The 72,089-nt window shown below is 46.4% G+C and overlaps 2 protein-coding genes across 2 annotated transcripts; one reads left to right on the forward strand and one right to left on the reverse strand.

Moving 5' to 3' along the window:
* Nucleotides 1-14,514: 14,514 nt before the first annotated feature.
* HYLS1 (HYLS1 centriolar and ciliogenesis associated) lies at nt 14,515-22,471 on the reverse strand. The gene has a single exon (XM_069244408.1). The coding sequence runs from the start codon at nt 21,443-21,445 to the stop codon at nt 20,150-20,152; it is 1,296 nt and encodes a 431-aa protein (XP_069100509.1). The 5' UTR covers nt 21,446-22,471; the 3' UTR covers nt 14,515-20,149.
* Nucleotides 22,472-22,560: 89 nt separating this feature from the next.
* Nucleotides 22,561-35,532, forward strand: LOC138304400 (uncharacterized). Its single transcript, XM_069244409.1, has 3 exons — nt 22,561-22,642; nt 22,950-23,117; nt 32,727-35,532. Exon 3 carries the CDS (start codon nt 32,780-32,782, stop codon nt 34,571-34,573), a length of 1,794 nt encoding a protein of 597 aa, XP_069100510.1. The 5' UTR covers nt 22,561-22,642; nt 22,950-23,117; nt 32,727-32,779; the 3' UTR covers nt 34,574-35,532.
* Nucleotides 35,533-72,089: the final 36,557 nt, after the last annotated feature.

The raw sequence follows: 72,089 nt of genomic DNA on the forward strand, positions 1-72,089 counted from the left end.
TTTTCAAAAGTACTGTGCCTGGGTCCTTGAGACTCTGTGACCGGCCCGCAGTCTCTCACAAGTGGCGTTGAACTGTTGGGAACAACTCTGTCAAGACGTCACAATAGCCCCAAATGGAGCTAATGTGTTTCAAAGTGCTTTTCTGAGATCTAATCTTAAAAAAAAAGAATCATATATTTGCTTGTTTATGTTGGATTTTTTTCATTTTGGTCTTGTTTTACTCAGACTGATATTGGCAATTTTTTAAAACTGGTGTGGAGTTCTTCTGTGGTGTATTCACTGTGTTACTGTGTGTGTGAAATACTCTACACATTGCCTCTGAGATAAGCCTCACTGCTTGTGCCAAGCTATCAAGGGGGTGAGCAGGGGTTACTTTAGCTGTGTGACTCCCTTACCCTGACTATAATGAGGGTCCCGACTTGGACAGGGTGCAAACCACTGCCAACTAGAGGCCCCATTTCTAACAGTTTCCCTTTTCTGAAATGGTATTCACAGAGCTACCCATATATGGGCATGCTTCTGGCGTATGTCAAATAGGTGGACGAGTACAGCTGTCCACTCCATTGCTTAGTGGCAGCCTCATCTACCATGTGGTCTCCTGCAGCATTGCTATGCCCAGCCCATTTCGTCTCAGATAGGTGTGTATCCAGTACCTCTTAGTGTAGTCATGTAGGCCCTTGGTGTTCCAGGCTACGAGTTTCAACACCCCCCAGCCATGTGCGCAGGCATCCTGGTCTCCATAGCCCCCTCCCACTAGGGTCTCCCGTGTCCCCCTCGTGCCAACAACACGCACACTCACACATGCCTTCTTCCAGATCAGTCTCATCGCCTCGGTCACACTGCTGCATAAAACATAACTGTGTCCCAACCAAACCCCGCTCCCATCCCCCTACCCCTGGGCAAACACCTAAATTTAACCAAAACTGATGTCTCTCCTTTCTCATACAAGACAAACACCCCAACCTTTTACTCAATGGTTATAGTATATGATATAACCCCCCCCCCCCCCCCCAACAACATGGGGAGGCAAAGTTTTAAAAAGTTACAAAAGCGGGAGGAGCTGAACACTGGCCCCCTGCTGCCCCCCCGAGCTCCCCCACGGAGTCACATCCGGGTGGGGAGGGCCAACCACTCCAGCAGTCCAGTCCCTGTAGTGTCCCTTTAACAGAGTCAAAGAAGGTCAGGTAACAGGAGCATGTAGAGTAGACCTGGTGTCCACAGCTTCTGTTTGACAGCCAGAATGGATTTTCTTTCGGCTTGAACCCCACGAGTGTAGTTCGAGAAAATACATATCATGCTCCCTTTCAGTCTGGGGTCCCTGTTCTTTCTGTCCCATTTTAGAATGTTATCTTGGTCCCTAAAGTTGAGAACCTTAGCAATGATGGCCCTTGGTGTGACCCTAGGAAGGGGACGCAAGACTAACTCCTGATGGCCCCTCTCTATCACAAGGAAATCCGATAGGGCCTATGTGCCCATCAGGCTAGCGGTCAAGAAATAACTCAGTAGTTTGTCCCTCAGGGCACTCCAGGAACCCCACAAACTGCAAGTTAGAGCATCTGGATCTGCCCTCTGCACCTTCCAGGCGCTCGTTGAAGCGGGTGGCACGCTCTGGAAGTGTGCGTACTGTGTCCCTCAGGTCTTTCACTGCCTGTGTTAGCTCCTGGACCGTCTTCAGTCTCCCGGGAGTGTTCTCACACACCCCAATGGTCCATTGCAAAGCAAATTTACCTCTAAAGTGATAGTGCCTATTTTCTGTTCCAGGATCTACTTCGAGCCCTCAATTGCTGCCAGTATTTGCAAATTAGATGGCTTCCCGCCCAGCAGCAAGGACACATTCTCTCCCACTGGCTGTGCAGTACCAGCCCCCCCATCCCCCTGGGCCCCTGTGAAATGGTCCATACACAGCTGCTGCTGCTCACGGACCACCTTTCCATGCACCATGCTGAGCACACAGGAAGCCGATCCTCTTGAATGTGAACTTCTCTTCCCAAGTATCAGGTCCGGGCATTGCTCAGGGGCACAGTTTGGCAGTCACAGTAAATGACCTATTCATAGTACTTAGTCGCTCCTTCTTGCAACACACCTGTGGGGGCATAAGCTGTCTAAGTGTCCGCAGTGGGCGCCCCAACCGGGCCACAGGGTAGGGTGCCAGCTGGCTGCTGTGCAGCAGATGTCTCGCCAGGAGCAGGCAGGCCTTCCCAAAGTGCAGGGAGATGCTGAAAGCAGGGTGCCTCAACCAGTCCCCTTCAGCCAGGCCGTTGCCTGCTTCCTCCGGCACGTCAGTCATTGTCCACAGGGCCTCGATAATCGGTTGCAGAGGCGCCTTCCTCCAGGCCAAAGTCCGTCATCTAGGCCCTGGTCCCTGCCATAAGCCAGGTTTCAGTAGCCCAAAGCCCCACCTAAGGAGCGCCCACACCCGGCCAGGTTGCACCCCCTACGGGGTCCACAGTCTCCTGCATAGGCCCTCCATCTTGCGCCTGAGGACTACCTCACCTTACCTCACATCAGGCAGGGCCCGCTTCGGCCACTGTGCAGTCCCAAGTAACGCTGCCTGGACTGGCAGGATTGCAGTGGAGCGCCAGAGAGCTCTCCACTAACATGTCTTGTCGGCCATGTTGCTTGGCCATGCTCCCCTGGAAAGCATAGATAGCCACGAGTTTCAAAACCAGCAACCTTCAAGCAACCCGAATGACCACATAATGACATTGATTTCACTGCAGTACTCGCATTAAGTGGAAACCAGACAAATTCAGGTTCCAACAGCTATTGTTAAGGTGGAATCATACCGTATTGTTGTTCTTGCAGTTCTGTAGCAGTGCTTGTACATCCATTGTGTTTGTGTTGTATAGAAGAGTGGTCTGCAGGGGGCACATAGGCTCTTTATCCCTCCCGGCATGGGTCACCTGCCAGTACTGGACGGTGACTATCAGTAATTCTTCTTGTCCGCGTTATTTGAACCCGAACCTAATATCGGAAGTCAAAGAGCTCACACCCGGTCTTTGGATGCAGCAGTTCAACACGGGAATACAGATCAAGCTTGTCACCTTATAATTACTAATAGATACATTTAAATATTAAAGTGCTTTCTGGCATTAAATCCCATATTTATGTGAACTAAGAGGCATACTTAACAAGGGCTACGATTGCTCTATTTAATGGGGTCTGGGAGCCACATTAAATTGACTAATACTCATGTCTTTTGCCTCTTTATGGCACTCAGCTCCTTGCATAGACCGGTTTCAAACTTGCAACATACCGATTAAAAGCCACGTTTCACAACTGCCGGTCGTGGCACCGTAACTTTTCTTTGGCTCTTGATAATAGGTGTTAATATTGCCCAGCACAACGTATTTTACCAACCTCAAGATTAAAAAAGAGTGAGTTCCTTGGCAGATTATGTGCAGTATGTGCCTGACTGAACTATTTTACCATTAATGTAACTTGTGACCAGGGAGCTTGACAAGGATTCCGTAACTAACCACATCAACGCGTTAAGGCTGTCCTGCTGATAATACAGATCTGTGACCTACACATTATGCTGTGATGTAGGCACAGTAGTACTCGGTGATCTCTCCAGCAAGTACAGCGTAACCCGAGCTACGTCACCAGTATTACACCCTAAGACTTGCGGGGTTCACTTATGTGCCTGCAGCAGGCTCATTAACTGCTAAGCTATCTAAAATGCAGTTGATGTGTGAAAAATGAATTACGCCAGGACAGCTTTCCTTTCACATGTTTTTCCTTCTCAGTTTATTTATGGGAGGAGATTATGCACAGTGCCTATGTGCTGGTAAACCACAGGTTAACTGTCACTATCTTCATGGTGCCACCTCATCGTGCCTCCAGCCGTCACGAGTTCTCTCCATTTTGTTACCAGCCCCTCCCTCAATCCGTTTATGTATTTTTAAAAGATGATTCTGTTCCTTCATTGATCTACTAAGCTCTACGCAGGCTGTATCTTGTGGCAAAGTGCATCCTCTAGAAATATAGCTCAGTGGGTCAAGGTGCATGCACAGATTTGAGTGATTAGCCAATGTGTCCTACATTGGAATACTGGTAAGATACATTAGATGGGCAGTGTGTTTGCAGTAGACATCTGTAAGTAATATACAGGTCTCAGGTTTAAAAAAAGAAACAAGTGCTCATAAAATATCTCAGAGTGGTATTGGAGAATTTCTTATCGTCTGTGGGTCACAAGTATGAATCTGAATAGTAACTTTCGGTGGTGCTGATGCCCCGTGGACGGCAAGGGAGGGGTGGAGGCAGCAGGGGACAATAGCTGTGGGGGCAGTGGGGAGGAAGGGGCCTCACATGAATTCACGGAGGGTGGGCCCGTTAATGGCTTCTTACGCCCCCGATCGATTCCTCACAAACCAAACACTCCAGAATCACCCACGCTTACCAGACTAGCAATCGCCAACTGTCCCTTCTACCACAAACTGCAAAGCACGGTTATCCCCTGCGGCTTTTATCCAATCCTTACCACCGACAGGCCAGTTATTTCTCATGTAAAAAAAAAACAAGTACAATTTCCATCTTCGCCACGCAACAGTAGTTCAGACAAACGATCCACGGCCATGTTGCCCGATCGCGACTGTAAGGCATATTGTGTGGCACTGCACTATTTCGTTAACTTGTCCTATTTTTGAAAATACATTTTCAACTTATTAGTCAGTTAAACACCTGAATACAGCAACCAACTACTGGAAGATGACCAGTTAATCTTTCAAAGGATCTACCAATGCGCGGCTCCAGGTGCCATGTTAGGTGGTGAAAATGAAGCAATAAATGGTGGATTATGTGGCAAGTGTTGTAAGCCCATAAGTACGTGGAAAACACCGTAGCGGCAGAATCGTAGAACTCCAGCGGACATTATGAGCAGTAAAGAGCACAGGTGGAAAATGAAACGCAGAATGGTCCAACCCTATACTGATGTTTCAGCATACAGGTATTAGTAGTGGACTGTGCCAACAATATTAGCAAATTGATGCGAAGATTTACCAACTCCTTTAACATCTTGGTACTATATTATAATAATATTGGGATGAATACCACTGACTAGTGCATTTAAAGCACACTGGTTAAAAAAGTTGGTGAAAAAAATAAGAACCTAGTAACTACTTTATGGACCATTTTGTGAATTTTTCTGTCACCTGTTTTGGGGGATCAGTAGTACCGAATTGTACATTTTGAAACGCATCTCCCTAATAACATTTGTGAAAATATGAGCTAATATAAATAGGTATTTATAGGAAGTTTGCCATTCCATACAAGTAATGTTTAGGAAAGTATGTGCCAAATTGTATACATGCGCAGTAACAGTCCAAAAATTGAAAACCAAAAATTGCACAGAGTCGAGCCTCTCTGGTGACATTTTTTTTCCTAGAAAACTACTAAAATGTGTGTATTTTGCAGAACACTGAACGAGGTATTCATGCTGTCCTCATATTTCCCAGATATATCCACTCTAAGCAATTTCCACATGGACAGTAACAGGTAATGTCAGTTTCCCTGGCCCTGGACAAAGCATGAGTGGCCTCCACATTTCCAGCAACAGGTAATACCCATCTCAATAGGCTTAACAATATGTGAGACCAGATGCCACACACCGGCAAATATTTATTACCAGCCCCCTCTTGCCCAGTGATAGGCATTCGCGGTTTCCACACGCCTGCAACTGGTAATACCGGCATCTACAGGCCCAGCACCATGTATGGTCAATTTACAAAAGCCAAAGATGGCATAGACAACCTCCACGTGCTCAGAAACCGCATGCTAGTCTACATATGGCGAAAAGCAAATATGACTAATCTCCTGATGTTCAGCGACAAGCACCACAAAAGTATGACTGTCTTCCTTACACAAAGCAGCAATCCCCATACGCCCAGTATCACGAGTTATCAGCCGCTGCCTCCATACCAGCTGCTAGATAACCAGCTGAAGGCAATGCCAGCCTGCACATGCCCTGCATTATGCATACCACAACATCACATGATGATCAACAGGTAAGTTCAGTATCCAAATAACTAACAAGTATGGCAACTGGGCAAATGCCTCGAAGTAGGCAAAGCTACCATGCAGATGCTCAACCACTAATCACTGTCCATATAAACCCAGCAACAGGCAATTCTAGACTCCGCAAGTGTACCCGCAGGTAACAACAGACTTCAAATATCCAGCAACAGATAATGGGGAATCTCAAAACGAGGGGTAACGTGTGGCCATTAACATCCATCTTCCGTTCCAGGACTCCAATATCTACTTGTAAGGATGAATAAAACACACCATTGCTGTCAAAACAGCAGCCTGTTACATTCAGTAAAAACGGATTCCGTTTTAAATTATTAAACTGGAATTCTAATCATATTTTTAGCTGGCCAAAATGTACGTTTTTAATAGTCCATACACTTATTAATTTGACCATAATTTAACATATTAGAATACACCATGTCAGTTCAATAATTCAAACAGGAGAATATATCGAAGATTTCCCGACATTACTGTGGCTTTAGACTATGTATTTGCATTCTACCAAGAAAAACGGATAAAAAAATGATAAAGTCAGCCACTCAAGTCGCCGAGTGTAAGTTTCTTAGTACAATAAGTCATTTTACCTCTCGTACATGATGTAGCTTTTATTGCAGACATTACTGTAGGTAAAGCAACGGTCTTCGAATAGAATTACATCAATTCTTGTACAAACAGGCGTGCCCCAGACAAGACTACGTTTAAAACAACACAAGTACTGGAGTGCTTCCAAATGTAGAAAGCACCTTTGTACTGCAGCGCCTTCTGCACACCGTGGCAAGGTGAGAGGGTATCAAAGGACATTATGATCGTCTGAAAGAGGGGCAGGTACCATTTAGCTCATTTGCATTCTCACTCCTTGGTGCCCCTTGCACCCACATGATCGAATACAGAACTTCAGTCTATTAGGTCCAACGGCGCAACCCCAAAAACACAAGCGCCGTGCTTACCTGACCTGGAGGCGCACACATTGGAGGCGTCAGATCGCCCCCCTTTTTTTTTTTTTTTTTTTAACTTTCATTAAATAAGTAAAAGCATCTTTTAAAAATGATTTATGACATCAAAATGTACAATATCAACATCCTAAGAAAAGTCAAAAAGGATCAATTGATTATGAGATACGGTACCAATGCCATTCAGTGCTTCTCGTGTAACAGATTAGCACTGCCTGTTTAGCTCAAGTCTTCCCACTTGTCTAGTACAGATACAGGTTTAGTTCACCAGTTTATGATTCGGCCACCTGTCGTTCTGCTGCCAAATTCTTCGACTTCCCAACCACGTGAACATGTGTGGAAATGGCGCACTTAGAGTATCATGCACTAATTCTTAGAAACTCTCAAGTAAGAAGGGCAAAAAGTATTAAAAATCTTGTATTTATTGATTTAAAATGAAGAACACCACAGAAGTTATTAGCAAGGCATCAAACTCTGCTAGACAGAGAAGGTGAAAGAGCCAAGCAGGAACATGTGTAAGTAGACCCCGATGTATCAACTGCAAGAAGAAACAAGCCATGCCAATAGGTCTCACCTCCGTGACCTACTGGCTGGGCCATTGCCTTTTCGCTACGCTGCACACTATTAGCAAGATGCTGTGCAGCATGGCCAAAAATGAAAGAAAAGTAAAGAGCGATGCCGCGGCTGAGCCATATTATAGGTGCTCGCATCCACGATGAAATGCATCAATCATTGGGCATGTGCACCTACAAAATGATGTAGGCAGCCTTTTCTTATTTGCTGATCCGAGTTAGATCAGTAAGTAAGAAAAATATGAAAAAGTAGTAGCCTGGAACTGTTTTTTTCTTTTCAAGGCATATTGGCTAAACATTATAGTTACTTACTAGCACTTCAAATAGTAGTTAGTTCCTGCATCCATGCACAACGGAGTTCTTGAAGACCTAAGCTGACTCCCTCCGTGTTCACTCTCCATGCCAGATGAGTAGAACAGCGGTTCCCAACCTGTGGCACGCGGACCATTCCCAGGGGGTCTGCAGGCCTGGGCCGGCAAGAAGGCACTTCTGCAGTTGAGCCTCCCGCTGCCTGTTTTTATATTTATTACTTCATTTGTGCAGCAGTTTTAAAAGCACTGCAAAGATTGTTGTACATCCAGCATCCTTCAAGCAAAAATAAAATCGTCAAGATAACTCTAATGATTAATGTACCTGCTGGAGAGAGATGGGAGTTTGGTGGCAGTTTTGACTCAAAGGCAGTGTAGATCTTAGTATGCCTGTCACAAAGAATGTGTATCATGCAAAGAATAGTATTTTATGTCCCTAGCACAGTGGGTTACTGCTTTTGTCACAGAGATTCTTTTGTTACTTTGCAGTTCGTAAATTACAATCATAATCTAGCACAGTGAGCTGTGAACAGCCATTAAAAAAGCTGCATGCAATTTGCATGGCACAAACAGAAAGTTGTTTTTTTTCCCCAGTCTTTCATTTTCCTTACGCTGCTAAAAAGTCTGCTTGTGTCTGCTTGTGTAGAAATACATTATTTTTAAAGACAACGCTAACCACTATGTTACATTCTGAATCCTGAGTTTGTGCTTCTCCAGACCAAGTGGTCTTAGAAAATGCCTACCAGTGTGAGTGACAGGTGAATGCCATACCTTACCTTGCAATCCCCTGGAAAGCGTCTGAAACACTACACTCGTACGAGAGGAGCTATAAAACAAATGAATTACATGTGACAGAAAGGCTATGGAGAGATGAGAGGCCCTTCTGGTTTTACTTCCTTTCCCCACCACATATTTAGGTGAAAAAGCTTGCTCAGATCTTAAGTACCTAAAAAATAAAAACAGAAATAGTTTAGGAAATATAGAATCTGACCTGAGGATGAAACTTTCCTAAATAAAAACAGTTATTGAAAAGTTAGGCGCCGAGATACGGCGCCGACCTTCCCATTAAAATGTTTTGAGTTTTACAAATTTTTTCAATATAAAATAATAATATCTTTAGTAATTAGAGTATTTGTTTGGTGTGTACTTGTTTGTGTATATTTTGCGAATTACTGTTTTAAGGTTTGAAATTTAAATCATAGAAATTGCTTGGGGGTCCCAGACTTCCAGTAGTGATTCAGTGGGGGTCCTCAGGAGTCCAAAGGTTGGGAACCATTGGAGTAGGATATTACATGAAAACTGACTGACGGCTACTTGCACTCCCGTGGAAATAGGCTCACGTTACTAAAACTGACAATCCTGGAGAGATACTTACACGCTGCAGGCCAGTACTTTTCAGGGAAGTAACATCAAATTGTGGTTTACTGGACGCAAAAAAAAAAAAAACTGATGGTATGTTGACAATGGTGAAGAATCCTGGGAGGGTTCTGGGTGTTGATGAATTACCTCGTAGAAAACCCTGGTGAACAGGGGACCCCCTCACTGTCGGATCCTGTAGCAGACACGCAGAATTACCGAAACGGGCAAGTCTGACCCTAGGCAACACAGACTTACTTTTGATAAAACTAGGCACACTGGGACTCATGACCCTTCTTCAGAAGCAGACTTGACACCACGGAGGAGAGGATCTCGAGCCTGGAGGACAGTACTGCAACTATACAAAGGCAAATAGATAAGATTGAGCACACCCTCAAACAAGCTGCAATGAAGTGTGAAGACCTGGAGGCCTGCTCCTGCAGAAAAAATATACGCATAGCAGGCATTGCAGAGACTACCAACATGAGCAGAGCCAGTCACCTTTGTGGAACACCTTCTCCTTGACCTCTTTGACTGCTACAGCTTCTCCACCACGTTAGCTGTGGGCCCAAGATCCCCCAAGAGCCCTCCTCCCGCATTCTAATAGCCAGTCTCCTCAATTACAAGGACAGAGACACTGTACTCCACCTGGCCCGAGAACAGGGCACACTCCGATATTAGGGTGCCTCCATTTCGGTATACCCTGACTTCAAGCCAATTGTACAGGAGGCTCATCGGAAATTCTCGGACACCAAACATTCCCTTAAGAAGATGGTACTACTCTATACTCTACCCTGCTAGTCTTTGAGTCGAACATAATGGGAAGTTTCCTACATTTGACTCCCCCCACAGACGCATTCGCCTTCTGCAAAAAACGACCAAACAAAAATCTGCCTCCCCCCTGTCCAGACACACTTGAGCATTGTTGTTTTTCTCAACAGGGATGTGCTGGATGTTTTTCTGCCTGGTGTGGGTGAGGGGGTTGGGTTTTCATGTAATGACATGCTTGTTTTTCTTCTGCATTATTTTGTTTGCTAGATATGCCACAATTACAATGTTCGGACATTATTCCTAGCCACACATACCCAACACACCATTTGTCCATTCGAGACTCATTTAACAGGTATGACTAGGTTGTATGACTTCACCTTCATATCCTGGAACATATGGGAATTAACAATCCACGGAAGGAGAAGCAGGTGTAGTCCTAGCTGAATGGACAGAAGGTGGGAGTGGCCTTCCTCCAGGAAACGCACCTAGCCAGCAGCAATGACCCCCCCCGTCACCCTCGCTAGCACCCGGAGACCACATTGTTACTTTTCAGGTTACAGTTTCTATTCCTGTGGCACATGCATCCTAATACATAAACACGTTCCCTTTACACTTTACATATGCTGTTATTAAACATTTACACCCCTAACATGGACGACCCTGCCTTCTTTCAGGAAATAACTACCCGTCTGGAAAGAGTGGAAGCTGTCCAAGTGATATTGGGGGGTGACTTGAACATGCCCCACTGCTTGCAGTCTGACTCTAAAAGCTCCCATCTCAGTGATAAACCCAGAGCCTAAACTGTTCTTCAAAACATAGACACCTATACACTGCGTGATGCCTGGCATTCTAGATACCCAAACACCCCAGGTTTCACATTTTATTCAGCTCCACATGCAGTCTGGACCAGGCTGGACTACTGTTTCCTCTCGATCTACACATACGTGTGTCTCACACGTAGCTGTACTTCCCTGGACGCTGTCGGACCATAGTCCTGTCCTCCTTCAATTACGGATCCCTTCTGGTGGCAGTTGTGAATGCGCCTGGAGGTTCCGTGGTGAAGCCCTACGGAACCGGGTGTTCTGAGGAGAGGTCCTCAACTCAGTGACTGAATATTTTACGTTGAATTCCAGATCTGTTGCCAAACAGGCAGGCAACCTTGTGGGAAGCTTTCAAGGCTTTTATTCGCGGAGTATGGATCTCCAAACATGCTGGTATTCTACAGGACACAGAAAAACCCTTTGACTCCTTGGTGTGGCCATTCTTGAGGGCCTTTTTGGACCAACTTGGTATCCCATCCCCATTCATATTATTAGCTATGTTATTATATGCTAATCCTGTGGCTCGCATACAGATCAGAGTCCCTTACGGATAGCTTCCCGATTATGCGTGGTACTAGACAGGGATGCACCCTATCCCCTCTTCTCTTCATTATCACAATGGACCCTCTGGTCCATAATGTGCAAGATTTGCATTCCAATAGGGAACTGCAACTCACCAATGCCCCCCTCCTGCTCTCCCTACATGCAGACATATTACTTTTCCTTTGCCATCCCTTGACTAATCTTGCTCCAATTATTCAAGAAAATTGCTCGCTATTGTAAACTTTCGGGATTGCAGATTAATTGGGCTTAATCAGGACTCTTTCCATTGACAACCTCCACACAACCAGTACCGGTAGAATTCCAGCTCTGGTAGGTCCAGAAAGACACCAAGTATTTAGGCATTTGCCTGCATAGGGACAAAGACCAAATACTTCAACCTAACCACAGCCCGGCAATGACTAACCTAGAATCACAGGTGTCCCAGTGGATAAAACGCCCTTTGTCCAAGGCAGGACAAGTGTCCATTATTAAAATGGTGGTGCTCCCCCATTTTTGCTACCTTTTTAAAATATCCCCATCCCCTTAACACTTGCCTTCCTCCGTACATTGTGCAGTCACCTCCTGCACTTAATATGGGCCAGGGGTCGCCCTCTGGTTCGTTGGGACACCCTGACACTTCTGTTTGAATGTGGTGCCTTCGGAGCTCCCGACTTCTAATGTTATTATTTAGTAGCTCAGTGTCAGTACTCACATAGATGGTGCCATTTGGATGCCCGAGTCGCGTATCTTAAACCCGAGCGAGACCAACTGGAAGGACTCCTACATTCTCAACTCTTGCCAAAGGGTGTACCACTGGACACTCGAGACATTCAAACAGTTTCTATGAAATGCTGGGCACGGCATCGGCTGCGAAGGACACACTGGGTGGCAGACCCCTCTATTCTCCCGCTAGCCCCCTTCACAACAACCCATGGCTCCCCCTCACACAAAAAGTGCTAGCACAGCACACACTCCACCGACAATTTATCCAACGCTGGGGACCTCTTCCCCTAATGGTCATATTATTCAACCCCCCATGGGTCAGCAGGTGCACAAGGTCTCCTACATGGAGATCTTCGTAATTAGGAGGATACACAGCAACCGCCGCTCCTCTTTTCCACATACCCACTGGCCCCCCCGAGGACTTCCCTCCATTAATGCATGCGATCACAGACATGGAGGGTAAACAGTCTCCAGATTATACCAACTATGCCTCGCAATAAAGCCAGACACCACAACCAGAGTGCGAAAGGCATGGGCAGAGAATCTGAGCTTTCCTAACACTGACAGAATCTGGACATACTGCTGTACCCCATTACAGCACATTTTGACCAACTACTGACAAAAATTGCTGCATATTAAGTTCCTTTATCACTGTTACGTGTTCCCTGCGGCCATTGCTAGGTTTGACACTGACAGAACGGATCACTGTCCCAAGTGCAACTTACTGGGGTGGACTTTGCACATACCTCCTGGATGTGTCCAGAGCTCTCGAGATACTGGACATCTGTTTCCACGCACATTTCCTCTATATTACATACAGACTTAAAGCCCAACTCCCTTCGTGCACTTCTGGGGTACACTAAAGATTTCCCATGGCCATTGCGGCATCCTGTGTCAATGGCCTTTGTACTGGCAAGCGAGAGGTTGCGCAACATTGGGGAGGCTGCAGAGTTCCAACCCCTACTGACTGGCTTAAAAGTATGACATTCTGCGACAGTGTCAGCGAAGACTACTGTTGTGATATTTGTGTTTTGACCACTGACTCCGTGTCACACCATTTTGCACTTGGCTTCTTAGCTGTCTACCGTCACACTAGCGGTCACAAGTTACAGACTCCATTTTGTATTCAGCTTAGCCTCCGCTTCACCGCCATGTTAAAGGTGCAAGTATTTTTCCGTACAAAACATGTTATGCAATGTGTTTTCTCGTTCATGTTTTTATTCTGCGTGGTCTTTCTCACCAAGGACTAAGATAACGTGGAGGAGGCAGTCAGCAAGATATGGATGTACTAGGATGATGTTTATGGTACGACAGTGAACGGTTTATTTTTGGAAGGGACACCTTGGGAACTTGGCCATTTCAAACGTCTTTCTTTCAAAGCTGACATGAAGTAGCTCTGAATAACAGGGAGTGGGGGTTTTCTAGAACCCTCCCCTCTGACTTGTTTAAGGTATATAAGAGGACCAGGATTGACAGTGGGAGATTCAAAGACTTCGGTCAGGATTTTGAAGTCAAATGCCCGACACCCCATGAGGGTAGCCCTCTCTCTCGCTCTTTTCCGCAGCTGATCTCAGAGTCTACGGCTTGAAGCTACTCAGAGAAAGATGAAGCACCAAATGGGCCCCATAGTGATGAATTTTTACTAATTATTTGCTTTGCATTGTGTATGAAGATATATAGGTATTTGTATCTTTGCATGTATATATTTGGGGTTTATAGATTGACGATTCTTTGTACAAGTTCTCACTTTATTGTTGCGCACATTTTAAAGGTGCACTTTCAGTTGCACGGACCTTCCTTCACAAGCCTTGCAGAGTGATGTCTTCTCCAGACTAAAAAGTGCATTCCAGAGATTCTTTTTTACTCTTTTCAGTGTGTGTATTTTGGCTCAGTCAGCAGTAAAGCGAAACAACTACGCACTCCTCCGACCTCCCACATCTCGATCTATAGACATATGGCAGTCATTTCATGATTATTTACGTACCCTTGATAGTGCCCCTTCGGACTAGATGTACATACCATACACTGCTTTACACTAACTCGTTCCCACTGGCACATTGATCATTTACAATATGGATGTGTATGAATTTTGCTTTTCCACACTGCTAATTGTAATAATGTTTGGAGCTAATGTTTTAACATGCTTCTGTGATGTGATACATGTTCATCTATGATTGTTGACTATGTTTTACTAAACTAAACATTTTTTTTTTTTAAAAAACGCTGGTGATAAATAGCTCCTAAGTACATCATGTTCAATAGGGCTGCTTCAACTGAAAGTTAAAATCTCAAATCCCAAAGCGAATGCTCAGTAGTTTGAGTGTCTACTGAACATATCAATGTACATAACAAGAGAGAGACAGAGAGACAGACATGCATCACTATTTTTTTTATGTCTTTTCTACGTTGTGAACCTAAATCCAAGCCATGGAAGAGCCCCTTTAAAAAGAGAACAGTTTAATATCAGCAAGGGCATCTCAAAAGTAAGGTGCTACACATTTAGCAGTATTTTACAAGTGGAACATCCGAGTGAAATAAGATTAAGAAAATTAATGACCCCCAAACCCTACACAATCTATAGAATACATTTACAACTGACATTTATAGGCCTACAGTCATGCAATTTTGGACATGTAATGGAAATGGGATCAGTACCCATGTCCGCAGGTTTCAATGTTAAAATATAAACATTTCTATATGGTAACAAAAAATGCCTCTTGAATTTGAATGCAGGAACATGTGTACAATTTACATCTTACCTGCCCCACTGCTCTACCAATGGAAAAGGTATTTTCTAACATTCAGAATAACTGATTTTCGGACAAAAAACAGTAAAATATTATTTTGCCAAATGTCCAGCTCTGCCCCGTGCAACCCCCAAAATACACTCCTGACTTCTGCATGCTGCTGCACTCTCATTTTCTGTTGCTGCCATTTTATCTGCAGATTCTCCTGGGATAAATCACTCCTGCAAAAAAAAATAATCTTAAGATTGCTCCTGAGTTGGGGTAAAGACGACCCCTACCCCAAACACAATATTTATGGACCAACTGCTGCTGTCCTATACCCACAGTGCTGTCTCACCCTGGTCCTTCAAAGTACTCAATGGGGGCGCCATTTACCTTTCCCTGTTTGTAATTCTGCTGGAACGTCCTGTGTTTAGTTTTGCCATTCGTATATTGGCACTGTGCCTGGAGTCCGATATTACTTTTGACATCATTTTACTAGTTTAGGAGTTTGGCTATGCCTTTACGCTCGAGTGTTCCTCTCCTCAGGATTATGAAGAATTAGAAAATGACTCATCTGCGGTGCTGTAGGTTCACATCATCTCTGCTTCAAGCTAGGTTACCACCGCCCCAACATGCAACAAACATCAACATTTCACCTGATCAACCACTTGATACAAACACTTGAACGCCTCCCTTGCCACCATAAAGTGCTGCAAGTATTTTGCAAAAAACAAGCTATGGAATTCTGCATAGTTTAGATGGAGAGTTGTTTCTTCTTATAGAAGCAATGCTCAGCACCAGCGAGACCAAAACACCACCCACATTCCATATAACTAGTAATCCTATCTTGGTATTTTTCTAACAATGTTATGGTAAGGTCCTTGGTAGAGAGACTTCGGCTGTGATGGATCTCACTTGAGACCATGACATTTGATAAGCATTCTCCTACACATCCATGTAAGAAGGATCCCAATCCGAGTGTAGGGATTCAACTACCGTGTCCCTGTTGGAGACCCTCGCATCCTATGCATTGTTACCATCACAGATACCCATCAAACAAGACGGAGAAGCTCAAATCTCAGTCGCCCTGCCATCCTCAAAGCATGACCTAACCATTTGTATTTGAGTGATCACTGCAAACACCCCTAAAATGTAATGGCTCAAGTTAGGAACCAGGAGATAGGAGGGTGTCTGTCTGCTCTCTCCATCATAGGCGGTCCTCCATAAGATACCGCAGATGCATGGATGTAGACAAAAAGCACCTATACTTGTATAACAGCATGTTAACTACTGAAATCGCATGACCTGCAAGTCATGCGTTATAATCACAGCACAATTACCGCAGCCTTTTTATTTTACTAATTTATAAATTGAGCACTGCCAGAGATTTATTTTACAGAACTTACCAATATCGAAACTGCGGTATGCAGCACTACATAAAACAAGAGGGATTTAGTGTTGTGGGTGGCATGTCCTCCCATTTGTCTAGCCTCCAAACCTGAGAAAAATGCCAAGGCATGTTCTACATAAAACAGGGTATGAGAGAGAAATGTTTGGTAGTGGGGTGGGGGTGGGGGAGGGTGCTTTCAGGTTTTCCTTTAAGCTTTTAACTTTTCCTTAATTAGCTCTCGCCTCTTGGGTTCAGAGAGGGTATTAGGTGCCATAAAGTCAGCTGTCCCTCACTGAAGTGGAAGTAGGGGGTCACTATGATGGGTTTGGTCTAGCTCTCAAAACCATGTACTAGTCAATAAAAAGCAACTAGGACCAAAACAGCACAGGAATGCCTATGTTGTCGGGCATGTGTGCTCATTCACGCAGAGGTACTGCACAAGAAGGAAATGAGAAACAAATCCACCATTAACTGTAACGTTATGAATAACCATTCTGGTCCAAGTACACATTTCTGGTACTGAAGTTTTCTAGAATTCTGTTTTGCCCCCTAGGTTTTTGTTTAGCTGTTAAAGTGTGGAGGCACAGTGCAATACATTACTGTGGTAATGCTAGAGACAATCAAGTGCTCTAGTACAGGGATAAAAAAATTAATAAAAAATAAAAATAGGCTTTTACGCCTTAACTCACAGATCTCAAATTCAATGTTTAACAGAAACTACCAATCTAAAGACGGGTCTTGCAGTGACTTGGAGATGGCTCTCCAAACACACTATAAGACTTAACCTTGATCAAACCGAATTCCTTCTAGTTTTCTTTTCTCATCCCCATAATTGCATACTAAACTCAACCCCATCAGGAAACACAACATTCATTGTAAGTAAAGCAAAGTCCCTGTGTTTCATATTTGACAACAGTCTGAAGATCTCTCAAATTGCCGCTGAATCAGGAGGGCATTCGTAACCTATAAAGCAGTACAATTTAAGTTCCTAACCTACTTAGTGCACAAACCGCATACTAAGAGGAAGGCAAACACCCAAAAAGCAAGGAGGGATCAGAGCTTGAAATCCTTAAACTTAACAAGTAGAAAACAATTACTCTCTGGTTGAACCCGAAGCTGAAATAGCACCACTGCAGTACTCAGGACTGGCCATTCATTCATCTCCTTTAATGCATGAAGTGCCATCACTAATCTCCTTAGCCTATAGGCCTCCTGTACAAACACATTAACCCCTTCCCTAAAAAAAATTTTTTAAAAACTGATCACAAATATTTTGGTGAATACTATCCTCTCACCTATGATCCTTAACTTCAACATTTCTTCTACAGAACTACTTCTGTACGGATTTTAGACAATATCAAAGACTACGCTCACATAAATATGTATTTCTATCTAGGAGTGTAGTATTTTCCATTTTGACTGCATATGTATTTAGGTATACCTTAACCTGTTTCACACAAAGCCAGTTCTCTAAGTTAATTATACAGCAATTTGATGTTGACCTGACATGGCCACACTATATCATACCATTGATAAATAAGTTAGGAATGCACTTTCTCATGTGCCATACACGTATGTACCCGACCTGCAGCTCCCTTGAGTGGAAGGGAACGAGTAGTCTTCTTAATTAAGAAAAGTAGCAGAAGGATATGGTATATGGGCCACATACCCCAGGTAACTTACCAAGTTGAGATATGGCAGGAACAGTGACATTAAATCCAAGAAAGGCCAATGACCAGACACAAGATGTTCTGTCACCTTCCACAGCAGTCACTGTGACCCTTCTCTCGCACTGAACCAGCTAAGAGATGGTGAGCATGGGGACCACTCAGCCCCATAATGTTCAGCAAGATGTGATATAGTAGAGGTAACGTTTAACCTCATGCACACCAATACTTGCAGATGCAGACATACTCCTCAACCATTAGACCCTTCGACGCATAGCCAATGTGCCCTTTCATCCTAGAACATTCAGCTAGCTGAAATATAACGTGAACAAAGACAATTTAATTTGCAGGCTCACATAAACTCAGACACAGGGCCCTTTCACCCCAGAATTGTCAGAAAGCAGAGACATAGGCATGGGGACCATTAAGAGAATGGACATCTCGGCCTGCCAGAGACACAACTAGCACTACGGCTTTTATACCAAACAATAAAGAGAATAAGGGATGGTGACTTATTTCTGCTGCCACCCTAGGCCAAACACTCAGCTTGCTGAGACATTTCGAGCACAATAACCAATGCTATGCCTGCTTAATAGGATGGCAACCTCACTCCATGCCATCAAAAGCACTGTTTCCAGTGCTTAAACTACAACAGTTACTATCAGGCGTGTCAGTCTAATTAGATCAATAAGGACAAACCAAGGCTCAAACACTCAGAATGCAATAGATGTTGCATGAAAGGCCAGTACTGCTGGAAACAGGGTCTGTGATGCCATGGAGAGAGGTGGGCTCCCTACTGCTGAGACAGAAGACATGATGATCTTTAACCTCCAGGACAGTTGACTAATGCACAGTACTCATCTATCCGCTAACAAAATGATGCCTCTACAGAAAGTAGTATCTGCAAATATTTTATTAAAACACATTTCTTGAAAGGACACACTCATAAAAACAGACAGCACACATCTGAGGAGAGCATCGGCTGAAGGACAGTACAGTGTCCAAGGGTCTATTTAAAAAAGCTCCTCAGAGAAAAGTTTGCAATCAAGCGATTTTAAGACATGAGCATTGATCCAGCTGGCAAAGTTTGAGCACAAGGTTGTATAGTACATTTTGATAATTAAAAAAAAAAGCAAACTTGGAGATTATTGCCTTTGGTCCTCCAGGAAGGTATCTGTCCAGATTTCATTACCTAGTTTATGGGAGACCCCCTGAAAGGAGGACAGAGATTGTGCTTAGGCGTCTGACTATGAGGGGTAAACTGGTAGTAAACATGGCTTGAAGACGTGGGCTGAATATTGTGCAGGATAGGTAACATACAAGATGAGCCAGATTCTTCAGAACCAGGAGGAAGGGTGTGAGGGGGAAATATCTTCAGAGAGGTTACAAAATGGTTTGTGGCCTCTAGTTACCTTCAACCAGTTGTGGTGGGTCTTCAGGAATGGGATTGTGAGACAAGAAACGATTCAGGGTGTCCAGAAAGAACAAATGGTGACTGTCGTCCTTCTGGTGTGAGAAGCATCCCTGGATTAGCTAAGACGACTCCTGCATTATTCAAAATGAAGAAAACATAGTATGAATTTTCAAAGTAAAATGTTGAGAAAGAAACTGAATGTAAGGGGTGAAAGGTTTGAGAAATATTGGGGGAACAAGAAATGTCATGTGACGTGCAAGAGGAAATGTCACGAACCTAGCACAGTGGGGAAATGTCACTGGATCTTCTTACACATGTGATGCTGAGGTGATTCTTCAAGGCCGGATTTAATATACGAGAGACGAAAGTCAATGGAATCTCCGAGAGTTACACAAAATGAGGTTGATCACTGTACTGCAGGAGTAATTTGGAAGTACTGGAAATCCCAGGGGAACAATGCTGTCATAGGTCTTTGGGATGGTGGAAGTCAGAGACACAAAACAAATTCTATATAGGATCTCGAAGGCGACCATAGTAACTGGTGAATCTTTAGAGAATTAGTCTCTTATTCAGGCTGAGACTAAGGTGATATGGTGAGTCTCTGGGGGAGAAATAGTCTGTAAAAGGGAGGAAGTATTATGGAATCTCAAGGAAGACCAATGACTGATCAGACAGCGGGTATTTGCAAAGGAAGAAAAAAAGCGCCTCAAAATATCCAGAAGGCATATGGTTATTTGCTGGATATTCATGGAGAAATGAGTCCCCCCCCCTTTTTTAAGAGAAGACAGGAACCCTCACTGGATACAATGAGAGAAAGGGGTATGTATTTGTACAGAACTACACAATGAACTTAAAATGAGAAGGAAAAAACAAACTTAGTGAGCCTGTGGTATGATTCCATTGACGAGGTCATAGCGGACCCCCCACCGTAAAGCGTACCTCTTCTTCTCAGTGGGCACAACATAACTGTTGGGCACATACACTTGTGCGGGCCTAGAAATCACCTGTGGTGATTTATACAGCATCTGCTCACGTATGCCCCAGCACAGCTCCCTTCGACCTTTCTCCACTGACATCTGCATGGAGTCCCAGCTCTGCTTGTAGTGCATGTACTTAGCCACAGGGTCAGTCCTCTTCCGGTAGCCGTCAATCAGCGGCTCCATTCTAGGACGGATGAATGACTTGTGCCTGTCCCAATCTGTAGGCCGATGGATCCACCTGCTGGACTGCATGTCAGAGGAAAGCGAATCACTGTCAGTTATGGTCTCTCCTTGGAACACTGCTCTAGGCTCCCAGATGTCAGAGTCCGTTTCAGAGATGACTGACTCATCAGAAACTAGGGTCTGGCCATCATGTCTCCTCCGCAGCACTTTCCTCTTCATCACAGGTCGTGGTCCAGGAATATCTTGGGAGCTGCTGCTGCCCTCCGGGCTGTTTGAGAGGGCTATCAGCTGCTCACCTCTCTGGCTGCTCAATCTGGGGGTATTACTAGAACTGGGTGCTGATGGCCAGCGCCTTCCAATGGCCACTGTGTGCTTGCTGTAAGAGTCACTCTGAGGAGCCCCAGTGGGACGAGGGGGCCACTCTGGTTCAGTATTGCCACGGGATTGCCCAGTCACACCAGCACCTCTTGAAGGAGGCTGGTTGGCACTCGGTGCCTGCCAAGACGACAGTTCAGCCCACACTCCCCGTCCTGTATCTGCATTGGCAGCACAATGCTGTGCTGGATCCACAGCATGATCACTTGGAGGACAATGAGTAGATTCTTGCTGTTGGCTGTCTGGTCGCCATGCATCACCAGGCCAAGGATTTTCATCAGACCATGGGTCGCTGGAAGAGGGGGATGTCTCTGATGCGAGTTCGTTCTGGGCACCCCGTGCCATGTCTCCCTCAGGCCCCGGTATCAGCCCAGCACGGCGCTCCATCAGTTGCTCCAAGTCCTGCTTGAACTCCAGGAGCCTCTCACGGGGAATGCCATTGAAACCCAGGAGAGCCAGCTCCCGGCGCAGCTCCTCCTCTGTGATCTCCTGGCGTGCAGTGGGCTGCTCCTCACGAGCCTGCCTCCGCCGACGGCCCCATGTTGGTTCTTGCAGGGGGCTATCAAATCGAACAGCTTGGGTATCTTCTCTTTCACTTGGCTCACAGGGCCTTCCATTTCTTGATGAGGACATGGTTTTGTGTCTGTCCCTTGAGACTATAACACAAATCAGTGGCTTAGGGTCTTGGAGCTACACCAGAACAGTCTTAAGTGCTTCGACCTCAAGACTTTTAAAATCACCCCCAGTATTTCTGTGGACTGATGCTGACGCTTGTTCTTCCTGTAAGTTTTTTCTGCTGGTATCTCCTGGTAAAAGCAGGCATAAGTAGGTGTTTTCTTAGCCTTCGAGGTCTTTATGTTTCAAGTAACCCTGTTTTATCTGCACTCGCCCAATGCAACAAGTTATTTTTGTTCTGCAGTTCCTTATATTGAGAGCCTCTTGTTGAGATTTCTACTTATGGTGCCTCAGTTGGTGTCATCTACTCCCGAGAAAATTGTTAGAAGCCCCTTTTGAGCTGTTTCAATTTCTCGGGCGTCCTGTTAACCTTCCGTTTCGTTGTACTGTTTATTGTTAGCCGTTGACTGGCAGGATGAATTGTTGGTGACTCTTTGATGGTTTTACGACTGTTGCGCTGTCTCGATGACTTGGTAGCACTCTATTAAATGCACTTCTCTTGGTAAAGCCTCAAAGTGTCGAGCTCCGTTCTAAATTCGGTGCTTTGGTGGCTATCTGTCGTTCCTAGACCTCAGCGGCCATTACTGAAGTATAACACTCTGATGTTAGAGGCGATATTACCTTTTGACAACAGTCTGTGGGGTCGCCTGCAAGTCTAGTGCTGAAATATCGGAAATCGTGCCTCTCTTCGCTGGCGGTGGAGCGGTGTGTTGCCGATTGTTTCTGGCTCTCTTCCGCCGAGTCTCCCCGATAGCGTGACTCAACTGTCCTTGTCCGAGCACAGCCCCGTCCCCCTGGCCAGGGACTATCCTGTTCAGCGTCTCCTCCAAAGCTGCTTTATGTCTGTTGCCCTTCCCTCTTTGTCCCCGGCCTCAAGCATCTCGCCTCCCCTCCCTTCAACAGCAGTTTGAGTCTCCCGGGCCGGGCGGCGGGAGCAGGAAGGGGCGGGGCTCCTAGCAACGACCGTGAACCAAACAAACTACACCTCCCGGCATCCCAATGGAGAAGAACTGCGACTGGCACCATTGTTCGTAATAACAACTACGTTTCCCGTCGTTCTCCTGAAAAGAACTACACCTGCCGGCCTCCGTAGTGAAAGAACTAACTTTCATCTATTATTACCTTCCGCATCCGCTCAGAAAGCTAGGAGGAAAGGTCTGTAATACTGTAATTTCCTTAGTAAATTAGTGAGTTTACCAGGCGCGATAAATGGCTGTCGCCGTAGTGTTCGTTTATGGTCCAGTTTATCCCCAAGTGACACATTTTCGTTTGACTTTTTTTGTAGTATTATTGTAGCGCATTACGTTATACTATGTCGTACTTTTTGTTTTAAGACACAGGGAGATAAAGTAATTTACTCTGAGTCACAGGATGCATATTGCCAACATACTCGGTTCAAGCAGGGACTCCTGTATTTTCAACTCTAAATTGCTTTATTTTGTTTTTAATGTGTTTTTGACAGAAATCAAGAAACAGACAAGAGTGCATAACATGCATAGATACTGCAAGAGGCTGTCCAGTGAATGGGAGAAGCCATAATCCAGTACGCATCATCCCGCAGAACCCGTGTCGCAAAGCACACTCCAGCACCCTCAGACGCAGACATTCGGCGGGTTACAGCATATAGCAGGTGACGATCATGTATCAATCCTATTGCCCCAGGAGCGTGAGCTGACCACCGCTATCTCACGCCTGTTCTTCTCCAGGCACAGTGTCAGCCCCCTACCCTCGGTATAACCTGCACATCAATCAATCATAGGTCTTAATGGGGCACCCCAAGCGTGAATAAGTAGGCCTGCGGAGGGCTGAAATGTTGTGGGGGATGAAGCACCTATGGGATCGTAGAATAACAAAGTTCCATCGGGCGAGACGGCAAATTAAACAGGCCACAAAACCAAGAGAGTAAAATTCTGCTTTATTGGACAGGCAACCAGTTCAGAAAACCTTTAACACATTTTACAGATTATAAAACCGAGGCCTCACTAATACACAAACAGTCCTAACACCCCACCCTTAAACCTCCCCCCAAGCAACCCAAAACTTCATAGCAGTCTTCCAGGCGTCAATCTTCCCCCTTCCTTTCCTTTCTTCCCCAGACCTTCTCTGTGACTCCCCGGTGTCTTCTCTGCCATCCCCTACTCTGTAATGACCCCAATCCTTCCTGTTTACTGCGCACAACTTGATTGCCACCTGTCCAGCGATAAACTAATCTTTCAGCACTGCGGGCCTGAACCAACAAAACACAAGCCCAACCACGCAAAATTACTGATGAGGGAGGGAGGGGCCAAAAATCTTTTACCCCCCTGAAGGTTTCTGTCCATAGCGTCTGAATGACGCACTTATTTAGCACAGTTAACAACAACTGTCACTTTGCACCTAGAACCGCACCGCGAGCAGCCAGTCGCAATGTCCCACAGGCCTGGGCTTTACCACCCGCCCGGGGGTGACCACCCAAAGGGTGTCACCCCGAGGTTCCCTCATCGGGCGAGACGGCAAATTAAACAGGCCACAAAACCAAAAGAGTAAAAGGCCGCTTCATTGGACAGGCAAGCAGTTCAGAAAAACCTTTAACACATTTTACAGATTATAAAACCAAGGCCTCACTAATACACAAACAATCCTAACACCCCACCCTTAAAACTCCCCCCTAAACAACACAAAACTTCATAGCAGTCTTCCAGGCTTCAATCTTCCCCCTTCCTTTTCTTTCTTCCCCATGACTCCCCGGTGTCCCCTCTGCCAACCCCTACTCTGTAATGACCCCAATCCTTCCTGTTTACTGCACCACCAGGAAAAACCCTGATAAGGCGTTATTTCCTGCCCCCCCCCCCCCCCCCCCCCCTTTTTGAAAATCCAAAAAAAGGAACAAAATGCCGTAAAAACAGCTGGGCATCACCAAAATGCCAAGTTGGTAAACTGAAGTAGTCATCTGAAAAACAAACCTTTCTTTTACGCACACCATTGTTGAATACCCAGTGTGGATGCTAATTTTTCTCTCACTTCCAGAAGATATAATTTGTTCCCCATGAATTAAAGATGCACCCCATCTTGTCTAAAAATTGAAAATCCTCTCTCTTAATGTCATGGTGCCCCAACCAACCTACTCCCCTTTCTTTACAAAAACGTGACATTTCTCTGTTCACTTTCCATCTTGCCCTTTCCACTGCTGTGTATTTCATTGCCCCTCTCCTCACCCTCTGAGGTACTAGAGCTGTCACTATTAATTTTGTCCCAGCCCAAGACCTACAGATGGTGTCCATATCCTTTTTCATCTCTTTAATCAAGCCTAAACCAGATAGTTGTACTAAATCATTTTCGCTTAAATGTAAAAGAAGAACATCAGGACAAACTCTAACAGGTATCAAATTTGAAAAGCAAGGAAGCAACTGCCCCCATCTCATGCCTCCTTTACCCCACCATTCTATTTTGACTTCCTCACTTCTGAAGCCTAAATTCCTTCCGAACGGTCTGCTGTCCGCTTATTTAGCCGCCCATTTGACAAATGAATGTCCCACTATCCACACTGACATGAATGTCAAATCCGGACCAGCCACACAACCTGAAATGAGAGAAAAATGTTAGGCTGAATGGAAAAAACTAAGCTTCTTCCAGATCCCTAATATAAGAAGGCAGCAATCTGATGACCAGCGACCTAGTTTTTTCAAGTCTCTAATGAAAACCTCAATCTTGCCGCTTCAGATGCTGCCCCTATACGAAAGGGGTGTGTGCCAAAACGCACCGGGTCCAAACCTACCAAACATAGTGCCTCCTCAATACCCCCAAAACTTGCACAGCTATAAGCCATCCTGGTGACTAAACACAAAAACTTCCCTATGCCGAAGTGCCTTAAAACGTACCCAGTTATCTACTGGGCATACTAAGCCTCCAATCCTCAATGACACATTTGCACCTTTTTTTTCTGATCTGTTTTGGATTGTTCAAGAAAAATTCTCACATACTTGCCTGATAGTGTGACATGTTCCTCCCTCAGCCCAGCCTCCTGAGTCTTCCCCAGCAGCTCAGATATTCTGAATGTTCCAAAAAACAACCATGACATGCATAACCTTAACAATGCCTGCTCAAAATACGAAAAACATATCTGCCCAAAACATTTAACAAACGTACCAAAATCGTCATAGATATGGGATCCCTGCTTGAGCGAATAGCCCCTTTCTCCTTTGCCCAACCCTGCAGAAGACTCCTACCCATCTCCCCAGCAGAAGGTTCATAACCCCAGAAAAACTTACCATAAAAACTCAAACCAGCCAATTTACCACAATAGTTGTGGCTGTAATCTATCTGTCAATATTGCTCATTATGAATTACAGCACATCATCTCTCCTTTGCAACCAGCCTTGCTCAGCATAAGGCCTAAACACTGCACCTGTTCCCAAAAACTCCTCCCATGCTCTCCTGTATGCCTTTTTAGTGCTTTCGGCCAATGACATCTCAACCAAGCTTAGCATCCTCATTCTGCTAGCTCCCATACCTCCTTTGGAACTTGTTTTTTCATTAAATCCGCTCCGGGCACCAAACCACGGAATCTCACCCACTGTGAACGAGATAATGCATCTGCTATATTATTGTTCACGTCTGGTACATGTTTGGCTCTAAACACAATGTTGAACATCAAACAACCCAGTATAAACCGTTGTAGCATTTTTAAAGAGTATCCTATCCTTGACCTGCTGTCCATTAACCAAATCTACAACTGCCTTGTTGTCCACATTGAAAGTAACTGTCTTATTCTCCAGATCCTTCCCCCAAACTGCTAGAGCAACCAACAAAGGAAAAAATTCTAAGAAAGCAATGCTTCTTTTCCCCGTCAACCATTCTCCAGGTCACTTCTCCGCACACCATTTCCCATCCCAGAACACCCCGAAGCCTTTATCTGCTGTTGCGTCTGAAAAAATTTAGACTGCTTACACAAAGTCCTCATCAGGCAGCCAGATGGTTCTTCCATTAAAACCTCTCAAAAAGGCTAACCATACAGTAAAGTCCACACAGAAGCCAGCTATGATTCTTACTCTGTGATGTGGCAAACTAACTCCTGCCATTGAAAAACCCAGCCGTCTGCAAAAAGACCCACCGGCTCCTACCACTTTACAGGCAAAGTTGAGTAGACCCAACAGACGTTGTATTTGATGCAATTGTAACTTGGCAGCTTGAACTGCTTCTTCCAAAACTTCAATAATCTCTTAAACCTTGCCATGCGGAAGCCTTGCTTCCATTTGAACTGTATCCAATTCAATACCTAGGTAAACCAAACGAGTACTAGGGCCTTCAGTCTTCTCTTGAACTAAGGGAACCCCAAATTCTCCTGCCATGTCTTGAAATTGTTTCAAAGCTGCTGCACACTCACCACTACCATTTGCTCCAACCTCCAGAAAATCATCCAAATAGTGTGTGATCAGCTCTCCACCTGACGAATATGTAAAACACCACTGCAAAAAAGTACTGAAAGATTCAAACAGGCTACAAGAAATAGCGCAACCCATTGGTAGCACTTTGTCTACATAAATCTGGTTCTCAAATTGAATCTCCAGCAATGGGAAATCTAAAGGATGTACCAGCAATAAACGAAAAGCTGATTTAATATTGCATTTAGCCATTCCAGCCCCAGGACCTACTGTTTGCACAAGAGCCAATGCCACATCTACTGATGCAAATTGAACCGCTGCATCTGCTCTTGCAATATAATCATTAACAGATGAACCTTCTGGCCATGAAAGATGAAGAATCATCCTGAATTCCCCTTTGTTCTTTTTTGGTACAACTTCCAAAGGAGATACCATCAGATTCATTAAGGGCCAATAAGGGAAAGGACCTGCCATTCTGCCTTAAGCGACCCTTGCTCAGTTTTTCTCTTATTATGTGATGGTGTTTCTTTGCTGATTTCAAATTATCGGCAAACCTCCTAGTTCTCGGGCCCTGGTAACCTAACCTAAAGCCCTGTCTAAACCCCCATTCCAGCTTCACTTTATCCTCTCTGTTGGGGTACAATTTATACAGTAATTTAAAATGTCCAGTTTAATAGGAGTAAAAGCCCTTTTGTCCAAATTGAATGGATCCCCCCATCCCCCCCTGCGTGAAAACCACCTTGTTCTCCAAAGCTTTGTAACACTGCATGTTTCCCTCCACACTTAGAGCATTCATGTTTGTATCTGCATGGGTTTCTTGGACAGTATCCCCTATTAAAACCCCATCTCGCTCCTGAATTGATATTTTGGCCATATCCCCCCACACCCGGGTTCCCAAGAATAGTCAGAGACTGCACAGCCAACCCACTAGCAATGTGCATCGTAGACAGTGGCCGCTGTGGATACATCCACTGAACCCATAGCTCATTGTCAACTTCACCGTATGGTTTTCCGGGTAATAACACCATCTTCACTCTGAACTCCTCATCATAATGCATCCATGCAAAACTGCCAAACTCTATGCTAGATTTCCTGATCGTGTCAATGTATTTAAAAACAGCTACCGCCCTCTCAGGAAATTTTTCGCAATAAACGCTTGCGAATATCAAGAATGCTGACGACCATGTCTCAATTGTAGTTGGAACCCTAGGTCTCCTTGCTAACTCCCAAACCTCTTCTCTAGATCCCTCTTTTGATTGTATTTCACAATGTAAAAGTTTATATACGTCCATAAATTCGCCATTCCGGATCTTTTCTTTTGTCCCTACACTCAAATGTGCTCCCAAAGGCATGGATAACCCAGTGTAAGGTATCCTTTTCAAACCTTCTGCTTTGCTCTTTGTACCATCTTCTTCAACTTTACCTTTCTTCTGCTCTTGTTCCCCACTCTTTTCCCCGCCTGTACCATTGGATACTTCTTTTTTTCCTGTGTCTGCCACTTGTGTACCCGTTGTGTCATCTTCCACTTCTAATTCGGTACCCACACTCTTATCTACTGAATATTTAAAAATGATTCTGTGTGTACCCGGAACCTCATCCCGTAATTCATGTGTCCCCCCCCCCCCCCCCAACTGCACCATCATTGTTTCTCACCTGTATTAAATTTAGCTCTTGTGTCCATCCCGGAGCTGTGCCCCTCTGTCTTCCCATGCAATCTCTTAACACCCGACTCTTTTTTGTCTGTTCCACTTCCTTGTAAACCTGTAAATATAATCCTTGGACAGCGATTTAGCATCCCCCAGGCCCTTTTGTTGCAAAAAATTATTTTCTCTCCCCTTCTTTACACCAATTTGGAATCTCCCCTTCCTCCAAATCTTCGCTGTCATCCTCATAGTCCAATTCACACACTTCCACATCATCCTGCCCCACAAAACTTGTTCCTGGGCATTCCCCATCCCCTACCCCCATCAAACTTCTTCGAATCAATATTCTTCTTTTTTACCACAGCTGAATGCGTTTTATATTCCCTTGTTGTCGGGACGGTTGCTCCGAACCTCTCCCTCACTTCCTGCCGGTTCTCCCAAGACGTCCCAAACTTGGCCGGCTGGTCCTCGCTACATTTACCTTTGATATGCAGCATTTTCCCACCGACGCCATGTAAGTCGCCACAACCTACAAGGACTGTGGCCTTTAATTTGTCTCTCTCTAGGTACTCCTTACACCCAGCTCTAGGTAAAGACACCCCAAGCCATTTATCACCCACAAACTGTGGAGCCTCTACCTTATGATTCTCTACTGACCCATCTGTAATGCTCCCTGAAATCATTCCTGACTTACTCTCTGCTTCTGAATATACATTTCCAATTTCCCCTCCGAGAATTACCTCCTTTGTCTCAATTGTAAGGCTTTTATTGTTTTGTAAATCACGTTCGGCCCAAACGGGCCTTATGGGAATTCCCTCTCAAAACCAGCATCGCCCAGCGTTTAATTGGAGCGTTGTAATAGATTCCTAAAAATAGGAATCTTCATTCTTGTTGATTGCCCCAGCGTGTTGCCAGGCAACTGTACTTTATCAGGCAAATTTCCGTGTTTGACTTCAGGCCTTTACAACTCAGTGGGCGGGGCTGCCATAACTTTCTGGACCTTGCTGTCCCTTTCCTCAACGTGATCCTCAGAGGCCCGCCTCTCCTTTGGAGGCTTCACCCCTGACACATTTGAAGTACTTGCGCGGCCGTGCGCCTCTTCTACTGCGCGTGACGGTAACAATTTAAAACCGTCTGACTCGGTAAGTGTAGACTCTTTCCTTAGTTTGCCCTTATGCTCCCCTAGGAAACGAGCATTCGTATTTTTAACTAAACGCTGTTGCGGCGGTGAACAAGCAAGCACAGCCGCCGCCACACCCCCAACCGCAGTACGTCTAGGGCGTTCAAAACCAACCCAGGCGTGGGATAAAACACCTGGCTGGATAAGGTCATCCCTCCCCGCCTCACAGATTACCCTGAGGGCTTACCTAACTGCTGTCGCTTTATCCGTCATAACAAAATAATTTTATAATGATTCCAAAATATTTTTACCCTCCTGAAGGTTTCTGGCCACAGCGTCTGAATGACACACTTCTTTAGAACGGTTAACAACAACTGTCACTTTGCACCCGGAACCGCACTGCAAGCCGCCAATCGCAATGCCCCACGGGCCTGGGCTTGACCACCCGGCCGAAGCTGCCCGGTGGTGAACACTCAAAGGGTGTCACCCCCAGGAGCCCTCAGTTGCTCATTGCAGGAAAGCACACTCTTAAGCCATATCTGAACAGTGGGGGATCGCTCCCTGCCCCACACACTAGCAACACACCGTATGGCCTGCAGGAGGACGATATAGATAAAGCAGTGCTTAATTTGTAAATAAAAACGTGTCGTGCCCAGAGCCCACCTCTTAAACATGCGGCTGCTGCAATTAAACGTGCGAACACGGAATATGGAATCTTGAAGCCATCTCGGGCCTCTTCAATCTATTTAAAGCCACTCCCAGCCCCTTCAGCTCACTCTAGCAGCTTCTGCTTTCTCCCATTGGGACGCTTTTTCGTTTTCTCTTCCTCCGTCTTTCCCATCTGTGTCTATTGCTCACTATAAATGCTTGAGGCAGAAAAAGAAGTGCTGGTGCTCTGCACCAGAAACAACAAGTACAAATTAAGCACTTAAGGATCCTGACGACCTGTTCTACGTACATGGTGCACCCGAGCAGGACCACCTTCGGCCAGGGCATCAGACTGGGATCTGCCATACCAGCCAAAATACGGAACACTTCTTCCCAGTAAGCACAAATCCGTGGGCAGCACCGGGCCATATGGATAAAATCTTAGAGTGACCAGACGTCCTGGATTTCCCAGGACAGACCCGGTTTTCAGAGGACTGTCCCATTGTCCCAGCACCTTTGTCCATTTTACATATTTGTCCCATTTTTGAGGGCAAAGGACAGGTCAACCTGCCAATGCTTTTGTCAATTTTAAATAAATTTCCCGGTTTAAATCTGGTCACCCTATAAGGTCTGCCTCTGCCGCCACATATCTTTTTCTATGAGAGTCAGTTCATAGCTTTAACTGGTAAAGCTTAAGGGGTGTATGGTATATGCAGTCCAGAAATTTAAAATTTAGTCAAAGTCGGCGACTTTAGGAAGAGCTCTCCTATCTGACTGCAGCAATAAGAGCATTCTTTATCAGAGATCACGATTCCCAGGTTTGCAGAAAAAGTATATACCTGGGCTGTAAATGTAGGGGAAAGAAAGGCGCTCAAAGGCTGAGTTAGGCACAGTGTATAGAAACAGTGCACTCACAGGGGTTCCCCCAGGCTCCTAATCAGTTTACAAAGTAAACAACAGAGACAATGAAGCATGTGTGAGGCACTTGTCCTAAACGAACTACATTAATTAAAAAAAATGTACAATGAAATATCTGCTTTCAAAATTATAATAAGTAGTTTTTGCTAGAAGTCCACAAAGAAATAAGCATATATACCACTCCTAAAATATTAACCAGACCTTGTATTTTATTCATGAAAAACTAATTGAACCATAAAGTGGTGACACTTCCTCAGTAGGATATAATGAGTTCAGATAATGAAATTAGCTTTAGATATTTGAGGACCTTATGAGAATCTGCCTAGATGTAAAGTTTATGCTCTTGTTTTAATTGATTATTTTTCCATATGGGATGAGGTCGAATGGGTGTCTCAACCTTCTACTGACAGTGCTATTTGTTTTTTGAAAGAATCTTTCTTTATGGAAGGGTTACAATCTTACATTACCACTGACAATGGTAAACAATTTACATCAGAGAGATTCCATAATTTTATAAAGGACAATGATATCGTCACTATGGCCCTCATTACAACATTGGTCGTAAATGCTGCCTATCGCGGTGCTGATGGCCGGCAACATACCGTGACCGCGGCGGTATACCGCTACGGGTATTATGACCCACACAGAGAAATCTGCCACTATACAGACACCCACCCAAGTCCGCCAGCCCAAAGGTCATTGATAAACTGGCGGTACCAAGACCCACACCGTTACGCCAACAGTAATACGCCCACAGTATCAGGACCCACGAATCACCTCAGCGGTTTTTCAATCTTTCAACCGCAGTAAACCATTGGCGGTACACACCGCCGCGCTCAAAATAAACACACTTACAAAACTTCACCACATTGGACAATTCAAACTACACACACCTGACCCACATACACCCACCATACCCACACACCCATTCCACTATAAAACACACACCCAAATTATCCGCAACCCTTTACGAGCCAAAGAATTTGACAACTGAGAGAGAGACAAGCCAGGAGCACCCACCCAATCTGAGCCACAGAACACCATCACCCATCCACCATCCACGCACCTCACAGCAAACACAACAGCACATCACCCCACACATGCTCACACTTACCACTCACACCACATCCATGGCACCCCAAAGACACCCCAGGTTTTCAGAGGAGGAGCTAAGGGTCATGGTGGAGGAAATCATGCGGGTAAAGCCAGAGCTATTCAGATCACAGGTGCAGCAGATGTCCAGGGCGAACATGGAAGGATAGGTCCCTTTTTGGGCAGGCTCTGAAGCACTCCAACCCCAATGGTGTTAGTGGGCATCTCCTACTGGTCAGGGCCCTGTTTGTTTCAGGTTTGCAGCTGATGGCGTTATGTTATGTACCCCATGGGCTGGTGACTATCTTTCTAACTGGTAGTGCATGGCCTAGTGCATAGGGCTGCTCCCTGTGTTTTGTGTACGCCAACAGTGGTAGTGTTGTTGCTGGCATTGACCAAGTGTATCCTCTGTCTCTCCCCCCCTTTTTGTTTTGTCACCCTGTCCTTGTGTGTATTAGCATCATCTGGCGGAGGAGCAGAGGCACCGGCAACAGAGGGAGCTGCATTCCACATGGGCCTGGAGGCCGAATCCACTGATGGTGAGGGCACCAGTGGGATGGAGGGCGAGGGGAGCACCACAACAGAGACAGGAGGGGACACTACAGACAGCGACTCCTCCTCCGATGGAAGCTCTCTGGGGGTGGCGGACACCTGTGTGCCCACCCCAACAACAGTTACAGCCGCCACCCCCCCTACCAGCACCACCCTCCCAGCAGCCCCTCAGCGTGTTTCCCGTGCCTGCTCACCCAGGAGAATGGGCATCTTCTTCGCCCCAGGCACCTCAAGCCCTGCCCCAGTCAGCCCTGCTGCCCTCAGTGAGGAGGCTGTTGACCTCCTGAGATCCCTCACTGTTGGGCAGTCAGCCATACTGAATGCCATCCAGAGTGTCGAGAGGCATTTGCAACAAACAAATGCATACCTGGAGGGCATTCACTCTGGCATGGCGGCCCAACAGAGAGAAGTTGAGGCTCTGGCCTCCGCACTGATGGCAGCCATTGTCCCTGTATACAGCCTCCCCCCTCCAGCTTCCTCTACCCAGTCCCAATCCCCTCAACCCCAGCCTATCGAAAGCACACCTTCAGACCAGCATTCACCCATATCAACACACAGAAGTGGCTCCGGCAAACACAAGCACCACACTTCATCTCACAGGCACTCACACAAGCACCATCCCCATACAGACACACCAACATCCGCTGACTTCACTGTGTCCCCCTCCACCTCGTCATCCACCTCCCTCCCAGTTGCATCTCCACTCACACCTGCATGCACTACATCCTCATCCACTGACTCCATCACCAGCACGCCCATCACTACACACCCCTCACTGGCAGTCACCACCACCACATCCATGAATACGCCCCCTGTGTCCTCTCCCACAGTGTCTGTGACCCCTCCTCCCAAAGTACACAAACGCAAGCACACACCCACCCAACAGCCATCCACCTCCCAACAGCATCCAGCTCATGCACCTGCACCCAAACACAGCAGACTGACACCTCCTACAACCACTCCCTCTTCCTCCACTCCTGAACCTTCACCCTCTTCCCGATCCAATGTCCCTAAGAATCTCTTCCTAGCAAACATTGATCTCTTTCATACCCCTCTCCCCTGTCCTTCACCTCGGGCTAGGGTGGCCAAAACCCAGCCCAGCACCTCAGCCACCAAATCCACGTCCGATGTGGTGTCTGCAGCTGTCAGAGGCTCAAAGGGGGCACCCATCAGCCCAGCCAGTGTGCCACCAACCCCTGCCAAGGGCAAGAACATTCCGCCACCTGGCAAGGTGAAGAAGGGGACAACATCCAGCAAGAGGAAGGAGCCACAACCATCCAGCAAGCCCACCTCAAAGACTCCAGCTGCCAGACCCAAGGTGACACCACCATCTGCCAAGGGCAGGAAGGGGCACAAAACACCAGCCAAGGCACGTCAGCAGTCCGAGCCTGCAGGTGAAGGCCTGGTGGCTACCAGCACAACCGCTAGCACCGCCACCTGCAACGCTGCCAGCAGCACGACCTGCACCGCCGCAGGCACCGCTGCAAGCACCACTACTGTCAGCAGCAGCAGCCCCAGTGGGCAGCTGTCCGAGGCTGCAGGAGAAGGGCTGGAGCCTCCCCCCACCACTGGCAGTACCAGCATCTGCACAGCGGCCAGCACCGCCACCTGCACCACCGCAAGCACCGCCACCTGCACCACTGCCAGAAGCAGCAGCAGCCCCAGTGGGCAGCTGTCCGAGGCTGCAGGAGAAGGGCGGGAGTCCCCACCCACCACTGGCAGCACCAGCACTACCTCCACTGTGCAGCCGTAGCCGGCGGCGGATGGACTGTAGTCCTCCCTCCATGGACTATCATGAATCCTGGTTACTGCAAATCTCGTGGCTGTGACCTGGCACCCCCCATGTGCTGCATCACTGGGAACCAAGCCCCCCCCCCCACCAAAGAACCAGTGGAGAAAGGCATCCACTCACCCTATCCTTGGCAGGATGAAGCACACTGGGCACCAAGCCCCCTCCAGAACCAGTGGAGAAAGGCATCGACTCACCCTATCCTTGGCAGGATGAAGCACACTGGGCACAAAGCCTCCTCCAAAACTAGTGGAACATGTCACCCACTTGAGATACTGTGGCTTTGCACTCCCCAGGACCACGCAGTGGGCAAACCACCCACTTGAGAGACTTGGTAGACTGTGGCTTTGCACTCCCCAGGACCAAGCAGTGGGCAAACCACCCTCTTGAGAGACTTGAGAGACTGTGGCTTTGCACTCCCCAGGACCAAGCAGTGGGCAAACCACCCTCTTGAGAGACTTGAGAGACTGTGGCTTTGCACTCCCCAGGACCAAGCAGTGGGCAAACCACCCTCTTGAGAGACTTGAGAGACTGTGGCTTTGCACTACCCAGGACCAAGCAGTGGGCAAACCACCCACTTGAGAGACTGTGGCTTTGCACTCCCCAGGACCAAGCAGTGGACAAACCACCCACTTGAGAGGCTTGAGAGACTGTGGCTTTGCACTCCCCAGGACCAAACAGTGGGCATGTAGCCCCCTCCAGGAGTAGTGGCGTAGTACCATCTTCTGGCTGAGGTGCCCCCCTCCCCCTTTCCCCTGAGGTGCCTGTGGGCTTGGCCTATGTGTTATAGCCCAGTGGGCCACGGACTATTTTTGTGTGGACATTGTCCCTCATTTTGTATATGTTGTATATATTGTACATACTGCTTATTTACTTATGTACGTATTTCTCTAGATTTCTAATATTACACTCATTTGACTCCATTCCTTTTGTCCTTGCGTTATTCCAGAGGGTTACGGGGTGTATATGTAATGTTGTAGCATGTGTTTGTGTGTATGGTGTTGGGGTGGGGATGTTGCGTTTGTGTGTCACTCTCTTTTTCCTCCCCCCTCCCCTGTGTAGGTGCAGTACTCACTGCGGTCGTCATCGCCGATGCTGGTACTCGTGGTATATGAGAAGATACACCAGCATGGGTAACACCTGTAGTTCGGGCTCCACGGCGTCCTGGTTCTTCCTTGAGTGTCGCGAGGTGAGTGGCTTCACTTCAAAGTACTGTTTCTGCCGTGCTTTTGATGGCATTGGTACCACCTTGGAAAAGCTGGCGGATGGGCGGGTTGTAATGGGGTGGGCCGTACATTGTCTTCCGCTTGTCTGTTGGCGGTTACCACCGCAGTGTTTGTTGCTACCGCCGTGGCGGTCAGAGTGTTAGAGTGGCTGCATGTTTTGGTGATTTCCGCTGTGGTCATAATTCCATTTCTTTTATCACCGGCCTGTTGGCGGTATTACCGCCGCTTTAGCACCGACCGCCAGGGTTGTAATGAGGGCCTATATTCTCCAAATATAAATGGACTAGTTGAAAGGTTCAACAGGGTTATTGTAGAACCTGTACAAGCTGCTTTGGCCAACAAACTTGGCGTCAAAGAATTTGTTGAGGAAAACATCTGGGCCTACCAAACGTCTCCTAACTTAACTATGGGGTTGTGACTGGTTCTGTAATAATGGAGACTTTCATACATATGGTATGAGTTTAGAATGGTTTCTTTTTATTGCTTTCTTTCCTCTCTTTTGCTTTCTCTTTCTCAATATTGACAGTCTATGGGCTATTGTCTGAAACTCTTCCTCAAGCTTTTCCGGTTCTTGGCTTTCTTTGTTCCTTAGTCCTTTCTTGTAGTTGGTTATCTGGGAGGCCAGCTGCGGAGGTTACATGGGAGAAGAAAAGAAGAAGCTGTTTTAGAAGGTATGTATTCCTCCCTGTGTCTTTCCTTTTCCCTTTCCTGTCTTCTCTTCTTTATTGTTTTATATCTGCTGGCTGTCTCTTTTCTTTCTGTCTGTCTCCCCGCTCTCTTTTACTGGTCTATTTTCAGCAGTTCTCTTCCTTACTCTTCTTTCTCACCCTGTGCTATTATTTGATTTAGTCTCTTTCTTAATATTGTTTTTCATCCTTTATAAATGAGAACAAAACCAAACCAAAATGTTCTTGTCTGTTTCCCCTCCGTTTCCGTGCCTTTCTTTCCTTTCTACGATCCTCGGTTATATTGTGTTTATCTTTTCTTATATTTTAACGTGCCTGGTGCTCAGAATTGTGTGTTTCATTCCTTCGTACTCCCCCGTCTAGCCCACCTCCCCCCGCTTCATCCCTCCATACCCTTCTCCCCGTATCCCTTTCCTGATGAGTCCCGTACCTGAATGGGCCACGTTCTTCCCCGACCGTGGCCGGCCTCTGCGCGTCTTCTCCCTCAATTGGATTGCTGCTCTGGACTGCCGTCCTCCTCCAGCGCGTCTGTGTCTCGAGTTGCCAGGGATTCGTCCTCATCGGGTGCCTGCATTGCTCCGCCGTCCCTTGCTCTCCTTCGTTACCAGCCTCGCATGCGGTGCCATTACTCCAGGGGTTTAAAAACTCCACGTTTCAGTCTCTTTCGAGCGACTTCTGCTCAAACGTGGTTCCGCCTCCTCCTGCAGGGCGTCCCTGCTTGACACAGTGACCCCCGGGTACTTCCACTCCGGTGCCGATCCTGGCGCACTATCACAGGGGTATCCTTCCTATCCTCCCTTTGCATTCCACATACCTTGTTATCCCCGTCTTGGGTTAAAAACAAGATACCTGTTTTGATTATCCAGAAAATGTACGGACAAATTACAATTAAGAAGGGAAATGGTATGAGGGGCAAAGAGTTTGTCAAACCCAACATACAAATTAATGACTATGTCAACATCAAACTACCTCATCCTGTCAAAAAAGGTGAATCCAAGTTTTCTAAAGTTTTTAAAGGGGTGCGTGTGGGTAACACTTCAATGAAACTCAATAATGGTGCATGATGAAACGTGAACAGTGTGGCTAAAGTTTTTAATAATGGAATGGGAAGTGAACCTTATGAAAACAATTTGAGTTATGATTTGGATGTAAATGATTCATGTGTACCTTCACAGTCTTCTTTTGCAGATTCCGTTGGTAATTGCAATCCAAGGGAGGTCAATTTTGAAATAGGTATTGGTGGTAACAATGTGTCAGGGCCCAATTCCTCGGGATCTGTGCGTTGCTGATTAGAGGCCCACCTCCAGGCAGCACCAACTCAGTGGTTTTAAAATAACACTGATAGTTGGAGAGGCCAGGCAGGGGGAAGGGTGATTAGGGTAGGAACAGCTTGGAGGGAGATCTGAAAAGGAAAAAGGTTAGAAACAAGAAAAGACATTAAGAACATTAATCATTAATCAAGCATGTCCTGGTATTGTATATTGCATTCTTTCTTTCTAAGAAATATTCTCAAAGTGACGCACATTCACAAGATTGGCACTCCAGACCAAAAACCAAAATCAGAGACCATATGCCAGTAGCTCAAATTAGAACTCAATGAGAAGTAACTCTTCAATATTCAAATTTGCCACGACAAACGAGCGTATGCCAGGTGCTCAAAGTGTGATTCAATGAGAATAGGCTTCCATTAATATAATGTTCATCAAAAATGAGCATATGCCAGCAGAATTCACTTTCGTAATTAAACGTTCACCAATAAACATAAAATGTCACATACTATCTCTATATCATAAAAATAACAATGTTCTGTCCGTGACCTTCCCAGCAAGATTGTTAAAATGTTACATAGTATCGAAAGAATCCTTCAGAGCACGCTACTGCTGTTAAATACACAGTCGCGTGAATCAGCTAGAATGTTTAAAGAAACAAAGTAGCTGTTGCATTCATAAAAGCTTTGCTTAGAAATACACTTTCAAAACTCAGTAGCGAGCGAACGCTCGATTTTTCTATTGAACCTAAAAATGAAAATGCTGTAGCCTGAGTTGTTGTTAAAATAAACACCGGCGGGGAAAGAACCCCGTCGGAACGGGCTTACCAAGTGCGACTATGACCACTCGCTTGTTTTCAGATTCCTTGGACTGGAAGTCTCCAGGGACCAACCGCTCGAGGACTGGATTTTAGAATAGTGAGCACTGGAACTTGGGTGTGGCTGGCTTTTATAGAGAAGCCACACCCTAAAGATGGCTGCTCCTGAAGATTGCTGGGACATGAAGTCCTAGTGATGCAATGTGTGTCGAATGGGGGCAAAGAAGCCACCATTTAGCACTACCTCCAGACAGATGAATCTTGCCGCATATAATACGGTTGGAAAGCGGATTGAGACCGCGCCAACTGCGCAAACGCTTAACAGAATGGGGTTTCTTCCAAATTCTGACAGAATGACATACATTTTGACTCGGAAGGGGATTTTGGGATCATTGACACCACCACTTCACCTACTTTAGTTAATGAATCTGTGAGTGATGAAAATAAAATGATTCATCCCAAGAGAGTGATTAACCTTCCTAGGAAATTTGATGATTTTATTGAGGGGGTCATTGTTGTATCTCAATTTCTTTTGATGACATTTTTATCTTGTTTTCAATTTCTTTTGAAGGGAGGAGACATGTTGTAATGTGTCATCTTACCTCTTAGTCATGTTACGTCTTAGGATCTGTTTTGTATTAGCATTTAGGATCAATGGTCATTTGCCATTGTTGCCGAATTGGAAGTATGTATGTACATGTCATTTCATCTGTGTCGGCACATGCATTCACGAGCTGTCATTGTTTGTTCGCTTTTAGAATGCATCTTTACTATTCTCAGCAGTTGGATTTGGTCACCGTCCTGGCTGGTCACCTTTCCACTGCTGGGGACACTTTTATTATAATAACACTTGTTTATCATCCTTTTACCTGCGTCAACGATTACCACTCTCTCCTATCTGGCTGCAGCAATAAGACCATTCTTTAACAGAGATCACGACTCCCAGTTCCCCTTCCTGCAGTGGCTTTCCCCGGTGGAGTATGATTGTGGCCTCATATTGCATAGTAGTAAACACCTTGGTGACTAGATGGCCCTCATTACAACCCTGGCAGTAAATCCCACTTACCGCCACGCTGACGGTCGCCAGCTTATCGCCGCAGTGGCGGATATCCGTTCACCATATTATGACACACACACACACCAATCTGACAGAATTCAGCCACAAACACAAATCCGCCAGACCAAAGGTCAGTAAAGGTCAGTGATAAACTGGCGGTATCAAAACCCACACCGTTACGCCAACAAAACAATGCCCTCCACATTATGACCCACAAATCACCAAGGCAGACATACAGTGGTGATAAACCATTGGCGGTGCATACCGCCGCGCTCACAATGGACACCCACATACAACACTACATCGGACACCCATATACACACCACACCCACACCACTATAAAACCCACAATACTACAACCCTTCATGAATACAATTCATTGACACGAGACTGACACAAAGACCACTGACACAACTACAAACACACACCACATACACCCATACATCCCTCATGCACCCCACTTCACACACCCCAACACATTACCTAACACACATCACATAACACCCATGGTACCACAAAGGCACCTCCGTTTCACAGAGGAGGAGTTAAGGGTCATGGTGGAGGAAATCATCAGGGTAGAACCACAGCTGTTTGGAGCACAGGTGCAGCAGATATCAATAGCCAGGAAGATGGCGCTATGGCGGAGAATTGTGGACAGAGTCAACACCGTGGGACAGCACCCCAGAACAAGGGACGACATCAGGAAGAGGTGGAATGACCTACAGTGGAAGGTACATTCCATTGCAGCAAGACACCAGCTCGCTATACAGAGGACTGGTGGTGGACCCCCACCTCCTCCCCCACAACTCACAGCATGGGATGACCAAGTCTTGGCATTACTGCATCCTGAGGGCCTGGCCGGAGTCGAAGGAGGACTGGACTCTGGTAAGTCAACTCTTGACTATTATCACCCCCCATACCTGCATTCCATCACATGCCCTCACCCTCACTCCCATCACTCCTCTACATGCCACACACCCCACCATCACATCTCACTAATCCCAATACCAAGCCCTGCATGCTGTACCAATGCATGGCCACCCCTGACAGCCCAGTATGGACACTCATCACTAAAGCATGCACAGCATAGAGAACTAGCAATCCCACCTTACACCAACATTCACAAGTAAAAGCTGGCAGGGCAACATCAACCATAGAGGGGAAGCCAGGGATGTACAATATGTCATACACATTAACCATAACACATCATTTACATCCCCACAGGTACCCCAGCCAATGTCACTGGAGAGGAGGTGCCAGCACTATCCAGTCCCCCAACAGAAGAGGCACACAGTGATGACAGTAACTCTGGTCTCCTGGATCTGGATGATCTACCTAGCCCATCAAGGACAACTTGGCAGCCGATTACCAAAGCCCATTCACAGACCATCACAGAGCCTCCCCCATCAGGTAACAACACCACAGCACCCTCCCAGTGTACCCACACCTCTGTCCCCAGGATACCTCAATCAGCAGTGTGCCCACCTCCTACAGGGATCCCAGGCTACACCTCCCACCCAAGACAATCAGGGACCTGGGTTCAGTAGCAGTGGGCACAAGGTTCAGGGGACAGAGGCACAGGCCAACAGGGACACTGAGGACAGCTGTGCACCAGGGGGAGGACAGGCCCAGGGAACTGATTCTCCAGGAGGCACTCTCCAAGATCCTGGGAGCCTATCAACATTCCCAGGACACGATGGGCCAGATCCTAGACAACGTGCAGGAGGACAGGCGACTACAGGAGGGACAGTACCAGGGGATCAGGGAGTACTTGCAGGCCATCAACAACACCCTGATCTCCATAGCAGGGGTGCTGGCAGACATGGCCAACATTATGAGGGAGGCAGTGTCACATCGGCGGGCCCCTACCACTAGCCATTCATCTGAGTAGCCCTCTACGTCCACTGCCACTAGTGGCCAGGAGGCCCCACCACAGGACCAACAGGCTACCAGCACTCCTCCCCCTGCAGAAGGTGAACTACCCCGCAAACGTTCCCTGTGACCCAGACAGAAGCCAGAGACACTTGCCAAGACCCCCGCCAGGAAATGAGACTCTCCTGATTGTCCCCCTTGTGTCCCACTCAGTCACCCTGTCCACTTTGAACTGCCATTGCTCCCCTTCCTATGTCCCCTTGGACAATGCACCGGTGCTACAAACAGACTGGAACAATACTCTGGACTTTCCCCCACCATCACCCCATCCCATTGCACTTTCCCCTCTATATATTAGCACAACAATAAACACCTTGGATAAAAATCAATTTTGAGTATGCCATGTACTTCAAATATGTATTGATTGAAACAGGTACACACATTGCAAATTAATTGTACATAGAATGAGCATAGAATTAATGACCTGCGGCTGGCTGTTGTGATCACACCAGGAGTATTTGTCAAATCACCAACATCTGCAAAAAGAATAGCCAGAGGGAACAGTAAGTGGGCATAGAAGTGGGAAATACCAGCATGCCAATGCCACACAGAATACAACCAAAGTCATTGAAATGTAACGTTACACTGTCTCACCTGTGTGTCTTTGAAAATAATGACGGATTACAGCTGTTCTGTTGTCCTCATCCTCTGCCTCCTCATCCTAACTGGCCACAGGGTCCACTGCTGCCACAGAGGCATCTCCAGTCTCCTCCTCCTGCAGAAAAGGTACATGGCGTCTGAGGGCCAGGTTGTGCAACATGCAGCATGCCACTACTATCTGGCAGACCTGATGTGAGTAGCAAAGGGATCCACCTGTTAGATGGAGGCACCTGAACCTGGTCTTCAGGATGCCAAAGGTTCTCTCAATTATCCTTCTGGTTCACCCATGTGCCTCATTATAACGTTCATCTGCCCTTGTCCTGGCATTCACCACAGAGGTCAGCAGCCATGATAGGTTTGGGTAACCAGAGTCACCTGCAAATATTGAGGGACAACATTTAGCCACACACTATCATATATGGCCAACACCATAGCCATACACCAACATATACTGGGTGGGAACCAGGGCTCACCTATTAGCTACACCCTGTGCCTTTGTAGTTGGGACATCACATTTGGGATGCTGCCATTCCTCAGGACAAAGGCATCATGCACCGAGGATACTTAGCATTGACGTGGGAGATGTACTGGTCCACCAAGCACACGATTTGCACATTCTTAGAGTGGAAACACTTACGATTCCTGAACACCTGTTCATTCTGGCAGTGGGCGACAAATGCAATATGTGTTCCGTCAATCACCCCAATTAGATTGGGGATATGTCCCATTGCATAAAACTCTGCCTTCACGTTGGGCAAATCCTCAACTTGGGGGAATGCAATGTAGCTGCACATGTGTTTTAGCAGGGCAGACAACACTCTTGTCAGTACCATTGAGAACTTTGGCTGTGACATTCCTGGTGCCAAGCCCACTGTCACTTGGAAAGAACCAGTTGCCAGGAAATTGAGAACTGATAGCACTTGCACAAGAGGGGGGATCACAGTGGGCTGACGGATAGCAGATATCAGGTCAGGCTCCAATTGGGCACACAGCTCTGTGATTGTGGCCCTGTCCAGTCTATAGGTGAGGATAATGTGCCTGTATCCAATGTAGCCGAGTCCACCAGGGGTCTGTACACGGGGGTATGTCTCCATCTCCCATTCATCTGCAGCGGTAGGCATCTAATGGACAAAAGAGTGAGGAGGCTGTCACACACTGAACAATGGAGCCACAATAGTAGTCTGCAATCTGTAAACATGTAATGGGTCAGTGTGATTTGTCCAGTATGTGCCCATTTCTCCTGTGACGCAGCATTACTCCATAGGCCTGCCGCCCCCCCCTATAATGGCGTCCGCCAGTCCTGTGTGGAGGGACAGATGGAAGTGAGGTAATGCCGCTCAAGTTGTGCGCCGTGGCGGGAGGCGGTCATGAACCGCTGTGCAACTCTTCATTGGTAAATACTGGGCACTATGGGGTACAGTGGCCAATGGTGATCTACGCCGGCGGTGACGGTATGCACCTTCGTGGACGTGACCACCATTTTCTATCATATTCCTCACTTGTTTCCTGACCTTCCATAGGAGAGGACCTACACTGCATGTGCTGCTGTGACCTGTGTCTGGAACCTACCATGGCCCGTATGACTGGGGAAAGGGCCCTGACCTTCACTTCAGAGGAGTTGGAGAGACTGGTGGATGGAGTCCTACCCCAGTACGGAGTGATGTATGGGCAGGTGAGTACACTGTGGGCATGATGCATGTGGCATGAATGTATGGAGGTGTATGTGAAGGCATCGTGTAAGGGGGAGGGATGTCCTCTTAGCTGGGTACACATTGAGTGCTGGGCTTTGTGTGTGTCAATAGTGATGGAAACAGGTATGGTGGGCCATTTGTGTTACTGGCTGGACTGTTTGTCTAATGGTGTTCTCCTGTCTATATTGCATGTGCAGGTCCGCGCCCATCAAAAGAAGGGTAAATGGTGTGCCATCGCCAAGGAGGTGCGGACCCCGGGGTTTTTGTCAGTGGAGAAGTGTGGCTCAATGGTTAGAGCGGCAGACCCTGAAGCAGAGATCTGGCTCAAGACCAGGGTTCAAGTCCCGCTTCGGCAGGTCTTGGGCTCAATTCCCCTTGACCAGATAATTCTCGCCTCAGTGCCTAATCTAATTCATGGGTCCCACTCTGCAACTCTGGGCAATAGCTTGCTTAATCTCCACAACGGCCCCAACAGCGCTTGGATGCCTGGCTTCACCCTGGGGGTGCTCAGGAGTGGGCGCCTCACAGGGAAAAGCCAGGAGGGGTTCCATAGCGGTATGAGTACAGCGCCTTGAGACCCTAACGGGTGAGTAGTGCGCTATACAAGTGCTAATTTACATTTACATTTTACATTTACCCACTGTCACAAACGGTGGGAGGACCTGAGACGCTGGGCACAGAAGACCGCGGAAGCCCTGCTGGGGATGGCCTCCCAATGAGGAAGGGGTGTCCGTTGAACCTGACCCCCTGATGGCCCAAATGCTGCCGGTAGCCTATCCAGAGCTGGATGGGCGCTTGAGGGCATCACAGCAGCCACAAGGGGGTGAATACAGTGGCCATCTTTGAACAAAATGGCTGGAGGGGTGGTATCCAGGTGGTGGGTGGGTGTCAATGGGTGCCCCTAGGCCAGGCCAGACATAGCAGCGTAGGTCCTCTGGTGGCTAAGGGTCTGAAGGGGAAATACTGCCTATCCTAGCTTGTAAGCATCCACTACTGGTCAGGTGTGCTGCATTTGGCGGTGTGTGCTCCTCCTCATGCCTTGGTGGCTAGCATTATGACTGGTAGTGCAATGCATAGTGCGTAGGCCTGTACACTGTGTGTGAGGGTGCTGTGTACACCAACGGTGGTGTTGGTGCAGTCATTGACCCAGTGTATCCTTTGTCTCTTCCCCCCCTTTCTTGTTTTATCATCCTGTCCTTATGTGCATTAGCATCATCTGGCGGAGGAGCAGAGGCACCGGCGACGGAGGGAGCTGCATCCCACAGGACCCAGGAGGCAGAGTCCACCGACGCTGAGAGCACCAGTGAGACGGAGGGCGAGGGGAGCACCATGGCGGAGACTTGAGGGGACAGTACAGACTCTGATACCTCCTCCGATGGGAGCTCCCTTGTGGTGGCGGACACCTCTGTGACCACCCCAGCTACAGGTACAGCCACCAACCCCGTACCAGCACCACCCTCCCAGCAGCCCCCCAGCGAGTTGTCCGTGCCCACTCACCCAGGAGGGTGGTCATCTCCTTCGCCCCAGGCATCTCAGGCCCTGCCCCACTGAGCTCTGCTGCCCTGAGTGAGGAGGCTATTGACCTCCTGAGATACATCTCTGTTGGGCAGTCAACCACTGTGAATGCTATCCAGGGACTGGCAGCCTAAATGCAACAATCTAGTGCATTCCTGGAGGGCATTCACACTGGATTGGCGGCCCAACAGAGATCAATCCAGGCTCAGCCTCCTCTCTGATGTGAGCCACTGTCCCTGTTTCTACCGTTCCCCCCTCCAAGTTCCACTTCCCAGTCCCATTCTCCTCAACCCCAACCCATCCCAAGCACACAGCCAGACGAGCATGCATACAAGACAACACCCAAGAGTGTCATAGGCAAACACAAGCATCCCACAGGCACTCACACAAACACCATTCAGTTGCAGACACAACTACATCCACTATTTCCACTGTCTCCCCCTCCCCCTCCGCCTCCTTCACCTTCCACCCAGTTATGTCCACACTCACACCGGCTTGCACTACATTATCCTCCACTACTAGCATCATCACCACACCAAGCAAAACACACATCTCACTGGCAGACACCTCCACAACATCCATGCACACATCCCCTGTGTCCTCTCTCACCGTGTCTGTTGCCCCCCTCCTAAAGTACACAAACACAAGCACTCAGACACCCAACAGCCATCCACCTCACAACTTACAACCCATGCACCTGCACCCAAATCCAGCAGACAAACACCTCCAACAACCACTCCCTCATCCTCCACTTCCATTTCTTCTCCCACTTCCTGCCCCAATGTCCCTAAAAATCTTTTCCTTTCCCAGTTTGACCTCTTCCCTACCACTCCACCCCCCCCCATCCTGCATATATGGCCAGGGTATCAAGACCCAGCTAAACACCTCAGCCAAACAGTCCAAGTGCCCAATTCCATCAGCACCTACTTGTGGTGGAAAGGATTCCAGGCCACAAATACTGAAGGGGAAGGAGCCTGCATCAGCCATCAAAAAGGGGAAGGAGCCTGCACCAGCCATCAAAAAGGGGAAGGAGCCTGTACCAGCCATCAAAAAGGGGAAGGAGCCTGTACCAGCCATCAAAAAGGGGAAGGAGCCTGCACCAACCATTAAAAAGGGGAAGAAGCCTGCACCAGCAGCTGTCACAGAGCCAGCCATGGTTGTGCAACCATCAGTGATTGCAGGGGCTGAGCAGAAGCCTCTCACTACCACCACCACCACAGTGCAGCCATCAAAGGGTGCAGGGGCTGAGTAGGAGCCTCCCACTACCACCACCACCACAGTGCAGCCATCGGAGGGTGCAGGGGCTGAGCAGGAGCCTCCCACTACCACCACCACCACAGTGCAGCCATCGGAGGGTGCAGGGGCTGAGCAGGAGCCTCCCACTACTACCACCACCGCAGTGCAGCCATCGGAGGGTGCAGGGGGTGAGCAGGAGCCTCCCACTACCACCACCACCACCACAGTGCAGCCATCGGAGGGTGCAGGGGCTGAGCAGGAGCCTCCCACTACTACCACCACAGTGCAGCCATCGGAGGGTGCAGGGGCTGAGCAGGAGCCTCCTACTACCACCACCACAGTGCAACCTTCACCGACGGCAGACGCCATATGATCCAGCCTCCATGGGTTGCTGTGCAGCCTGCTCCCACCAGAAACAGTAGGCAAGTCACCCACTCCTGAAACTGTGGCCCATCACTCCCCAGCACCAAGCACAGGGCATGTTGCCCCCTCCAGAACCAGTGGGCAAGTCCCCCACTCCAGCAACTATGACCTTGCACTGCCCAGGACCAAGCACAGGGCAAGTTGCCCCCTCCAGAACCAGCGGGCAAGTCACCCACTCCAGAAACTGTGGCCTTGCTCTCCCCAGGACCAAGCACAGGGCATGTTGCCCCCTCCTGAACCAGTGGGCAGGTCACCCATTCCAGAAACGGTGACTGTGCACTCCCCAGGACCAAGCACAGGGCGTGTTGCCCTCTACAGAACCAGTGTGCAAGTTACCCACTCCAGAAACTGTGGCCTAGCACTCCCCAGGACCAAGCATAGGGCATGTTGCCCACTCCAGAACCAGTGGGCAAGTCACCCACTCCAGAAACTGTGACCTTGCACTCCCCAGGACCAAGCACAAGGCATGTTGCCCCGTCCAGATCAGTGGGCAAGTCACCCACCTGAGAGACTGTGGCCTTGCACTCCCCAGGACCACCATAGGGCATTTTGCCCCCTCCAGAACCAGTGGGTAAGTCACCCACTTCTGAAACTGTGGCCCATCACTCCCCAGGACCAAGCACAGGCCACGTTGCCACCTCCAGAAGCAGTGGGCAAGTCATCCACCGGAGAGACTGTGACTTTGCACTCCCCAGGACTAAGCACAGGGCATGTTGCTCCCTCCAGGACCAGTGGGCAAGTCACCCACTCCTGAAACTGTGGCCCATCACTCCCCAGGACCAAGCACAGGGCATGTTGCCCCCTCCAGAACTAGTGGGCAAGTCACCTACTCCAGAAACTGTGGCCTTGCACTCCCCTGGACCGAGCACAGGGCATGTTGCCCCCTCCAGAACCAGTGGTCTTGTTTCCGCATCCGGCTGAGGTGCCCCCCCCCCCCTCTCTCCGAGATGCCTGCCTATTTGCCAACTGATGCCCCTGCAGTGTTCTCTCTGTATTGGTGCAGGGAACAAGTGGGTCCTTGGACTTTACCCTGTGGCCATGTGGCCCCTGTTAACCGAGGACTGAGCAGTGTCCCTTTTTTTTGTACATTTGTACATATCTGTTGCATTGCCAAATCGAATTCTTACTTATGATGTTGATCTTATTTCAATCACTTTAGTCAATTCCTATTGCCCTTGCATTATTCAGCCGATTTACGGGGATAAATTGTTTTTCTTGTGCAGCTGGTTGTGTGTATGGTGTGTGTATGGGGTGTGTGTTGTGCGTGTGTGTGTCACTCTCTTTTTCCTCCCCGTTCCCTTGTGTGCCAGGCGGCTGTACTCACTGTCGTCGTCTTCGCCGGCGCTGGTGTTCGTGGTGGAGCATAACATAGAAGATCATCGGAAAGACTTGCAGTTCTGGTTCCATGGTGGCGTGCTTCTTCCCTGTGTCTCCAATGGTGAGTCCTTTCACTTCTGTTTCTGCCAGGCTTTTGATGGAGTTGGTACCACCCCAGAAAAGGTGGCGGTTTGGCATGTCATTATATGGTGGGCGGTACTTTGTCTTCCGTCTGGCTGTAGGTGGCTACCACTGTGGTGACTGTTGTTTCCACCCTGGCAGTCAGTGTGGTACATTGGCTGACTTTCAGAGATATCACTGCCATGGTCATAATTTGGTGATACTTACCGCCAGCCTGTTGGCGGTATTACCGCCACTTTATCACTGACCGCCAGGGTCGTAATGAGGGCCTAGATCTCTGGAGGTAATAGCAGTTTGTAGTAGAGTCAAGGACTTGGAACTGTGGGCCGTGTATAGAAGTGGTCACAGCCAAAAGTTTGCAAAGTGTGCCTGAGTGCAAAAATAATAGAGCTCGAAGTCCGGTGCGGCCAGTCTCCCCTACTGAAAAAGAAGGGTCAGCACTTCCCATCGAATACAGACTTGTTTACCTGCCCATACCAGCACCACCAGCAGTGTCTTAAAAAAGTTTTGATAGAGAAGATTGGGATTGTTATTAGAAAGTTTGAGGAGGTTGGGAAGTATGATCATCTTTATGAGGGCTGTTCTGCCCACCAGAGACAGTGGTAAGCTCCTCCACTTGTGGGAGTACTCCTCTATTTGGATCATGGCAAATCCATAAATCTCGCAGAGAACTGCGGTCTCGTCCCTGCTGATTGGGATGCCTAGATATCTGAGGGATGTAGAGGTTCAGGGCAAGGGGAAATCCATAACCCTTCCATGTGTAGCAGGCGTCAACAGAAAGAGAGTGCTTTGAAGAGCGGAAGTTCCCTGGTAACCAGAGTAAGATTCTGGGCTGGGTCAGTGAGATAGATGGTGATGTCGTCTGTGTAGAGGGGCACCACTCTTTTGTGGTGAGAATGCAAGGTCCCAATGACCATGGCTGTCCTTTTAAATATGGTGCCTACAAAGAACACCAGTTGCACACCGAAGGACAAACTCCATAGCTGAGATTTAACTCATGACAGGTAAGAGGGCTCCCTATGCCCAATCTGGTATTCATGCCAGTGTTTATCCTTTCGTGCTAATATCTACTTTTCACCTTACTTACAGGAGAATTACCTGTGTTAATGTGACTAGTACCAATGTGGTCTCTTTTCAAGCGCTACATGCGTTGCTCTGTGTATGCCCATATTTTTGTACGACTACTCCTTGCGTTGCACGCACCACCTCCAAAAGTGATCATACATTTTCATGTTATAAATGCTGTCTCACAATGTGATCTCTATATAACAATCTGCTCCTGAATGACAACTTTTTACTTGTGCTAAAATGTGCCACCCCAACAGTGATTTTACACTTTCATGTTGCAACATATATGCGGTCTCTTCCCTTGCACCTCAAACGCTGCTGTGCAATTGTCTTGTTGCATAGCCACTCTCCCTCCTGCTATATGTACCGTCCTAGCAAGTATCTGGACACCTCACATGTATGGTGATTTGACCTTAAATGTACTCTAACATCAACGTAAAAATTATGTTTTTGCACCATGTCTTATCAACTACCGATGTACATATGATGCTTAGGATTCTGACATGGAGAGTTACCCTAGGTATGTCAGGCGTTGTCCGCATCATAAGAGATTGAGGCTGTACCTTCCACCAAACAGCGTGCTAAGATGGACAGCGCACAGTGCAGTAAGTAGTTCAAGACGGACCTCACACATATGATCTGAACATAAGGAGAGGGTATGCACTCTATTCACAAATGGCAAAAAAACAGTAACCCATCTCTCTGCCACCCAGACCAGCCACCCAACCAGCTAGCGAATCCTCCCCAGCCAACTACCCAAATCAAAAACCACTGTGAAAATTGCAAATAGGGTTCATCCTATGGGGGAATCCAGAGAGCAGGGCAGACAACACTCCAGCACAAATGGAGGGTGTTCACTGGGCAAATGAGGAAACAATAGTGGCAGCCAGGAGAGCCGCTATGTTGAGCAGCAGAGATCATAGAGGAAAGAAAAGAGTTCACTCAATGTCACTGAGACCTCCATCTGGTGTGGATGACCCTTGACGAGTGGCTGCCCCAGTGTCCTGCAGGAGCTTTTTTGACAAACGACGAGGCGCTCTGCGTGGTGGAGAAGATATGTGTTTTGACATCATGAGAAATCCATAGTCTCACAGGATATAGCAAGGCATAGGGTATTCCCACCTGTTTGTGTTTGAGGTGGAGAAATTCTCAGTGCGCCTCCTGCACTGAGAGGGTGAAGGGGTAGATTGAAAGTCTGGCCCTTCATATTGTAGGGGCTATTTCACATGTGCCATCCATAATGTTGCATCACAGTCCCTGTAGTTCAATAGTCTAGTAATAATGGGGAGCGGTGGAGCCCCCGGAGGTGGTCTAGGGCCCGAGCGGTCTGCCAGCTCAACTGCAAACATAGGCAAAAAAACAGTAGGACCAAAGAGAGACTTCAAGAGAGATTCCAAGTAGTCCGACATGTTTCCCGTATTGGTGGACTCAGGAACTTCCACAATGTGAAGTGGTATGCTGGGCCAGGCCTCTAAGTCCTTGTTCTTAGCTTTTATAAGGTTCAGGACCTTAGTCATGTCAAGAAGCTTCGTGTTGGTAGTTGTTGCGCCGTCTTCAAGCGTGGAGATCCTGTATTCTGCTGTGGTGACCCTCTTGTTTGTTGAGGGGAGCCATCAAAGTAGGGTGTCCAGCTTAGCATCAATTGATGTGAGACTTGTCTGCATGTGGAGCAATAGCGTTTTGAAATCAGCATCCTCCGTCTCTACGGCGGAGCTGGGACCTGATAGGACATTCTCTGCAGGCGGGCATCCCCTGCACGTCTTTGCCCAAAGTTGAGTTTAGATTGCCTCGTGTTGCCCTGCACCTCTTTCTGGTCAGGCAGTGCCACCTCTATGTGGAAATGGGACAGTGGTGTAGATAACCCGCCACCCATATAATGTGCCTTAGCTCAGTACCATCCCAGAATCCAAGAGGAGCTCAGGCCAGCATGCAGTTAGTGCAATGGCTAGGGGGCTTTCCAAGGGCAGGCACCCCCAATGTGGACAGCGAATGGTGGATATGGTTGGGGAACTAGGGTTCTACCCACAAGACTAGGTGAGAGGGGACACAGTTCAACAATGTCCGGTGGCGTGTACCAGTACCTCAACAATAGTTGTTCAGTCACGCCTGGTAGATTTCTGGGCCTAGAGAAGCAGAGGGCACCAAGGGGAGAGAGGCTGGGCCCTTTCCACCAGCTGCAGACAGGCTGACGAGCTCTGTATCATCCAAAGGCCCCGGGGCCTGTCATGGGTGAGTCGCGGCACCTCCAGGCACCCCACCTCTCAGGGCTCCAGTTGTCGGTAACTCCAGCTGGGCCTCCGTGGTCTCCTCTGGCCTCCAACTCGGGCCCAGCTCAGCCCAGACACACCGCCAGCTGCCCTCGGGGCTGATCGGCAGGTCAGGCTGGCATTTTGCTTCACCGGGGCTCTGGCTGAAGTAAGGAGACTCTTTGGGGCTTCTAGAGCCTCCCTGCTGCCACCAATCCCACTGCCAGGCTTGCCGAGAAGCCCCACATTTCGAGGGGAAGCAGGATATCGGCGGAGGTGTCGTTGACTGCTAAATTATTGTCAGAGGTGTCCCCCGGCGGAAGGAGCCTCACTAAGGTGCGGCCATCTTGAGGTCAGGTACTCCGCCCCCACCCCCAAAAAAAGCTTTATTTTAGCTGTCTCCCACATAAAATTGCCTCTGCTTCAATATAAGTAAATCGTTAAAACACATTCCTGGAGCGTTTCAGATGAATACCAGAACACAGGGCAGGTTCTTCAGTAGAATAAAGGTTAACTCCAATTATAGAAGCATAAACTCTGACAGGATCTCCTGCTCTCCAAAAAATATTGCAAGCAGAACACCACAACTATCCCTCAAAATGAAACAAGCTTTTTAAATTCTACGTGAAATCAATCTGATCTAAACAGTGCTTCTCTCGTAGGAGATTTCCATGTATAGTCATATGCACAGAATAATCCCACCCATGTGCGGGGAACTTAGAGCAGTTCTTTAATATATTTTCGTAAGTGGAGAGTTTCGCGTTTCTTCAGGAAGGCCTGTAAAGACATTTAAGAAAGAGACAGATAATGCAGCCTACATAACTAGACTATACTGGCCCAGTTCTTCACCATGAAGTCAAAAAAGGGTCAATACATTAAAAATGTAGATCATTTAAGCTGTTTTGCAAACAGTATAAATCTCATTCGCAAACCCCTTTTACTGATAGATATGAGGGAGAGCAGGGCAGAGTAGCCTCTATAGGCTGCCATTATGTGCCTAAAATAGAAGCTGTACCTTTAAGAACTCAGAGACCACCACTATCCCATCATGCTCAGCTGGTGGCAGTTGTTCAGTTCTTTTTTCTGGCTCCTGCTGACACGACTCTGAAGCATTGAGCGCGACTATTTACAGTTTTTTCACAGACAGTATTTTGTCAGAAATTATTGACAACACCTCAATTCGACGTCTACTAGCTGTTTTAGCTTGGTTCTGTCATTTAACAGAAAACTGTGGCATTTTGCCTCATAAAATGCCTTCTCTGTTTGACAAGTGCCCTCGCTGTGGCAGAAAAAGGCCAAAAGAGACCCCCTTGAGGTCTGTATTATATGCCTCCCTTCCTCTCATTTTCCTGATACCTGTGATATCTGCAAAAACTTTCACAGAAACACACTGCGTGACAAAGAGAAGAGAGAAAATAACATAACCAGCCTGCCAATGGGACCTCAGAGCGAGGGGAATGTCAGTCTTCCACCAAGGCTCTCACATCATCTTCCAGTGGTCGCAGAGGAACAGAAAAACATGTTTCTGCCCAGAAACCATGTAGGTCCCGGTCAACATCAAGGACATCGATGTCGAGGCAAGTCACTGCACCGATCTGTTCACCGTCAGGGGCTGGAACGATGCCAGAAAAATGGTGACGTTTGCCATTGACACATCAATCGACGTTGAGGGATTTCACGCCGTTGTCTCATTGCAGGCACATGAACGTCGAGAAGAGCCTCGTTGTCAAGATCTGGCTCGTCTGTCTACACGGCATGGACGATCGATGATGAGAACCAAACATCGACGTGAGAGGTCCACGTCAAGGAAGGATAAATGAAAGAGAAGAATTTACTCTCCAACTGAATCTTCGCCTTCTCCTGTTGTATAGGTAGGAAGCTGGCCTGATGTGTGGGGGGCACCTATGGTGTTGGCACCTTATACCAGGTCTAAGTGACCCCTATTAGTGAATCTAGGTAGTGTCTAGGAAGCCAGGGCTCTCTAGAGGTAGCTGTGGTTGAGCAGCCAAGACTTATCTAGGAGACATGCAAAGCTTATGCAATACCACAGTAGTCACACAGCCACTTATCACACATGAAAGGACCCACATAGTGTTACAAAAATAAAGTTACTTTATTACAGTAACACTACACTAGATTACTTATAGGCAATCACCCAACTGGAGGTAAGTATGCAATATATATATCAACACCGAAATAAGTAGGAATTGGCACAAGAAACAACAAGCATTGGTAAGAATTAGTGAAAAATAATTAGGACCCTAGGAGAGGACCAAACCATATACTAAATTAGTGGAATGCAAAGGGAAGTCCCCCACCCAAGGATATTGAGTAGTTAGAAGGGAGCTGGAAAAACTAGGGACCCCAAGAGGTGAGTCCCTAAGTGACCCCTAGCGACCAGGAGAGCAGAGGTAAGTACCTGGTCTTCCCAAGGACTAACAAGAGAAATTGGATTGTGCAAGAACAGGACCATGCTAGAAGAAACCAAAGGTGGATTCTGGCAGAAGAGGGCCTGCAAAAGAAGGGGACAGAGTACAGTCCACGATGGAGTGTCCAGTCGAGGCAGGAGCAACTACCCACCCTTCTGTGGAAGAAGATCCGGGTCGTTGGGGGAAGAAGACCAGCTGTGGAGCCCAGGAGCTGAAAATAAGTCTTTGGAGCAGTGCAGATGGTGTCCCACGTCTGTCGTTGGGTCGCAGATGGTCATGGTTTAGGAGAACCACCAACAAGCCTTGGCAAATGCAAGAAGAAGCAAAAGAAGAGTTGATAGCCTAAGAAGGACCTGCATGGTCCAGGGTCCTCGACCCTTGGAAGGGAGTCAGGGCTGGCTCTCAGCTGTTGGGATAGCCAGCAGAAGGAGTCAGTGCCCCCACAGGAAACCCACTGGCAGCAGGCACAGTAATTTGCAGTGAGGCCCAATCAGCACACCTGGAGAGGATTCCCACGTCACTAGAGCAGCAGAGAGGAGACTTTTCTTGGGAGGATGAAGTGCTAGAGGAAGATCCCTTGGAGCAGGAGACAACAAGCGTTGGTAGTTGCAAGAGTCGCGGTGCACAGGGGTAGTGTCCTGCAAGGAGAGGCAAGGGCTCACCGTCTCCCAAAACAGTGGGCAGAGAGGACCAAGGGGACCACTCTAGACCACCACCTGTGATGCAGGATCCAGGTGGTTCCAGATGACAGCAGATCCATGCAGCCAGATGTTGTTGCTGTAGGTGCCTGCAGATGCTGGGGAGTGACTCCTACACTCCAAGGGAGATTGCTTCTTGTTGCAGGCTGAAGTCTCACTGACCCTGAAGGATGCACAGCCGAGGAAATGTTGCAGTTGCCAGAAGGAGCTGAAGAAACAATGTTGCAAGGTGAGGTTGTCTCGGGAGTTGCAGTCATGTCGGCTCCTGAAAAGTTCAATTGCAGTTCCAGCGGCCAGAAGTAGAAGTAACTGATGCAGATGATTCCTGTGGAGTCTTGCATGCCAAATCTGGGGACCTACCCACAAGAGAGTCCTTAAGTAGCCCTAAAAGGGGGTTTGGTCACCTTGTAGGGGGACCACCTATTAGGAGGGATCTCTGACGTCACTCAGATGCTCCCACGGGCCTCTGCACATCTTGGTTTCAGAATCGAGTGGCCATCTGGAGGTGCTCTTGGCACCACCCCTGTTGTGATGGACAGGGGAGTGGTCACTCCCCATTCCTTTATCCAGTTTCACGCCAGACCAGGGATGGGGGGTCACTGGGCTGGTGCAAACCTGTTCATGCAAGAAGGGCACCAAAAGTGCCCTTCAAAGCACACCAGTGGCTTGGAGAGGCTACCCCTCCCAAGCCTTGTAACACCTATTTACAATGGAGAGGGTGCTGCCTCCCTCTCCCACAGGAAATCTTTTGTTCCACCTTCCTCTGCCTGAGCTGGTCAAGCAGCAGGAGAGCAGAAACCTGTCTTGGGGTGGCAGCAACCCGGGCTGCCCGGAAAACCTTAGAAGACTTGGAGGAGCAATACTGGGGGGTCCTCTAAGGAGCCCCTAGAGTGCATGGAATCATGCAACCAATACTGGCAACAGTATTGGGCTATGATTCTGACATGTTTGATACCAAACATGCCAAGGCTCGGAGTTACCATTATGTAGCTGGACACAGTTAGTAGTGACTGGTGTCCAGTACACAGGTTAAATGGCTTCCATGCATTTACGAAGTCCATTGCAATGGAAATAGAGTTCATAGTGGCACCTCTGCTCATGCACAGGGACCTGCACCATGCCCTCTGGGCTAGGAGGGCTTACTAGAGGGGTGAGTTACAGTGACCTGGTGGAGTGACCTGTGGTGAAAGGGTGCATGCACCTCTTCATGCAGGCTGCAATGGCAGGCCTGCAGACACATTTTGCATTTGCTCTCATGGGTGGCACCATACATGCTGCAGCTCATGAGGGACCCCCTGGTGTCCCAATGCCCTGGGTACCTATGTACCATATACTATGGACTTATAAGGGGACAACAGTATGCCAATTGTGGAGTGCACAAAGGTCTTTTGCAACCAAATTTAGAGGGAGAGAGCACAATCACTAGGGTCCTGGTTAACAGGATCACACTGAAAACAGTCTAAGCACACTGATAGCAGGCACAAAGTGGGGGTAACCATGCCAAAAAGAGGGTACCTTCCTACAGTATTACCATCTCCATCTCCACCATCATCACCTCCTCCACAAGATTTAACTCTTCCGCCGCCTCCACGTCCTCAACAGCGTCTTCTCCTCTACCACTCTTCAGCTTCTATGTGAACATCAGCACCTAGGACACCAAAGTGTTCCCAATCACGGCATCATTCTTGTGGTCACACACCACGGCGCTCCTCTACTACGTCAAGGCATCACCACCGTCATGGATCTTCCCATAGAGAAAGGACACACTCCCATCGACGGTATTCTGATTATTCAAAGTCTTCCACCACAGACTATTGACCAACCTTGTCGGACTCTATCACCGCCTGGGTTCTCTCCGATTGATGATATTAATACCTCTCGAGAGGTACTAGTCCATGGGGCTGCAAAACTCAATATACTGATGACGGTACCCTTCCAATCCACATCAGTAATATTTAAGACGCTACATCATCGTACTGCTACAAGACCACTTCTTCCATTACTACCAGGTCTCCTTGAACCAACTACGTGTTTGTTCCTCTCGCAGCCATGCTCAAACCAGCTCCATCCAGGCTTCAAAAAAAGTATTGTCCTCTGGAACAGGATTCTTCATTCCTTTGTGCAGATCCACCACTTGATTCAGTCGCAAAAAAAAAGTCAAATCCACTTTTCCATCATCATCTTCTCCTCCAGATAAGGACAGTAAAAAATTGGGTTCCGCAGGCCGCAAGGTCTGCAGTACACCATCCACGTCCCATGAAGGCAGCCAGTGCTACAGCCCTCTTGGGCAGATATGATCGAGCACTGTGTGATTCAATTCACCAATATGCTGAACACCTGCCAAAAGACAGGAGGGAAGACTTCCTGGAAATAATAAATGAGGGGGCCAGATCATAAGCGCAGCTGCGGGTTCCTTAATCCTTGCCGCACACGGCTATTGTCACAGAGTCACTATACTAAGACACTCCTGGCTCCGACTAAGGTCTTTAAAACCAGAAGTGCCGCACCTTAATCAAAACGTGCCATTTTCAGGCTCCACTCTGTTTGACAGCCATGCTGATGATGAGATGGCTAGAATTAAAACCGAATTGGACACATTAAAGGCTGTGCATCTAGAGAAACGTAGGAAGCAGCATAAATCATTCAACCCTACCAGTGCAGGTTTTACCCCAGAGGGGTTCAAACCCCTCATTGGATGCCACCCAGGTCTCAAAAACAGTAGCATCAGAGATCCTATCAACAGCGTAATCAGACAAGAGGACGTTCTGCTCAACAGACCACCAAAGGTGTAAAACAAACATCAGCTTCAAAACCTTGAGTCCACCCTTACCCCTCTTTTGTTAACCACTCCGGTCAGGGAAATCATAACACATTTCCTGAAAGAGTGGCAAAAAATAACAACAGACACCTGGGTATTGAGCATTGTGCAGAATGTATACTGTCTCAGGCTTACCACCTCACCACCATCCATTCCTCCAAAGCCGTCCACTTCCCATCTTGGTTTACTCAGGACCGAAGTCAACATCTTGTTACAAAAGAAGGCAGTGGAGCCCTTTCCCAACAGCCAAAGCAGGAAGGGCTTTTAATCCAGGTATTTTCTTGTACCAAAGAAAGACAAGCACGAGTTCATACCCATCCTCGATCTGAGACTTGCCAATAAGTGGGTTCAGAAGGAGAAGGTCATAATGTTGGCTTTACGTAAAATATATCCCCAACTACATCAGGGAGATTGGATTGGCTTCGCTCCATCGACCTTCACGATGCAAACTTCCACATTCCCATCGCCAGGAAACATCGGACATTTGTCAGATTTCTTGTGGGACCCAACCATTACCAATACGCAGTACTACCATTTGGCCTCAAGTCAGCACCCAGAACTTTCTCCAAGTGCATGGATGTGGTGACAGCCCATCTAAGGAAACACCAAATCTACATCTACCCTTATCTAGACAAGTGGCTCATGAAGGTTTCAGTTGGATTTGTGAGCTCCTTCATCGGTTGGGACTTCACATCAACTTAAACAAGTCCATCCCAATACCAGTCCAGACGTTGCATTACTTAGGGTCCTCCATTGACATCATTCACGCAAAGTGTGTCCTTCGGAGGAGCAACACATTGATCCTTCAGAAATGTCAGACTCTCAGGAGGGTGCTTCATCCAACAGCAAGAGCAATCTCATTTCTTCTTGGCTCTATGACCTTGTGTGTCTTTCTCAATCCCATTGCTCGTCTGTACATGCAGCCTCTTCAGGAGTGTCTAGAGGACCCGAGGGACAAACTAACGGTCAGCTCAGAAGACAAGTTCACACTATCCCAACACGTGATACGATCCCTCAAATGGTTGTGTTCTCCAAGCAATCTCTTCCAAGGGATGCTGTTTCACCAACTGGCCCCTTCTCAAATCATTGTGACGGATGCATCATTGCTCGGATGGAGAGCCTACACAGATCACCTCCAGATTCAAGTCTCATAGTCTCAAAAAGAGAGGACTTATAATATCAGTCTCCTCGAGCTCCGTGCAGTTCATCTGGCGCTCAAGGCCTTTCACCCATCTTTCACCACCGACAACCTGCTTGTTTAAATACAGTGCAACCACCATGTACTACCTGAACAAGCAGGGAGGCACCAGGTCTAGAGGCTTGTCACTAGAGTCCCAGACAATTTGGAAATGGCTTTTGGCCAGGAACCTGAGGATAACGGCAGCTCACCTCCCAGGTGTCCAGAATGTCCAAGCAGACGCTCTCAGCAGAGCTCTTGACGAAAATCGCGAATGGGTCTTGCACGAAGAAGTGGTTTAAAGTATCTTTTGCTTGTGGTGCACCACTTCTATCTACCTCTTCTCCACAGCAGAAAACAAAAAATGCAGCGACTTCGCCTCCAGGTATCAAGAGGCACTGGAAAATGCCCTGTGGATCAACTGGTCTGGCAAATTTTATTGCTCATTTCCACTGACTTCCCTGATCCCGTTCCAGAGTAGCCTCAGCAGTGGTGGTTCCTGGACCTTCTTCACAGTCACAGCATCCACATCTCAAGCTGCCATGCATGCCAGACTTACTAACGAAATTCGGAGGGCAGATGGTACACCCCAGTCTCTCCTAGAATTTGGCGGCATGGCTCCTGAGCTAGTGCAGTATGGACACTTGAACCTACCATAAGACTGCATGGAGATCCTCAAGGAGGCTAAGCGGCCTTCCACCCACTCAGCTTACAGCTTCAAATGGAAGACATTTTGTATCTGGTGTTCCTCTAAGAACGTGAACCCGACTACTGTCCAAGAGAATGTGATTTTACCATACCTTTTACACTTGACTAAATCTGGCCTGCAGTTCTCTTCCGTAAAGGTTCATCTAGCAGCTCTTACTGCCTACAGGAAATGTCCGTCACAAGCTTTTTTTTTTCCAACTCCCAGTAATAAAAGATTTCTTGGATGACTTGAAGAAGGTTTTCCTTCCCATTAGGCACCCTTCGCCTCCAAGGGAACTCAATATAGTGCTTTCTCTCCTTAAGTGGAATCCTTTCGAACCCATCCACAAAGCTTCCCTACAACATCTTACTTGGAAAGCAGCTTTCCTTGTAGCTATAACATCAGTTTGCCAGGTTAGTGAGATATAAGCACTATATTCTCATGGACCATACACTGTCTTTCATCCTAGCAAAGTGGTTATGAGAACTCGCCCAAAATGTTTTTCTAAGGCAGTGTCGGACTTCTATGTAAACCAGACTGTTTCATTGCCTACATTCTTTCAGAATTCCTCTACTCCAGCAGGAAAGATCCCTCCATTCTTTGGATGATAAGAGGGTTCTGAAGTTTTACCTTGACAAAACGAAAGATATCTGCAAAGCAGACCATTTGTTTATTAATTATAGTCCAATACGCACTGGTCTGGCGTCTTCCAAACAATCTGTCTCTAGATGGATAGTGTCTTGCATTTTATTGGGCTACCAAAAACCTAATAAGCACTAATAGCTAAAACTAAAGAGCATTCTACTAGAGATAAAGCAGCTACTGCTGCCTTGCTGTGTAATGTCCCAATTCTGGAAATATACACAGCAGCTACCTGGATTCTAACACTAGTGCAGATGCTCAAGTAGGACAGGCCTCCTTCAGGAATCTGTTTTCCTAAAATATTTAGGTGACCCTCTGTCTTCGTGACTGCGTTATGTGGGGATGGGCTTGCTACTCTATTCAGTGCTTATGATTATACATGGAAATCCTCAACGAGAGAAGGAATAGTTTCTTACCTGTAACTCCTGTTCTCTCATAGGGGAATTTCTATGATAAGTCATAAATAGCTCTCTCTCCTCCCCGGTGGAATCGACAGAGGTATCCTGGATTCTTTATATGTCCCATATCGCCTTCAAAAAGAACTGAAACAACTGCCACCAGCTGAGCATGATGGGATACTGGTGGTCTCTGGGTTCTTAAAGGCACAGATTCTATGTTAGCCATGTAATGGCAGCCTGTGAGGCTACTCTGCCCTGCTCTCCCTCATCTCTATCATTAAAAGGGGTTTGTGAAGGAGGTTTATGCTGTTTGCAAAACAGTTTAAATTATATAAATTTTTAATGTATTGGTCCTTTTTTGACTTCATGACGAAGAATTGGGCCATTGTAGCCTAGTTATATGGGCTGCATTATCTGTCTCTTTCTGAAATGTCTTTACAGGCCTTCCTGAAGAAAGGTGAATATCTCCACCTAAGAAGATATATTTAAGAACTGCTATGTGGTCCCCGCACCTGAGGGGGACCATTTCATGCTTATGACTTATCATGGAAATTCCCCTACGAGAGGCCAGTTCCCAGGTTTTGTTTTTTTCAAAATCACCCACTTTCCATTTTCAAAATGTTATGTGTGAGGATGTTGAACAGACACCAGGACTTGAACCTGGTTCCCCTGGTCCAAAGTTGGCAGATCCTGCTTCACTCCTAAGCTAAGTGTAGGTTAGCTTTATTGACTTTTTCATAACAGTGTTTTGCTTTGATAATTTTATTAGGTTCACAATTGTAGTGCGTTCTGCAGTAGGTTCCGCCTTGGGATGCTCAAGTGCTTCTGGTCCCTGTATCTAACAAGAGGGACCAAGGTGGCGTTACACTGAGCGGTGGCCGTCTTCCGCAGGCATGTCGATTTTGGTGACTGGAGTGTGAGGAGTGGAATCCCCTGCTAGTCGCTGCATGTCTTGTGGAATTCCCCCTCTCAGCTGATAGGTGGCCACCAGGGGTTTTCCTACCTTTCCACCATTTACCACACATCGGGCAGAGGTAAGGCTTTAGCCCGACTGGGAACTCTGATTTTATTGTTGGGACTCAGCTGAGCACCTGTGAGTGGTTTGCCCCTTGGAAATGACTCAGGGTTTCCAAATAGAATTTATGGGTCGCCAGTGCAGAATTGCCGACCCAGGCCTCTAAGCTTTTCTGTTCAGGAAATGGATCTTATAGTTCAGGTAGTGAGGGATCTGGATTCTAAAGGAGCAATTTGCAGGTTTGTAATTCATCCAAGGGTTTTTATGAGCAACCTTTTTCGGGTTGAGACAAAGGATTCAGGGCGGTAATCTGAAAGAATTCACAAGTCACTTATTTATCGCAACTTCAGAATGGAGGGGATCCACCTTTTAAGAGACTTCTTACTCTCGGGAGCCAGGATGGTGAGACTCAACCTGAAAGATGCTTATTTAACAGTTCCTATTTACACCCCACACAGGAGAGTCCTACAGCTTCTCTGGAGAGGGCAAGTTTATGAATTCCTGACACTTCAGTTTGGACAATCATTGGCTTTGTGATGCTTTACCAAGCTACTACGAATGGTGATAGAATATCTGTGAACAATGGGCATCAGGCTAATAATATGTCTTGGTGACATTCTCCTGTTGGACTAATGTCCACATTAGCTGCAATCTAACATGATAACAGCCATTGTCTTATTGCAAGACTTGGGTTTTGTCAAATTGGATATAATCCTATCTGGCCCAGAGTCAGACTAAGCCCTTCCTGTGTTTCATAACTGACTCAGGGAACACCACTCTGAGTCTTCTGAAGAAGTTTTCAAAGATTAGGAAGAAATTAAGGACTGTCATTAGAAGGGACAAAGTTTCTGTCAGACAGTTGGCCAGATTAGTAGGCTTTCTATCATCGTCAATACAAGTGATTTTTCTAGGTCATTTACACTACAGTGCTCCTTCAAAGCCTCAAGGCATCTCAACTCAGAAGAGGGATGACATACTGACAGGTAGTTCAGCTGCTGCAGCAGGCCAGGACTGGGATCGAGTGGTGGCTAGAGCACATGGATGCCTGAAACAGCATAACAATCTGAAAATTCACCCTGGGTTTGATAGTGGAATTGGATGTCAGTCGCTGAGGATGTGGTGCCAGACTGGGAAAAATTTCAATGGGAGGAATAAGGTCAGAAGAACAACTGAAGCTCATATAAACTGCCTAAAACTCCTGGCTGGATCCTTTACTGCCAGGACAGTGATGAAAGACTAAGGACCTGATATATACTTTTTTAGCGCCGAATTTGCGTCATTTTTTTACGCAAAAGCGGCTCAAACTTACAAAATTCAATTCTATTTTGAAACCTTGCGCCGCTTTTGCGTCACAAAATGACGCAAATGCGGTGCTAAAAAAGTATAAATCAGGCCCTAAGTGACTTGCTTTGTGCTTCAGAAGATGGACAAGTTGTCTGCAGTGAGCTACATTAACGGAGTGGGAAGCACAAGATCAAGGAACCTTACAGAGTTGGCTAAATATTTTTTAGCACATTTGTCTGGGAAAACAAACCTCTGTGACAACACAGTATCTCCTGGATCACCAGAAATAGGTGACCACTGGAGTTCCAGATTCAGCTTAGTCATCAGCAACTATAAGTTGAATCATGTGACTTTTGAAGCACTTGTGAACAGATGGGGACCATGCTAAACTGCAACCAGGTTGAACAATCAACTACCAGTGTTATTTAGCTGGGAGCCAGACCCGAAAGACCGTAGATGTTTTCGTGCAGGATTGGTTGTTTGGCCTTCGAGCCTTTTCTAGTGATCGGAAGGGTGGACTCGCAAACCAGAAGATAGAGAGCGACTCTGATTCAAGTGACTCTCATTTGGAGATTGCAAGCTTGGTTCTTGATGCTGATGGAGCTATCCTGGGACCTCCTGATAGCCTTGCCAATATCTTAACAGACTAGTCTGCTTGAGACAGCTTCATTCCCTTGTGGTGCAGGGAAACCTCAGCCTGGAGGAGTTCAGGGTTCATCAGGCAGGCATGGACAAAAGGCATATGGCTAGCGACTGAAATAGGGCCTCCAGATTTTTAGAGGGGAAAGAGTTATTTAGCTCAGTGGGTCCCTTTTGCACCCCTGTCATATGGGTATATGACTCCCTCCCCACAAGTTTATATAATGTATAAATTGAAATAGTGGTGCCAGCATAGTAAGTATCACATTGTAATATTACATATCTTTACTGAAACTACCTAACTCTTGGATATGTAAAATTACAGTGTGACACTTACTGTGCCGGCACCCCTAGTTTAATTTGTGTACCAAAGGCACGGATAAGAGATAACGATTTGCAAGCAGTAGATGGTTTTGCTGGTGTATGGAGAGACATCTGGAGCAGTGGGTACAGGCATTGTCCACATCCTGAATTTCCTCTCCGAGAAGGCTGAAGGGGTACTGGCCCACAAGACAGTTAATACATTGGGATCAGAAATCTCTGTGGGTCATAAACCAGAATTAGAGACAGCAGTGTCAGAGCATCTTTGGGCAAGTAAATTGATGAAAGGAATAAAAAGATAATCCAAACTTCCAGAACTCAGATATTCAACACTTTGGGATCTAGATGTGGTCCTTAATTTATTCCTCCCTTGGAAGGATAATGAATTTCTGTCTAGGAAAGAATTATCCTCCAAATTGGCTATTCTGTTGCATATGATTTTGTGCAAAAGAGTCTCTGATGTCAGGGTTAAGGCCATATCAATATGCTCAAAAGCGTACGGTTCCAAGATAATGGTCCAGGTTACTGTATTAGGTACGCATTTACTTATTGAAGTGCAAGCCTTCACTCACCAAAAGGATTGGTGAGGGCTTGTGCTTCAATAAGTAAATGCTTCTAATGACCAAGGAGGAGCCAGATACCTAATACAGTAACCTCAACCTTCATCTTGGGATGTAACACTTTTGTCTATATTGACATAGTCAGGAGAGTGTGTATAGGACCCTAACTTCCCTCAGTCCTTTTTGATACTGCCTTTTATTTTGATACTGAGGATGCTGGACATGTCAGGGCTTATGAGCATGCCGGATGGAGTCATTTTTATGGTGGCCAAGAAGACAAAAACAAATACCCTCAGCATTCAGGTATACACCTAAATTCTGTGGGGAGATGCATTAAAGCATACAAAAATATTACAGTGAAGTCAGGGCTTGCATAAAAAAGATAATTACTTATCTCTTTGAAGAACACTTTTAGAGCTGTTTCATCACCATCTACTTGCAAGTGGATAAAATGGATCAAGCAGAAAGCCGGAATCGATGTGCCCTGTTTTAGGTCCCATTTGGCAAGAGGAGCAATGGCTTCTAAAGCAATTGCTGTTTTTGGAAGACTGTAACATTATGAATGCTGCAGATAGTTAACGAGACTCAGAAGTTTTTATTTTAAACCTATCTCTGATGCAGCAGCACTGGCTGTAAGTAGGCTTTGAACATATGTAATCCTCGCTTCTGGTCCTGACATAATAGAACATTTCCTAGCTATTGAATAGGAACATTTCATTTCTGTTAAGGACACAGAGTCGAGGATTATACAACCCGAGAATATTTATGAAGAAGATTCAGAACCCTGCGTATGTGATTTAAGAATTTAAGTGAGTGAAATAAGTTCTCATACATTAACATTGAAATGCCAAATTAGAATGTTTAAATACCTTATACTGTTACACTTGTTAACTGAATGGATGGTTTAGCTATGACTAGGTTGTATTACACTGGCTTGTATCACAAAAGGAATTAATATGAGTTCTTGAAATATGTTAGTATGCAGTGTTTTGTTTAAAGATCTATGTAACAGGTCTTATGTTGATTCTGCCAGATGCAGACCTGACCGCTTATAAAACTTTTTCTCTGTGTGAGCTCCTGCAGAGAGTGTGTGTGGGTGTGTGGGGGGTTAGTCTGGGGGACGGTCCCAAGGTCCGAGCGCCCCTCCAGCACTGGAGGTGGGCCCCTAGTTTAGAGCTCCTGGCTGGGTCTGGAGCATGGATCCCTCTGTGTATTTTGGAGGGGGGGCCCACTCAAGTTATGTCATGACACTGTGTGTGAGTAGGGGGCAGGATCTCAAAGGTGGCAGGGCTTAGTGCAGTGCACAGCCCGAGGCACTTTTAAATTTGCTGCCTCCGGTTCCAAGCCACCCTCCAACACCAAAATCAAAGTGTTTAAACCTTCTGACGATATCCCAGGAGGTTTCTCACCTGCTAATGGACATCAGATGAGCAGGACCCCAAACAATTAGCTGGAAACCTGCTCTCTGCAGGGGTTTACAGCTAAATGTGTGCACACCGTGTGATATCCACTCCCCACCAGGTGAACGTGTGATGGGATCCAATATCGTATCACACACTGTGGCATTGTGTGAGTTGGAAGTTCTGTTTATGAAGACCAGAAATCTGATCAGTTGAAGAAACAACAGTTGAGATCCTCTTGTGAAGAAAGAGGAAAAGGAAGTGATGTCACTAAGGAATATAAGACTGTATGATTGATGGGCATATAGTTATTTTGTTACATGTTCCAGCCTTTTGTCCAGTGGGGAGTGTAGGTTTGTACAATTTAATGGGATTAACTTGAAAATGACCGCTGTGTTTAATAAAGTGAAGAAAGATATGCATAATCCTCACTTCCATGTCTTTAATAGAATTTAAACTTTCCTTATCAATAGCAAGGAATTTTTATATTTCCTCTGGAAGAGGCATGTTTGCTAAGGAGAAGGCCATAGAACTAGTAGAGGAAATCCACCTGCTAATTGAAATGTTAGATGCGTTGTGCCACTGTCTGTTAAACCCAAATGTCATAAATATGCAATCTGTCTTCCTTAATACATGTTCAAAGGAATAAAGTGATTCTCTACCCAAGCACCAATCTTCAGAACAATGTAATTCAGAACCATTGATTTGGTCCCTCACTGTCTGTTCACCTAAGACATGGCTTCCATGTTGTTTGTGATGCACAATCTGATCTTGAAATCCTTGTGAAGCGTGAAGCCTTGCTGACAGTTCTTTCCAATTTGATGGTTTATTCTTCTCTTGTATCAACCATCTGTTCTGAATTGAAAGATGAGCACATGTTCCTTCCCAAACTTCCTGGCTGGTATCCGTTGTTATAATTGTTGTCTGATCTTGTGGCAGCTCTATCCCCTTTCTCCAAAGTACTGTAGGTTAACCACCACTGAAGAGCATAACTGATGTGAAGTGTAAAAGGAATCTGCTTCTCTAGACCCAGGGGATGGTTTCTAGTATCTCAGTAAATGCAGCACCACAGATCTCAAATGCAGCTATGCCAATGGGACAAGAAACACACAGGCAGTCATGTGTCCCTGTACTTGTAGCCAGAGCCTTTTAGAAGCATATTTCATACTCTGCCAAATTGTTTCTTGTAATTTAGCTGTTCTGAAATGGGCTTCAATAAATACCCTGTCTTGAGCTGGTTCCATCTTGCACTTTTGCAAGTTGATCAACCAGCCATGCCCCAGACGACATTCTTCAGCTGTCTTACAACCCACAGAGCTTTTTTCTTTATTGACTCTTGGAGCAGCCAGTCGTTCATATAGGGATACATCTTCCAACACCCAAGATGAAGTAGGGCCACCAAAGATGCAACCATCACAGTGAATACTCTTGGTTCTGATTTTATTCCAAGGGCTAAAATTTGAAACTTCAAGTGGAAACTCCAAAGACCCCACTTTGGAACTGCTGATGATCCACAGTTAAGGTACATACAGGTAGGCATCTTCGAAGCCTACAGCAATCATGAAATCCCTCTGATCAAGGGAATTATATTCTGGAGAGTCTCCATCTTGAGGGGTATCTGAATTTCTCTGACAGCTTGGGAACGAGAAACACTATACAATAGCATCTCTATCCTCTTTCCTCCTTGGCTACTGGTATGATTGACTTCTTCAATAGCAATACTTTTACTTCCATTATCATTGATTCTTTCTTGACTGGATTTGAAGTAGTAATTTTGGTTACAATCCTCGGAGGTATTGCAGCAAAATCCCTCTCTGATTACTCCCAACACCCAAGCATTGGAAGTGGATGTTTCCCATGCCACCCTGAATTGCTTTAATTGACAACCGGTGTGAAGTGGAACCCAGGGCCGGCCTTAGTGCTAGTGGCACCCTTTGTGACAATGTTTGTGCCCCCCCACGACCACCTTCACCACGAATCCCTTCACTGCCAGCCTTTAACAGCGTCCATCAAGTTACCATAACCACTCTCTCTCAAGAGTAATTCAGTTAGTTTTATAGTGCCACTCATACCACTGTAGGGTGTTAGGGGACTTTACCTCACACTACAGAGTTAATCAATCATACATGTGTAAATCAGTGTAAAGGAACTGTTACATAAGGCAGAGGACTACAAGGTGTAGGAGTCCTGTCATCCATTCTGGTATGCTGTATAGTTTGAGTGCTTGGTCTGGAGAAGCACAAACTCAGAATTTAAAATATAACTCCATGGTTGGGGGGTTCTCTTTAATAATAAGAATTTATTTCTACCCAAATGAACCTTTTTTTAAACATTAGAATAATGAAAGATTGGGGGGAAAAAGCATAACACTGTAATCTATGCCCTGCAGAATGCTTGCAGTTCTTTGCCTGTTAATAGCTTGATTTTCTATATCAGGATTTTAACTTTTAAACTGCAAGTAACAAAAGCACCACTCTGACAAAAGTAGTAATCTACTGACCTATTTACATTATATGTACTTAATCTGCATGGTACACGTTCTTTTTAGCAGGCATTCTAACCCTCTGCACTACCTTTAACCGTCCACTAGAGAAAACTCCTATCTCTCTCCAGGCAGAACATTAATTACCAGAATTATCTTGACATATTTGTTGTTGCCTGAAAACTGCTTGAGGCAAAGAACCCCAAGGAGGTGCTTTTAAAACCATAATATACCTGCAAACACAGCACCCCCACCTGAAGTCAGCACCTGGTGCGGTGGCACCAGTAGCACTGCCCTAGAGTCGGCCCTGGTGATACCTTCTTGGCATAGTTAGGACAGCTAATTTTTATTGGCGATGAAAGTTTTTAGCTTTATGTTCTGCATGTTTTCTGTAATTCTTATTTCTCTTCTTGAAAACCAAGACTGCTGGTGTTGAGATCTCCTTGATGGTTGGTGAAATGATGATTTCCATGAATAGTGCGTTGTTGAAGCAGATAAGCCAGTTGGTTGTCTAAAAGAGGAAGAGTGCTTCTTCTCTTTGGAAAGTCCCTCTAATTTCCTTACGTTTCCTCTAATTCAGTTCCAAAGAGGCATACTGCTTCAAAAATTATTCATAATGCTGTAAACGTTTGGGAGGAATCGGCGAGCAATTCTGTAAGAAAAAAGTTCATCTTGCTGCAATGTTACCACTTTCAGCAAACACAGATATTCCTACCACATCAAACCAGATATATTGAAAGGCGATACAACTAATTTTTTATTTGCTCATAACAAATTGCAGTTCCATCTTGCAGTTCCATCTTGCTTTAAGCAGATTCTTAATGTCAGATATAAGTGATAGATCTCAAGCATAACTTTTTAATTGTCAATATTTTGTCAGTGTACTCTTTAAAGAGACTATTTGTCGTTTCTGAAGTGAGTCCCATCAAACTGGCCATCATTGAGTCTACAACCACTAAGTCTAGAATCTTCTTACCATGTCTTAACAGTAAATATAGCATGGACATGAATCTAGGAACACTAATTTTATCAGGACCCTTCCTTCCATGATTAGGAAACCAATAGAAAGAGTTTTTAAAAATTGTCTTAATCCAGGTTACAATGAAGTTAAATGCCTTTCTTGTGCCGGAAACCCCATATTTTGTCATACTCTGGCTGAAATTTCAGGTAAGATCTTCTTGTCTACTTACTTTCCTCTTTGGTCTATGACAGGAGCATTCATTTCATTTTCTTCAGTCAGAGCCAGAAGAAGAAATGTTCTATGAAGTTGGTGGATTTACAGAAGATTGAATTCTGGCCATAGTCTATAGCACACCTCTCCTGATCTTTGAATCCAAATCCTCTTTCTGCGCTTTATAACATCTTTTGGGAGGTAAGAAGTAGCTTGAGGAACAACTTTCTCCCACAACATTTATTTTCTTAGCTTGAAAGTTTCACAGCTGAAGAGTTTCCTCCCACGATTACAAAGGAACAACTACTTGGAAACTCTGTTGTGTTTAAATAGGGAAAGCGAGGGTTGCAATCAGTGCAGGGTTCACTGCCTACATCGCTCTCGCTCCATTTTCCAGAAACTGGGTGTTCTGTGACAGTGCTTTGGCACATCGATCAGAATTCTACTGTTTAATTTATTTGTAAGCTTTCCAACCTAACTTACCTAAACATGCAAACAAAAAGTTGTCATACCTTTTTTTTTCCTGCATTTTACCTAGCACGAAAACACTCATTTGTCCAATTCACCACCGCCAACAGCACATTACTTTTGTTGCAGTGTTTGTTGTACGGAGAACAGAATCATAATCTCCTCCTATTTTTCTCTCTCAAGTGTCCCACCACCATTTTCCTTTGTGACAGTCACAGAGGGATCCCTGCATGATCGTTGGAGATCTGAGCCAAGCAGGAATCTTTACTTCGTAACCCCATTTTAGTTGTGGGACATGAAAGAAAGCACAAAGTTTCATCGGTAGGCTTATCTTTGCACATGCATGGGTTGGGTGGAGCTTTGAGTTATGTCCTGTTCTTTTTCGTAACTGAGGTATGTTCACCTCAAAGGTAATCACTTGGACAAGGATGTAGGGATATTGATAAGGTTTAATCAAATGCTTCATTCATGAGGGTGCCATTTTACCAAATGTGACATGACCCCTGTTTAAATTTTGAAATCGCTTTATGGCACAGGTAGGGTGTCCGGATTAAAAAAAAAAAAAAAACAGGAAAGGCCATAGTCACTGAAGTAGGTAGGGCAATAACTATCAGTGGAAGAAAGCAAAAGATCTAGTACCATTACTGGAGTGTACCCATTAACAAAACATAAACTAAACTGGTACTTTACGCTGGACAACGAGACAAGACCGATACAAGAAAGACAAAAAAAGCATGTTAGGGGTTGTGCATTAAGTTTCTTTTTCAAAGCTTTGACTAAACCAAGGAAGAGGTTGCATAGATCTCAAGTTGTTGCAAGCATAGCTCTTCCAGTCTGGTTTAGTTTGCATTCTGGAACTTGCTGCCCTGCATTAATAAAACAAAATACAAGGCTGCATACACATAAAGATCTTCTTGCAGAGCAGAAGGGCGGGTGGTGGAGGGATACATATGGATCTTATAGCTACTTGACTGCTTTCCTGTGCTGTGCCTTTGTATGTCTGGCATTAGCAAAGACCTTTTGTTTCTAATAAAAAATATATATATGTACTATACATACTTAAAAGGGCTTTCAATTAGCCCTGTTCGTCTATTGATTGGTCTGATTTAGTGTCATTCACATTTAATTTCTGCACACCACAATATGCACAGTGCACAACTTGAGGCATTGGCTTACCTGGCTGTGAACTGCACAATTAGTAAATGCCCTCAGTGCCCAGGACTACTGCAACATGCTTATACATAAAAAATATATACATTCTTGCATTTAGACAATGATTGTTTTCATACTACAATACATGTCTTCATACAAAAAAAATAGGAAATAAAATAGACATTGGCAAAATCAAAAGGTAACCAGCCAACACCAGATCTGCTGGCTTTGACAATGCTCGTTTTAGTATTTGGGGCAGGTCCTAAGCGTTGATAACTTTATTTGATAGAATTTATTCCGGAAAAATGTGCATTATTTTTTCCCACAGATTTGGGATTATAGAGGCACCCAGGGTTTGTGGTTTCTTCTGCGGGGGACTGTAGAAATAGCCAAAATGTAGCAAATTGCTTTTTTTAATTGGGGGAAAAGTGCTTTCCAAGAAAGTGTGTTTTCGTCCAAAAATGGCATCAACAAAAGAATTGCAAGTTTGCACTCTTTCTAAGTACTGGTCTATTTTTGCAGTTTTTACCTCCTGGCAACTGGAAAAGGAAAGAAGTGTGACGCCCATAGGTAAACTCTTAAAACTATACATTTCTGAAAAGTCAAATCAAATCTGAATTCTGTAGGGGTTCATTTGTAAAGACCGCTCATGTTTTTCCTATTAAAGGAATTGTTAAAAAAAAGTAAAAAAAATAATGAATGTAAGTATGAAAAACTAGAAAATCGGGGACAGTGTTTACATCTGTAATTGTTTGCCAATCTCCAAAAGTAATATACAGGGCCACTGGAATACTGTGATTCTCCGGACGCAGCTTTTTTTCATATAGTTATGTTTTTTGCACATTTACCACATAATACTTCATCTTCTGCATAATCAGCAGGTGTTAACAAAAGAATATTTTGTTTCTAGCCCAA

Source organism: Pleurodeles waltl, chromosome 7 (assembly GCF_031143425.1).
Source record: "Pleurodeles waltl isolate 20211129_DDA chromosome 7, aPleWal1.hap1.20221129, whole genome shotgun sequence".
NCBI classification, from domain to species: Eukaryota; Metazoa; Chordata; class Amphibia; order Caudata; family Salamandridae; genus Pleurodeles; species Pleurodeles waltl.

Coding starts and splice junctions, on each gene's coding strand:
- HYLS1 (XM_069244408.1), bottom strand. CDS start 21,445: ATGTCCTCATCAAGAAATGGAAGGCCCTGTGAGCCAAGTGAAAGAGAA.
- LOC138304400 (XM_069244409.1), top strand. CDS start 32,780: ATGGGCCTGGAGGCCGAATCCACTGATGGTGAGGGCACCAGTGGGATG.